At 44.6% G+C, this 60,948-nt stretch overlaps 2 protein-coding genes across 2 annotated transcripts; one reads left to right on the top strand and one right to left on the bottom strand.

Annotated features, from left to right (window-relative positions):
* The first annotated feature begins 583 nt into the window (after positions 1–583).
* On the top strand, positions 584–9,378 carry LOC129832963 (meiosis-specific coiled-coil domain-containing protein MEIOC-like). The gene is made up of 7 exons (XM_055897124.1): positions 584–701; positions 958–1,115; positions 3,086–3,190; positions 3,374–5,195; positions 5,383–5,517; positions 7,105–7,285; positions 8,113–9,378. The coding sequence occupies exons 1-7, from the start codon at positions 633–635 to the stop codon at positions 8,283–8,285; spliced, it is 2,643 nt and encodes an 880-aa protein (XP_055753099.1). The 5' UTR covers positions 584–632; the 3' UTR covers positions 8,286–9,378.
* Positions 9,379–9,526: 148 nt separating this feature from the next.
* On the bottom strand, positions 9,527–14,581 carry LOC129832961 (coiled-coil domain-containing protein 43-like). The gene is made up of 5 exons (XM_055897122.1): positions 14,361–14,581; positions 11,552–11,642; positions 11,274–11,418; positions 11,031–11,077; positions 9,527–10,593 (listed from the first exon to the last, which is right to left on the bottom strand). Exons 1-5 carry the CDS (start codon positions 14,532–14,534, stop codon positions 10,406–10,408), a joined length of 645 nt encoding a protein of 214 aa, XP_055753097.1. The 5' UTR covers positions 14,535–14,581; the 3' UTR covers positions 9,527–10,405.
* Between the last annotated feature and the right edge of the window lie 46,367 nt (positions 14,582–60,948).

The following is a 60,948-nucleotide window of genomic DNA, read 5'->3' as shown; positions in this document are numbered from 1 at the left end:
CAAGCTCGAGATCAATAGTTCTATAGCTAGCCGCAATGTACTAGTGATTTCCCCTGTCATTGTATAAAGTCCGTTTGATTTAATTCATTTTATTTTTAAAGTTAGATTTTTAAATCGTGAACATTTCACCTGGGGAAATTTCCTACAGAAACGTTGTTTACAAGTTAATTTATGGAGGTAAGTAGCTAGCTAGCTAGCCCAGTTGGCTAGCTAAATTTAGTTAGACATAAATCGTGTGACTGAGGGAGACAAGAGACACAAAAGCTAACTTAGGACAAAAGTGAAACTGTCTGTTATTACTGTGTCATTCAGAATACGTTGTTGATTGAACTCATAAAAGTTGGATGTTTTGGGTTTAGCTAGCTTAGCTAGCTAGACACTTGCTGAGTATCCTTCTTTCAATCTTTGTACTGTTGCAAGCTAACATACACTTAATTATAATTTGACTTGGGCCGAGTTAGCCATGTGCAATACAATATGTTATTACCCTGTTAGCTGTATATCTAATAATAAAGATAGGTAGTCAATGAAACTGTATTGTTCTGTTGAATGTTTGTATGAATATCTTTTGTAATGTTTAGTTTAATAATGCAGTGAAAAATAGAATAAGTGCAAGTTCAAGAGGAGTGAGAATGGCGTTTGATCGATTCCAGAGTGCATCAGCCGGTTCAGACTCATTCTTTTCCACAAATAAGCATCAGGTGAGACATTCAAAAGAAATGTTTAACTTTTCTAGATTGCAGTTCATTACAATGTAGGCTATAGATGAGAAATAATTCAAATGGTATGTTTAGTAATGGTTTGTATTAAGTAGCTAGTGTTTTGTAAGTCTTAGGTATGAATTGTCTATTGTAGGCTAAACAGAATCAGAATGCTAATGTTACCTCTCATCTCTCACGAGTGACTGGCTGACGTTTTGACTAGGGTTCATGAATTTCCTTTTTTATTGTCTCACAGACCTGTGGAACTGAGGACAACGAAAGGCTCTTGCAGCCTTACGTCCCATTACCCGATTTCTCACTGCCAGAAGAACCTCCCATGTCCTACACACCCTGGTCTGCACAGGATGATCCATATCAACTCATTAATTGCACCCAGAACAATGTTAAAAGCAGGTACCTAAACTAACTACTTCTAATGCAACTCTCAGAATTGTATACTGACCTGGTCCATACTGTGTTCTGTCATACCAGTATTTAACATTGAAAGTCTGAAGAATGTATTGGGAAAAAGAAGACGAGTCTTAATTTATACTGAACAAAAATATAAACGCAACATGTAAAGTGTTGGTCCCATGTTTCATAAGCTGAAATAAAAGATCCCAGAAATGTTCCATATGCACAAAAAGCTTATCTCACTCAAATTTTGGCCTCAAATTTGTTTACGTCCCTTTTAGTGAGCATTTCTCCTTTGCCAGGAGAAACACAATGCCACAGGTGTCTCAAGTTTTGAGGGAGCATGCAATTAGCGTGCTGACTGCAGGAATGTCCACCCGAGCTGTTGCCAGATAATTTAATGTTAATTTCTGTACCATACGCTGTCTGTCGTTTTAGAGAATTTGGCAGTAACTCCAACTGGCCTCACAACCGCAGACCACGTGTATGGCGTCGTGTGGGCAAGTGGTTTGCTGATGTCAATGTTGTGAACAGAGTGCCCCATGGTGGCAGTGGTGGAAAAAGTACCCAATTGCCATACTTTAGTAAAAGTAAAGATACCTTAATAGAAAATCACTCAAGTAAAAGTGAAAGTCACCCAGTAAAATACTACTTGAGTAAAAGTCTAAAAGCATTTGGTTGTAAGTATACTTAAGTATCAAAGTATGAATATTTTCTAATTACTTATATTAAGCAAACTAGTAGGCACAATTTTCATGTTTTTTTATTTATTTACGGATAGCCAGAAGCACACTCCAACACTCAGACATCATTTACAAACAAAGTATTTGTGTTTAGTGAGTCCGTCAGATCATTGGTAGTAGGGATGACCAGGGATGTCCTCTTGATAAGTGTGAATTGGACCATGTTCTGTCCTGCTAAGCATTCAAAATGTAACAAGTACTTTTGGGTGTCAGGGAAAATGTATGGAGTAAAAAGTACAACATTTTCTTTAGAAATGTATTGAAGTAAAAGTAAAAGTAGTCAAAAATATTAACATTAAAGTACAGATACGCCCAAAAACGACTTAAGTAGTACTTTAAAGTATTTTTACTTAAGGACTTTACAACACTGGGTTATGGTATGGGCAGGCATAAGCTACAGACAACAAACACAATTGTATTTTATCAATGGCAATTTGAATGCAACGAGATACCGTGACGAGATCCATTTTCGTGCCATTCATTCACCGCCATCACCTCAGGTTTCAGCGTGATAATGCACGGCCCCATATTGCAAGGATCTGTACACAATTCCAGGAAGTTTAAAATGTCGCAGTTCTTCCATGGCCTGCATACTCACCAGACATGTCACCCATTGAGCATGTTTGGGATTCTCTGGATCGATGTGTATGACATTGTCTTCCAGTTCCTGCCAATATGCAGAAACTTCGCACAGCCACTGAAGAGTAATGGGACAACATTCCACAGGCCATAATCAACAGCCTGATCAACTCTATGCGAAGGAGATGTGTCGCGCTGTATGAGGCAAATGGTGGTCACACCATATACAGACTGGTTTTCTGATCCACTACCCTACTTTTTTATATGGGACAGTATCTGTGACCAACAGATGCATATCTGTATTCCCAGTCATGTGAAATCCATAGATTAGGGTCTAATTTTTTTAAGATCAGATATTTATTTAAATGGACTGATTTCCTTATATGAACTGTAGCTCAGTAAAACCTTTGAAATTGTTGCATGTTGTATTTTTGTTTATTATAATTAATTGTACTGAAATCATAGAGAACATTTCATAGGTGATTTGAAGACACAAGGTGTTCATGAACACACTGTCCATTTGAAATTCAGTTGAACTTCTAATAACCACTGGACTTTTTCATATACTGTATGTCCCACTCCATTTGAAATGTAAATGGTCTTCTGTTTTCATGTCTTTTTGAAATGCTTATGTTTTAAATCTCCAAGGAATCTCCCAGATGGAAATGACTGTGGAAGTGAAGCTGATCTCTATGGGCTGGTGTCAAATATCTTGGAAGAGGCTAATCAAATGGACAGTTACTATACTGAAGAGTAAGTTATTCATTAGGAGGGTATGTTTTGTCTTCAGTGATATGAGCTCATTTCATTGTATTGGGAGGCAAATTAATGGGAATTGAAAATCGAAACCGCAACGTTTGCTAGTAATGACTTTGAGACTTTCAATTGTGTTTAAAAAACTGTATTTAACCTTTAACTTCTCAACTCTCCTTTTAGGACATTATCCCAACTGAAATCTGTCTGGTCTCCCAAGTCAATGAGCGACGATTGCCAGCAGTACTTCCAGTCAGAGTCCAAAGTGCAGTCCAACTTTCTGCCGAACCATGTTTACCCTGAGTCTTTCAGTAAAGCACAAGGGCAGCCAATTAACAGAGGTTCCGAAGAGTTCTACCAGCGTTTCAACGGCTTTGATACCAGTGACCAGCAGTGGCTCCTCCCTTCCTGCAATGGAGACATGGACACTAGATACTCTCTACAGACCCAAGAGCTGCCGAAGCCGCCGGGGCTACCGCTGCCCAACGTGGGGAACGCCTACTGTTCAAACACGAGGCCGAGTAAACACGAGTACAACACAGCTGAGAAGGTTGGAGGGTTCTGTGGGTCTGGGAACGCTCTTTCTGACCACATGGATGCCTTTGCACCCTCCTTCTGCCCCCAGAGCAAGATAAACAGCCAGTGCTTTGACCACTACTATGAAGAGTTCCCAGGCCAGATCAGCGCCAAGCCCAGAAGGACCAAGCAGTACACCATGCAAGAGGTCAACAAGCTGGCCAGCAACATCCAGGCTCTGATGGTGGGTGAGCAGGACAACGCATGTGGTAGGGAGCCCCAGAACCGGCAGAGTGTGCAGATGCAGTATGACAACATCATGGCCGAACAGAGGAACTTCTCCAACACCAGGATGCCTGGGCAAAGCACTCAAGCCATGCAGTTTAAGAAGGAACTAGGAGGGGAGTATGGAGCCATGCAGAGGGAGACTGATGGCGGAATGAAGAGCAAACAGCCGCTACAGAGTGACTTTAATTCCAAAGACTTATCTGGATTTGGTCCACAACACGTTGAGTATTTCCAACAACCAAACTCATTCTCAGCGTCTTTCAATCCTACAATTTCTCACCAAAACAAGATGGCTGTCCAGAAAGGAAGCAATCCCCTCTCTACGGGCCTGAGTCTGAACCAGTACCATTATAGCCAGCAGAACCAGTTGCAGAACAAACTCAAGCAGCAGCATCAGCAGCCAAGGGGAAACTGTTTATCCTCTGGGCCGTCCAAGATGCTGTCCCACTCTGTGTCTGAGTTTGTACCTCAGCACTCCCACCAGATGCAGAGAGGACCACCACCGTGCATCCAGGACTACAGTCAGGGGGACGGGCCCAGCCTCCACAGCAGCAGGGAAGGACAGAACCAGGTCGGGATGGGCATGGGCGGGCTGAGGAGGGGAGCCAGCGACAGTGACTTTGAGATGCAGCTGGACAAGAGCAGGATGCACATGGCTGGGCTGGTGGCTGATGGCTGCTCCTCCACTCAGCACTTGGATGGGAAGACAAGGCTCCAGACCAGCACTCACATGACAGGAGACGGGGACAAGAAGCAGGGGCTCCTGCAGAACCCTTACCTCGACCTACTCGGCAGCATGTATGGCTCTCAGAGATTCGGCGTAGGAAACGGCACAGTCAACGCAGGAAAGAACCCAGCCTTTCTGCCTTGCATGTATCAGGCTGTGAATGACCCCAGACAGAACTCCTGCCACATGTCTCTGAACTCTGCCAGCTTCAACTCAAGATCCTCCTACCTCTACGGCGGTTCCATCCCCCCCATGGACCTGTGTGACCTGCTGCCAGACGGGGAATTTGCAGCTTTCAACCCTTACCTCAATGACATGATGGGCTCCAGCGGAGAGAACCCTTACCCAGGGATGATGGGAGGCCTCCGCTCCCCGAGGATAATGAGGAACCGGGGAGGACCCATGAGCCAGCTCCACTCCCACCTGGAGGAGTGCTATGAGCAGTGGAGAGTCCTGGAGAAGGAGAGGAAGAAGGTGAACAATACAAATAAGTGGTTCATTTAGTGGGAATATTTTTGTTTCTTGTGATCGTCTTGAAATCCTTATTATTTATCTGATTATGCTGCAATACAATACTTGGTAAGAATGACTCCCAAACTAGGATTAAAATGTATAGTTTGACTGGTTGGTGTTAAGTGTTTTTTTATATTATATGTTTTAGACAGAGGACGTCCTTACCATGAGTTATCCTGGAAAGCGGATTTCTGTGGTGACCAGCAGTGCACTCCCCAAAATCCCACCTAACCCTTCCAGAGTGGACCGTCTCATCGTGGACCAGATCCGAGAACAAGCCAAGGTGAGAGATATTCATTCTTCGGGGGGGGATTCTAAGCTGACATATGGAATTGTTTTAAGATGGTCATGCTACGGATCATTTAGCTATTTGATTTAGAATTTTAGGACCCCTTTATTTATCAAAATATATATTTTTAAAGTTTTGATAAAGTATTGAATTTGGCCTTTACTACTATAGAAACGCATTGAATAACATATTCATACAGTACATCCAGAAAGTATTCAGTTCCATTGACTTTTTCCACATTTTGTTACGTTACAGCCTTATTAAAATTGATTAGGGAAAAATGTCCCTCATCAATCTATACACAATACCCCATAACGACAAAGCGGAAACAGGTTTTTAGAAATGTTTGCAAATGTATAAAAAAAACTTGAATACCTTATTTACATAAGTATTCAGACCCTTGTGTCGAGGCACAGATCTGGGGAAGGGTACCGAAACAGAGAGATTCTTGATGAAAACTTGCTCCAGAGTGCTCAGAACCTCAGACTGGGGCGAACGTTCACCTTCCAACAGGACAACGACCCTAAGCACACAGCCAAGACAACGCAGGAGTGGCTTCTGGACAAGTCTCTTAATGTCCTTGAGTGGCACAGCCAGAGCCCGGACTTGAACCCGATCGAACATCTCTGGAAAGACTTGAAAATAGCTGTGTAGCGACACTCCCCATCCAACCTGACAGAGCTTGAGTGGATCTGCAGAGAAGAATGTGAGAAACTCCCCAAATACAGGTGTGCCAAGCTTGTTGCGTCATACCCAAGAAGACTCAAGGCTGTAATCGCTGCCAAAGGTGCTTCAACAAGGACTGAGTAAAGGGTTTGAATAATTATGTAAATGTTATATTTTAACTTTTTTATTTTTTTATAAATTTGCAAACATTTCTAAAAACCATTTAATGCTTTGTCATTATGGAGTATTGTGTAGATTGATGAGGGGGAAAAAAGCGATTTAATCCAGTTTAGAATAAGGCTTTAATTTAACAAAATGTGGAAAAAGTTAAGGGGTCTGAATAGTTCCCAAATGCACTGTAATTGGCAAAAAAGACACCAGGTTTTGAAGTGTTTGTCCTATATCTAGGAGATATAAGAAAGCTCAGGAAATATATATCTTTTTTTACACATATTCAACCCCTTTTTTGGGTAGGCACAAAACTACCTTCATATTTCCATCAATAAAAAAAAAAAACAGTACCAGTTACCTACAGACGAGTCCCGTGACACTTGGGGCCGCATTAGTTTGTAGGCCAAACGCAGATGTGGAAGTGCGACATCGGCAGATGTGGTGGAAAGAGACTCATCCAATGCAGATATCTCTAGGTTAAACTGACAGATTTTAATGGGGATTTTTTTAAATGATAGATTGATGCACCGGTGCGTGAATCGACTCTAGGAGGTTAAATGTCCACTTTGGAATTTTAGGATTGGATGATGGCTAATTCCATGAAAGTTGGCATGAGTGTTGATAGAAGAGTTGATTAAGACCAATACATGAATACCAGTTGCTGTAGGCTAGATGAACACCCATCAAATTCTGCAAGTGTTTCAAAATACATTTGAAGAAATATTGATGGAATTGATATCATAGGTGGTGAGCCTTCTGGGTAAAATGGAGCGTCTGCGTAGCTTCCCCCTCCATGCCAATATTTGTTCAGCGCTGGACAGACACCTCGAGGCTATTTACATTACCCAGGCCAGACGCAAGGAGGAATTTGTCAACACTTCAAACCGTCAGAGACAGGCCAGCGCACATTTCAAAGAGGACAGAGGTAACTCAACACGAAGTCATTAATGAGCCACAGCTCGTTCTAAACAACTGAATCCCCAAGCATTTGTCTGTGCTTGTCTTCCAATGTTGTTTTAGATTTATTCTGTAAATATGGCTGCCTTTTTTTTATTCTGTAGAGCCTTTTATATTTTATTTCCTTGAAAGAGCAAATAACAGAGCTTATCTTCTACATTTGCCCTTCCGTGTTAGGGATGAGCAGCATTTGTCAGCTCTGATGATGAGGCCTAAAAACTAGTGGTTGAAAAAATACCCAATTGTCATACTTGAGTAAAAGTAAAGACACCTTAATAGAAAATGACTCAAGTAAAAGTGAAAGTCACCCAGTAAAACACTACTTGAGTAAAAGTATTTGGTTTTAAATGTACTTAAGTATCAAAAGTAAAAGTATAAATCTCTTCAAATTCTTTATATTAAGCAAACCAGATGACACCATTTTATTTTTTTCTTCATAGATAGCCAGGGGCATGCTCCAACACTCAGACATCATTTAGAAACAAAGCTCTGTTTAGTGAGTCTGCCAGATCAGAGGCAGTAGGGATGACCAGGGATGTTCTCTTGATAAGTGAATTAGACAATTTTCCTGTCCTGCTAAGCATTAAAAATGTTACAAGTACTTTTGGGTGTCAGGGAAAATGTATGGAGTATTTTTTTTTTTAGGACTGTAGTGAAGTAAAAGTAGAAGTTGTCAAAAATATAAATAGTAAAGTACAGATACCCCAAAAAACTACTTCAGTAGTACTTTCAAGTATTTTTACTTAATTACTTTACACAACTGCTGTCTTGTTTTTTTGCCTGTATTCTTGCTAGATATCCTGCTGCTTGCTACAGCACTGAAGGATCTGTGTTTGACCACAAGGAAGTCCCGCACTGCCCTGTGGTGTGCCCTACAGATGACCCTACCCAAGTCCAACACGGACAAGCTGGATGAGCAGAGCACCTCTGAGGAGACCAGCCCTGGGAGAACACTTATCCAGTTCTAATGCCACTGAGCCACCCTATGGTTCACATGTGACACTCACTCACGTTCATGCTATAGATGTTGTTGAGAGCAAGACCAGTGAGGAGCATTAGGCCAGATGAAATTTTGATCACATTAGACAGAACAGAAGGAATTCTTGCATGTGGCCTCAGATTGAGCAAATAGAGGAAATTTATTTTTTGAGATTATCAGTCTTATTTAAAATGTATCTTTAAGCAGGTGGTTCAGAACAATGTAATGGGATAACCGGGGGTGCATTTATTTTAAATGGCAGTACAATTCTATTATGCTGTTGAATTGAGAATCCCCATAATCCCTTCAGCCCCAGTAAATCCCTGTTAACGAGCTTCTATTAGGAACATGAGAGAGAGCAGAGCCTGATCAGAAATGGTGGTGGTGATAACTGTAGGAGAATATACAGTATTACATTCATCAGTATTGTCACCTACCTGAGACCTAGGGTCCTTGCAATCATTGCAAGGAAAATTAGTTTAATTTACCTTAGTGGCCACAAATGTTAATACAATTTGTTTGATAGTTACTCTTGGGCTAGGGGAATTCATAATATGAAATGTGTTAAGGCATAATTTATCTTCAAAATAACAACATTTTGTGATTAGGGTCATCGAAAATAATGGGAATCTTGGAAAGCCCGAATATAATTTAAAGACACTATTTATAATTATTAAAACATGGCAGTCATTTGAATGTTTTCCTGATTGTTTTACTTATTTATTTGAATGTGATTTGACATTCAGTTCTCTAATATGCTTCTTAACAACCAATAATTGTGGACAAGTGATCATTGCCTCCTAAGTTGAGTAGATATGGCAATGGGAACCACTTTTCTGTAATATTCCATGTTAACATACCAATCAATCGTCAACTTGAAGCCTAGTGTTTCCTCAGTTTACCTGAAAAGCAACATACTCTAGTCAGTGTATTGCTTTTACTTACTCTCAGTAGGTTAGAAATTTGGACATGTCATGCATTGATGTTAATTAACTCTTATGTTATTCTTATTTTGAATTTAGTTCTCAATGTTAATCACGCTGAATTACAGCTCATTTCAAAAACATAACATCAGAATTAAGTTTGATGGACACATACTATCAATGACATAATACACTTGTAAGACAGGTGGCAAACGTGTTCAAACCCCTGTATTTTTAATGTTCCTGTTTGAAATTGTATGTTTCACGATAATTGTTTCTGTTTTATTACTTCAAAAAACAATAAAGCTCTTTAAAATGGCATTTATTTATTCAAAAAAATGTTACAAATAAACCCCATTGCCATTCTGCAAACATTGTATATGATATAATCGAGGTATACAGTATCAACCGCCACGTTGTTCTGATTCTCATACAAGAGAGTGCATAGACAGTACATGAAGACTGGGGTGCCAAACTGAATGTATTTAATATGACTGACATGAGTGTGAGCCTTGAGTGAATCCATCTCCAAAGAGGAAAAGCATTTGCAACACATTGGCACATACTAGCAGTGCCTCAATCTGAGTGAGTTAAGATCCCATAGGGCACTTCCCCTTTTACTATAATATCCCCTATAGTAATTTCAGAACATTTGAATGCCATTTAAAAAACATTTATCTTGGAAAATTATTACTTAAACTGGGCAAACATTTTTAGAGCGAAGGATTGCATGCTACATCTATTGAATGACTATTCTTTTTCAGACAGTCTCCCTATTATTAGAGGCATATTGAAATTGAGGCAGGGACAGCAATGATACAGAAACATCGGCCTCTTTAGTTTCAACATGGTAGGATGACAGATACAAGCAAGAGCTTGTGGAGGTTGATCATAGCAAGTAGAGATAGACTATTAATGTTGGCTTTTCATAGAGTCACTGATTTACTTTATTAATCACAGTTGAGAAGAAAGAACACATTGTAGATAGATGGACTGTTTCCCAGCTTTAGATAAAGCTTGACTGAAATCTATAACGGTAATTGGTTAAAACAATGTCCAGACGAGTTCTTGTTACAACGTCATGTTACAATCGTAAGGGATAGGTAAAAATAGATGTTGATTTCAGTTTTTTGTCCAGTATCAAAACATTTAATGTGACAATGTCCCAAAGTGTCATTAGTTTTTCTCATCTTTTGCGTTCTCCTTTCTGTGTGCGTTTCTTCTCCTTGTCCTTCCTGTCCTGCCTGGCTAGTTTATCCTTCTCACGCTGCATCTTGTCCGTCTCTTTCTTCTTATGCGAATCTTCCTTAGCCTGGTCCCTCTGCTGCTTCTTCCTGCTCAGAACCTCCTCCACATTGGTGTTCTTAAACAGGGCTGAGGCAACCAGTAAAGGAGTTTCACAGCAAAACCAGCGCCCCTATTCATAAAGCGTCTCATAGTAGGAGTGCTGATCTAGGATCAGGTTTCCCCTATACATTTAATCAAGATTTAACAGGCAACACTGATCCTGGATCAGCTCTCTTATTCCAAGGCACTTTACAAATACAGAACAAAATGTACTATTACCTGGGTTAAGAAGTTGACGGTACCATAAGTGTTCTTTTAAAAATATAGTACTGGTTAAATATTACTTAATGCAGTAAACAATACATTTGCATTCCATTTTAGTCATTTAGCAGACACGTATCCAGAGAGACCCAGTTAGTGCATTCATCTTAAGATAGCTAGGTGGGACAACCACATATCACAGTAGGTACATTTTTCCTCAATAAGAGTTATAGGAGGAGCAATAAAAGGCATAGACAGGATACATTTATCACCACTGGGGGGAAAAGCCTGCTCCTCTTCTTCAGCTTCAGTGTTGATGTCAAGGAAACTTGAAAAATAGTGCTACTCACTGCAGTCACATAAAACTGAACATTTTGGGAGACACTGCTTTCTTTATACATTACAGAAATAAACACTTAAGACCTTTAGAGCTGTATAGGTTTAACAAGGAGCAAAGCATAACTGTAGGAGCACACAATAGTTGCAATATATTGAGCCAAGGATATTCCTCGTCATCTGTGATATTGGCATATTGAGCCAGGACTGCTTCTTTCGCTTCTTTCCTCTTCCTGGACTCCTGAGATACTTCCTTCTGTTTCACCACAATCTGTGCCTGCTTCTCTATCAGATTGGCAATGGCCAGTACCTCAGCTAAAGACAGAGAGAGAGAGGAAATGCAACAGATAATTCATACAACGGCTGCTCCAGCTATTAGCTCATGTCTGAAAGTACAGCTAGAATAATGTTCTGTCTTAAGTTTCTAGCTTTTGATTGATGTTCATACCATCCTCCTTGTTTTTGGTTGCCGACCGGGCACAGCTCTCAGCCCACTGACTAATGATCTCTTTGCAGACATCTTCAAGTTTCTCATCCTCCTGTGCATGGAAGACAGTGGAGTACGGAGATGCATTTAGTTAGTGAATTTGAACATCACTACTTTGAGACAAGTATGGTTAGATGCAGCCCAATATGGCAACTTTAGTATGGACGAGTGGGTGTGTTGAAAGGAGTGGGTGTATGGAAAGTGAATCAGCTAATTGGGCAGATTTGTTGCCACTCAAGACCATTTTGCGTTGCTGATCGGGCTGCACGACGAGTCGAGAAGCCGGCGAATGTTGGTGTTGTGTTGACCAGACTGCCAATCTAAAATGCTTCCGACTGGGCAGCTGTATCACGGTTGTGTGGCCGGTGGTAGCTAACAAGGCCATTCCCCCCACTGATTTTATTTCAAGTAGAATAGCAGCCTATACAAAAAATAGCATTTATTTGAAAATGTTTAGGTCCATTATAATTTATACATAATGTCTAGTTTTAGACATTCAAGAGTGGCCAGGAGTGTTTAACCCAAAGTAAATATATTTTTTACTCAAACCTCCCGCCAGGCTAGATTGAATGGGCTCCAAGGCCGAATTGGGACAAATGGTCTAGCCCAGTGGTTCCCAAACTATGGGGGGGCGCGAGGGGTCGGCAGTCTGGCGTTCAACATACTCTTGAAAGTTGTAATAGTAGATTGTACAAGGTGCAATTTTGAAATTGGGTAGTACATCATCAGTTTTCCTCGTTATGTCAGTCATTACATACATTAGACAGATATTTATCACTTGTCAGAAATGTCCAGATCAACTAGCCCAGTGGTTCCCAAACGTTTTATAGTCCCGTCCCCTTCAAACATTCACCTTCCAGCTGCGTACCCCCTCTAGCACCAGGGTCAGCACACTCTCAAATGTTTTTTTGCCATCATTGTAAGCCGGCCCCACACACACACACACACACACACACACACACACACACACACACACACACACACACACACACACACACACACACACACACACACACACACACACACAAAAAACATAATAATGAGGGTGACTTTGCCACAACCCGGCTAGTGGGAAGTGACAAAGAACTCTTATTGGACCAGGGCACAAATAATAATATAATAAATAATTTTGCCATCTTACATACACTACCGTTCAAAGGTTTGGGGTCACTTAAGAAATGTCCTTGTTTTTGAAAGAAAAGCAAATTTTTTTGCCCATTAAAATAACATCAAATTGATCAGAAATAGTGTAGACATTGTTAATGTTGTAAATGACTATTGTAGCTGGAAACGGCAGATGTTTTATGGAATATCTACATAGGCGTACAGAGGCCCATTATCAGCAACCATCACTCCTGTGTTCCAATGGCACATTGTGTTAGCTAATCCAAGTTGATCATTTTAAAAGGCTAATTGACCATTAGAAACCCTTTTGCAATTATGTTAGCACAGCTGTAAACTGTTGTCCTGATTAAAGAAGCAATAAAACTGGCCTTCTTTAGACTAGTTGAGTATCTGGAGCATCAGCATTTGTGGGTTCGAATACAGGCTCAAAATGTCCAGAAACAAAGAACTTTCTTCTGAAACTCATCAGTCTATTCTTGTTCTGAGAAATGAAGGCTATTCCATGCAAGAAATTGCCAAGAAACTGAAGATCTCATATAACGCTGTGTATTACTCCCTTCACAGAACAGCGCCAACTGGCCCTAACCAGAAAAGAAAGAGGAGTGGGAGGTCCCGGTGCACAACTGAAAAAGAGGACAAGTACATTAGTGTCTATTTTGAGAAACAGACGCCTCACAAGTCCTCAACTGGCAGCTTCATTAAATAGTCCCCGCTAAACGCCAGTCTCAACGTCAACAGTGAAGAGGTGACTCCGGGATGCTGGCCTTCTAGGCAGAGTTCCTCTGTCCAGTGTCTGTGTTCTTTTGACCATCTTAAATATTTTATTAGCCAGTCTGAGATATGGCTTTTTCTTTACAACTCCGCCTATAAGGCCAGCAACCCGGAGTCGCCTCTTCACTGTTGACGTTGAGACTGTTGATGTTGAGACATTTCTCAAACGTTCAACCTTCCAAATTCTCAACAAGAGGGGTGAACAGTTGTGTCATGAACAGTGTTTGTGCCCATAGACATAGATGTGGCGCTCACGCGCTTTTTTCCCAATGCTGAAAGAGGGCCACTACTTTTCTTTCGACACTCCCACATTGAGCTGCAGCGACCCCCTTCTCTGAGAGCAAGTGGGAAGGACGTAGTGTCAGTGAATCGTCAGTTAGTATAATGTGCTATGTCAGGTGTTGCCAACTTTTGAAGCAGCCTACTGAGCATGTAGGCTTTCTCCAACCCTGATCTAACAAACTTGATTCAACTGAACCTGACGAGCAGCTGATCAGTGAAAACAACTAAATCCTGCAAACGGGTCGGTACCTAGTAGCTCTCGAGAATTGGCCACACTGCTGTATGTCATGAACCATCTGTTTGTCTGGAGAGTTTCACCTAAGTCTCAACATGGGCTAGCCGGCTAATAATAGAAAGGGTCTGGATAACTTCAGGTTTGATTCGCCTAACCCCCATCTCCAAATATGGCTAATGGTAGATTGGCACATGTCGCCAACGTTGTTACCAGTTAGTTATATGGGAACAGATCGATTGTAGTCACTCAGTTGTTAGTTAGCGTAGTTAACACCCACTTGTAACCATTGAGCACGTTAGCCAGCTATTGACCAACTTAGCGCGGCGCAAGCATGGCATGTCTGCCCGCTATATTTACCAAAAACGCAGATAGAATTCCTAGCAGTGCGTCCTCCTTCTCTTCGTCACTCTCCTCCTCTTGAAGTATTCCTAAAATATAAGCTCCATACACCTCCTGGTCCACTTCTAAGGAGTCTAGTCGATCATTCAGCCACTTCTCAAACTCCCCGGCATCTGCCATGGACGCCGCCATCTTGGCCGTTCGGGGTCTTCCACACCCTACAACTATCCGCGTGTATCGCCTGCAAGATAAAACTTTAGCAGAATATGGCTGCTGCCTGGTACATTGTTTTAGTGATTGCCAGTAAATAATTAATAATTTACATTATTGCATTTAAGGAGGGGTAATTCATCCACTACGTAATCAATTTGAAATGTTATTCATTTGTTCATAGACGTTAGAATTCTTTAAACATCTTCATGTGAGATTATGTGACCAATTGATACATTTAAATTATATCCGTGAATCAATCGGACGTAGTTAACACACCCCTATAATAAAATGTTTATGAGATGTATCATGGTATTCTATGAGATTTGAGAGTCCCCCGCCCTGACTCAGGTGACGTTGAAACATGTGATTCTCTACTTTTCACCACTGGGTGGGAGTATAGGACATAGTCTGACTTTTTAGTCAAGTATAATTTTCTCCAGTTTTACAGCCTAAACAAGTTCATATTTTCAAAAAATAATCTCTTATCTGACATACTTGACCATCTCACATGCTTGACCAACACCTGGATATGCTGAAATATTGTTGTGCATTTAAATGTATCTCTGACTCTGGACAATGTTTCCTGATCACTAGTTTCTGCTCCCAGTCACACTAACTAGTACTGTTCTCTGTTGATACTGGGACAAGTAACGCCTCCCAGCTGTAAATACATTAAGGAGGGTTTCCGAGGGGATGGTCTCACCCTGCATCCAGAGAGTCCTCACTGTGTTTGGGGTATCAGTTAACCCCTTATCTTCCCTCCCTCCCTCCCTGCTTCTCTGTAATGGTTTCACACGTCGCTGGTCTTGTAATAATGAAGTGTGAGGCTTCTGTGCTGCCATGGGGAAGCTGCCATGTACAACTGCACCCTTTATTTTCATCCTCTGCATCCATCTCCTCATGGCCTTACACGTGGTCTGCCACTGCGAGGACGATCAGCTGTCCGTCTTGTCTCCCTGTAGCTCTGTCTTAGGCGTCTCACAGTACGGACATTGCAATTTATTGCCCTGGCCACATCGGCAGTCCTCATGCCTCCTTGCAGCATGCCTAAGGCACATTCACACAGATGAGCAGGGACCCTGGGCATCTTTCTTTGGTGTTTTTCAGAGTCAGTAGAAAGGCCTCTTTAGTGTCCTAAGTTTTCATAACTGACCTTAATTGCCTACTGTCTAAAAACGACCATTCCACAGGTGCATGTTCATTAATTGTTTATGGTTTATTGAACAAGCATGGGAAACAGTGTTTAAACCTTTTACAATGAAGATCTGTGAAGTTATTTGGATTTTTACGAATGATCTTTGACAGGGTCCTGAAAAAGGGACGTTTATTTTTTTGCTGAGTTTACACTTGTGGTTGTTTGTGTGCTATAACTGAAGACAAGGTCAAGAGAGATTGAGACGCTATGGAACAGTGTGTATGTTTGAGAGAGAAGGAGACATGACAACGTGGCTGGCATGACAACAGACTGGCACTGTCTCAGTCTCATCTGAGCCAGAGAGGCCCAGAGTCGGCCCATTGCGCTCTCCACAGTTCCACGTAGCTTAAGGACGTCTGTCCTATTTTTTCGAGGGGTTGTGGATGGATGCGAAGTGACGAGTGCCGCGAGCCGCCGAGTGGGTGGGCATCCACATGCTTGGCTCCACAGGCAACCTCCCTCCACAGAGACCCCACTCACGCACGAACACCGACATGCATGCACACGGAGGCAAGCATAGACACACATATGCACTCATGCGAGCACACACTTTCCTATCTTCACCCCCCCCCCCCCCCCCAATGCCACCGGCCTAAAATGGCCCTATTGTCACTATTTGCAATGTCCTCCCTGTTAACATCTTCTCTGCCCCGGTGTCAATGTGACAGCACAATCCAGCCCCTACTACAGTATTTATCATTTTGGTACAATTTTCTTAAGTATGTGTTGATTTTTAAAAACTCTTCGAACAATACACCAATCTGGTAACACTTGATATGCAGCCAGTCTTACATTCAAAACCTTTCATTGTGCATTCATTTTGTTTGGAGACATTTTTCACCACACAGCCATTGATCCAAAATCTAAGTTTACTGCAAAATAAAAATAATGAGTACTTTGGTTTAATCATCAAAACACAATTTAGTTATCTTAACAGCCAGTTAATCCAATAGTAATTTTTTAAAATTGTTATTTGAATGTAGTATGCTACAGTACTGTAAATTACAGTACATTATGCTGTTTTCACATTAGGCAATACACTTGCGCTACCGATTAAAATTGACTGAACATCAGATTCCCATAATTTCTATCCCATGTGTGATCAAAGGTGTGATCATCAAAGACATATTTCACAATGTAGTCAAATGAAATAAATTAAATAATCATGTTTAGCAGGTACTATTTTGCATGAAGACTGTCTTGAGCACTTGGCCCTAGGTTCTCATCGAAATCGCAGTAAATATCCTTATTATTCCCACACCTGGTGAAAAACATTTCGGTATGGCGAATCCAAGCCTGACATAGGTCTGGATTGATGTTATTGCATGCCTCACCGATGGCCTGAAGGAGGGTGGTACGTTTATGAGGATAGCAATCGTACATCTTCCATCTGTATTGTAATCGTGTATTGTACTTTACTGTATGGTGTTGTACTTTTGTATTGTAGTGGTCCTGTATGTGGCTCAGTTCAAAAGAGCATGGCATTAGTGACACTAGAGTTGTGGGTTCAATTCCCACTGAGGACACATACCAAAATATGTTGACTGTTGCCACTGTGGATTAAAGTATCTGCTATATAAATATATATAATAATAATTTTGGGGGAGCTTATATTTGTCCTGTTACACACAGTCTGTAATGGAAATGCAATTTTTTGCATATCCCAACTCCCCCTGAGATACCCGCAGGGAGTGGGGTCACGGCCAGGGTCACCATTGTACATCACCTCTGGAGCAATTAAGGTTAAGTGTGAGCTAGAAACACAAGCATTTTGCTGCACCTGGTGTAACATGCTAATCTGTGTACGCAACCAATACACTTTGATTTGAATACATCAATTCAGATTTTTTCCAAATTTACTGTGGTGTAAAATCATTAGTCATCATCATAGCAGTACATTCGAGTATATATCATACTATTTATGTTTCTACTCTAGAGACATACATTTTTATTATCTATTGTAGTTCTCTAAATCTGTAGCAGACAAACCAGTATACATGTCAAATCTATAGGTTTACCAAACATCTAAGTGATCATCAATTAATAGCAGCCCCCCTTTATTTCCTGCAATGCGAATCATTTTGTCATGGGGTTGCAGATAACATTTTACAGTTTTAAAGCAATTTTTCTTGCAATTCTCTACATTTTGCCATGTCTAACATTTTGCAGTGACTCAAACATTACAACAAAATCTATGGGCTCAAAAACATAGCTAAAAATCATTAGCGGACATGGACTAGTTAATCTGGACATTTCTGACAAGTTATAAATAGCTCTTATAGCTACGCGATGACTGACATGACAAGAGGAAAACTGATGGTGTACTACCCAGTTTCGAAATAGCACCTTGTACAATCTACTATTACAACTTTCAGGAGTAAGTTGAGTTCCTTTAAAAACAGAGGTAAAAATAACACTATGAAGCACAGAGCCAGAGCTCTGGCGTCATGTATAGCATGTTACTGTACAGCCACTGCTTTCCAATTTAGCCGCTTATCAGTGTCCAAATCTGCTATTTTGAACCTGTATACAGGTAGAGTATGAAGAGCCACATAATAGCAAATGTATTTGAACAAAAAAGAAGAGAATCATATCAAAAGTAATGGGAGGCGTTGCATTGTGAAAGGCACATACTTTATATGAACATGTATAGCATTGTGAAACATGTACAGTTGCAGTCGGAAGTTTACATACTTACATACATAGCCAAATACATTTAAACTCAGTTAAAAAAAAATAATCCCTGTCTTAGGTCAGTTAGGATCACCACTTTATTTTAAGAATGTGAAATGTCCGAATAATAGTAGAGAGAAGGATTTATTTCAGCTTTTATTTCTTTCATCACATTCCCAGTGGGTCAAACGTTAACATACACTCAATTAGTATTTGGTAGAATTGCCTTTAAATTGTTTAACTTGGGTCAAACGTTTCAGGTAGCCTTCCACAAGCTTCCCACAATAAGTTGGGTGAATTTTGGCCCATTCCTCCTGACAGAGCTGGTGTAACTGAGTCAGCTTGGTAGGCCTCCTTGCTCACACACACTTTTTCAGTTCTGCCCACACATTTTCTATAGGATTGAGGTCAGGGCTTTGTGATGGCCACTCCAATACCTTGACTTTGTTGTCCTTAAGCCATTTTGCCACAACTTTGGAAGTATGCTTGGGGCCATTGTCCATTTGGAAGACCCATTTGCGATCAAGCTTTAACTTCCTGACTGATGTCTTGAGATGTTGCTTCAATATATGCCCATCATTTCCCTCCCCCATGATGCCATCTACTTTGTGAAGTGCACTAGTCCCTCCTGCAGCAAAGCATCCCACAACATGATGCTGCCACCCCGTGCTTCACGGTTGGGATGGTGTTCTTCGGCTTGCAAGCCTCCTCCTTTTTCCTCCAAACATAGAGATGGGCATTATGGCCAAACAGTTCTATTTTTGTTTCATCAGACCAGAGGACATTTCTCCAAAAAGTACGATCTTTGTCCCCATGTGCATTTGCAAACAGTAGTCTGTCTGGCTTTTTTATGGCGGTTTTTGAGCAGTGGCTTCTTCCTTGCTGAGCGGCCTTTCAGGTTATGTTGATATAGGACTCGTTTTACTGTGGATATACACTGCTCAAAAAAATAAAGGGAACACTTAAACAACACAATGTAACTCCAAGTCAATCACACTTCTTTGAAATCAAACTGTCCACTTAGGAAGCAACACTGATTGACAATATATTTCACAATCTGTTGTGCAAATGTAATAGACAAAAGGTGGAAATTATAGGCAATTAGCAAGACACCCCCAAAAAAGGAGTGATTCTGCAGGTGGTGACCACAGACCACTTCTCAGTTCCTATGCTTCCTGGCTGATGTTTTGGTCACTTTTGAATGCTGGCGGTGCTCTCACTCTAGTGGTAGCATGAGACGGAGTCTACAACCCACACAAGTGGCTCAGGTAGTGCAGTTCATCCAGGATGGCACATCAATGCGAGCTGTGGCAAAAAGGTTTGCTGTGTCTGTCAGCGTAGTGTCCAGAGCATGGAGGCGCTACCAGGAGACAGGCCAGTACATCAGGAGACGTGGAGGAGGCCGTAGGAGGGCAACAACCCAGCAGCAGGACCGCTACCTCCCTTTGTGCAAGGAGGTGCACTGCCAGCGCCCTGCAAAATGACCTCCAGCAGGCCACAAATGTGCATGTGTCTGCTCAAACGGTCAGAAACAGACTCCATGAGGGTGGTATGAGGGCCCGACGTCCACAGGTGGGGGTTGTGCTTACAGCCCAACACCGTGCAGGACGTTTGGCATTTGCCAGAGAACACTAAGATTGGCAAATTTGCCACTGGCGCCCTGTGCTCTTCACAGATGAAAGCAGGTTCACACTGAGCACATGTGACAGAGTCTGGAGATGCCGTGGAGAACGTTCTGCTGCCTGCAACATCCTCCAGCATGACCGGTTTGGCGATGGGTCAGTCATGGTGTGGGTTGGCATTTCTTTGTGGGGCAGCACAGCCCTCCATGTGCTCGCCAGAGGTAGCCTGACTGCCATTAGGTACCGAGATGAGATCCTCAGACCCCTTGTGAGACCATATGCTGACACATGCACATGCACACCAAAGTACATTAATCTCTAAGAGACAGAACACGTCTCCTTCCTGAGCGGTATGATGGCTGTGTGATCCCATGGTGTTTATACTTGCATACTATTGTTTGTACAGATGAACGTGGTACCTTCAGGCGTTTGGAAATTGCTCCCAAGGATGAACCAGACTTGTGGAGGTCTACCATTGTATTTCTGAGGTCTTGGCTATTTTCTTTTGATTTTCCCATGTCAAGCAAAGAGGCACTGAGTTTGAAGGTAGGCCTTGTAATACATCCACAAGTACACCTCCAATTGACTCAAAATGATGTCAATTAGCCTATCAGAAGCTTATCAAGCCATGACATTATTTTATGGAAATGTCCAAGCTGTTTAAAGGCACAGTCAACTTAGTGTATGTAAACTTCAGACCCACTGGAATTGTGATACAGTGAATTATAAGTTAAATAATCTGTCTGTAAACAATTGTTGGAAAAATTACTTGTGTCATGCACAAAGTAGATGTCCTAACCGACTTGCCAAAACTATAGTTTGTTAACAAGACATTTGTGGAGTGGTTGAAAAACGAGTTTTAACGACTCCAACCTAAGTGTATGTAAACTTCCCACTTCAACTGTATTTCTAGATGAAACACCAGTTAAGATTGGTGAAAAAGTGACTGTATGATTTTGTGTGTTGTACTTAGTCAGTTGAAAATGTGCTTAGAGTTTGAAACAACTGCCTTTTTGATGATCTGTTTTGAGTTTTGTAATAAAAGTTATGGAAATGAACCACATACGTGTGAAAAATTCACCAAAGCAATAAAAAAATCCGTAAAAACAACTGCCAATTTACAACATTAGTAAATGACATACCAATGTGCTAAGTTGTGGTATAGGCCTGTGGATTTAGTTTGAGATGATATACATTAGTCATGGTATTGTGATGATCTTAAAAGGTGTTTTGAAGTGGTATAGACGAGATTTTGGCGGAATAGTGTCATTTATCTGCAGGACAGGTGTGTCATAGTGCAGGTTTGATTGGATTGGCCACAGAAAGGCAGTGCTGGTTGCTGAGTCACTCCTGTCCTGTTGCTCTGTGGCTCAGTAGCTCTTTGGTCGATCAAATGGTAGCCTAGAGCAGATACGTTCACGGGAACATTTAGCTGTAGGACAATATGTGATGATGAGGGCAGTTGTTAATAGTTGTTGTGAGGTTGAGTCTGATGTTGTTGGCAGTCCACCCCCATCACCCCTGGAGGGACACGTCTGCACTGTCTGCCTGTCTGTTTGTCTGTCGATGGTTCCCTCCAGCTAGCTCTTTACTCTGAATTATAGCAATTAAAAACCCACCGCATGAGCGAGAGCAGAGAGAGAGATAGGTCATGAATATGCAGCACTAACTGGACGTTGTCCGGGGAGACCTCTCTTAGAGTTCTGCGGTTTCCTTTCTCCAAGTCATATGGACACACAAAGACCAGTTGACAGCGCTTCCCTTCCGTTTTGTGCATGTGGCGCCCCGAACGGGGTTGGTGAACATTCATGACCTCCCGTAGTGAGAGGAAACTTTTTGTCGTCGTGGCTTTGGCAGCCTGCCTCGCTGGCCGTGCCAAGTGAACTCCTGCATCCCTATTGGGGGTCGAGGGGGAGGAAGCTGGGTGGACATTTCTAGACCTAGATGACCAAGAGGAAGAGGGCAAATATTTAGCCCTGCCACTGGATCAGGCCACGTACCCCCTGTCTCTTCCCTGGTGCTCCTCACTCTGTATTCAGAGTCACGGATCTCATTTCTGGGGGTAATATTTCAAGCGGGCCACAGATGTGGAATTAAATTGAAGACCTGGCTTAGAATGGGGCAGAGGGTAGGTGGAAAGGGCAGGCTAGGAGAGCGGGAAGGGAAAGGTTGTGCTTATATAATGGTTAGGGGGTTTGGTGAAGTGATTTCTGCAAATGTCACCCACATCGTATGGTCCAGAAAATGGCTAAGGGTGACCATTTTCCACGCTCATTGTTATACTTTAATGGTTAGGAGGGTTTGAGCACCTGGAATAGCCAGAGATCAAAATATGGTGCAAAATGTACGGTTATATTTACAGTGCAGCCCCTGATAGTGCCAATATTTAGGTATAAGAAGCTTTGATGAATGTAACCAAAGTTCCACATTGCACAAAAATGACAAAAGAGACAAAATGTCAGTTTTACCAAAACTTCTGTAGTCCACTGGACACAAAACACCTATAGGGATAGACAGACAAGTACCTCATCTGAGTATGACTGGAGAAAACTACACATCTCCACACTCATCAGTTCAGTCTACGGACGCAAAAAACTGTTGACATTCTGTAATGTCTCTCTGATTTATCACGAACACGTTTGTCCATGAACACACACAAGCCGACTCATTACAACGGTGATTGTCTTTGCACGGTGGATCGCTAAATGCATTTTGCTTACGTCGCGCTTTCTTCTCAAAAAGACAGCAGCTAACAGACTCAGAGGGACAGGGTCACGGTGACATTTCACCGGCTCCGCATTTGTTTACACACACGTGCAAATATTTACCCTGATGTGTTGCACATCGCGGCTTTGCTCTGCCACGGGGGGGCCTGCATTTGCCTTAAGGTCTTAAGATTTCCATAATCTGAGTCTGATGATGAGAAGATGATCGAGTAAGAAACGCCTTCCGAAGAGGCTAGACAAATCAGAGGTCATTTAACCTTGACTTTGCAATACAGAAGATATGCGCTATGATGGTTCCATTTTAATTCGTAACAAGCTGCTATCTTCATCCAGGGCTATACAGGGACCAGACGACCCTTAGACCTTCACCCTCTAACCTCTCCCAGCTAGACAGAACAGGAGAGCCCAAGGTTAAAGAGGAAGTTGGAAGAGAAGCAGGTGGTATTGATGTAGCTTCTGTCTACAGTTCCACTGGGTGAGTGGTGAGTGTTAGTGCATGCTGCAGTGTATTGTCTGTCTGAGTCTAGCCTGTCGGTCACGTCTGCTCCCGGGCTCAGTCAACCCTGCACTACTGGTGGCCGTCACACACACACACAGCGCTGCGCAGTCTCACACCACCTGTGCTGTCTGTGACGTTTTATCTGAGCTGATCTGTCTCTACAGCCTCGCCACTTCCTCGTCAACCTCTGCACTTAGCCATTGAGAGGAGGGTTTGCTCTCTGCTGAGTGGAAGTTAAATCTCTCTCTCTGAATTTTAATAGTGGAGCATTTAACAAAGACGATTACATTCATCAACCCTGACCTCACCGTGGGCAAACCTTTTTTAGCCCCTACAGTGCTCCGTCTTTAAAGGCAATACTTGCTTTGTGCGAGGTCTGATATTTACTTGAAGATCGCCTTGCTTTATGTACTATCTGTGGGTGAGTGAATATGTGTCTACCAGACCTTTCTCCCGTTGCCTTTACATTTGTGGTTTTACAGCCTAGTTTTGTCGTCTAACTTCAGAAGTTTGGCATTAACGACTGTGAGGTCACGGTTGTCTCAATTACTGCTTATTAGTTCCGATACCAACTGGTGACAAATGTTATCAGGGAAAAACATCTTGCGTTTTCTCTCCTCCCACCTCCTTGTGGTTAATTACCCCCTCAGGACGTACTGTCATATGGACTGGTATCTATCGATGGCAGACAGCCCGGGCCCAGCAGTTATTAGAACTTCACACTCCAGTTGAGGAACACAAAGTTCAGGGGACATGTCCACTTCGATTGGTTCATTTGATTTGAGTGGAGCCCATTGACATGGCGGGAGGGCGGCGGGAGACGATAATGCATTTATTTATAGTCGGCTAGGCTGGGGTGAGTAAGTTCTCCGGACAGAACCCGGTTGGTTTGCTTCTTAATACATGCATTTCTAACGGAACACAGCTTTGAGAGGCTGGTGGAGGAGGAGGAGAGGCAGCCAGGGTTGGGGGGGGGGGGGGGGGGGGGGGGGGGGGGGGGGGGGGGGCAATGGGTGGGTTGGGGGGCTGCTGGTGGGGTCCAGGAGGAGGGTGGGTTTATGCGTCACAGTGTGAGGGTGTGTGGCTGATAAGCCAGTGTATCTCTCACCTCCTGGCCTCATGAGTGAGTGACAGAGTCACAGGCCACTACTGTCTGTCTGGCTTTTTTGTTCCCTTCCACAATAGCTCGGTCTTGTCAGATATAGATACGCTTCCTGTCTGTCACTTTAACACTGATATTTTCCCTTCTTTTGTTTAAATGGCTAATATACCGTAGTGTTTCCATCGCCTGCGCACTCGCTTGGGCATAGGTGTGTAAGTGTGTATGTGGCCTGTGAATTTGCTTTAGAGTGCATGGCTGTGTGTGTGTGTTGAGATAGTGATCTGCTGACGGCTAGGCTGGTCCCTCTGATGCCCCTCTGTCTCCATAACACTACCCCTGACACGCGCTGTATCACCCACAGAGAGAGATAGGGATCTGATCCGGCCTCTCTGCAGCCTGCTACCCCGCTGTCTGCTCCATAATAGAGCGGTCCTTTAAAAGGGCTTTAGCACTAAACCCCACTCCCACCTTTATCTCTCTCCCCCCTCTCTCTTTCTCACTCTCTCTTTCATTCTCTCTCTATTTCTTTCTCTGTCTCTTCTCTCTCCTCTTCTACCTCTCTCTCCCTCTCTCGCCTCTCTCCCCCATTCTCTCTCTCTGTCTTTCTCTCCCCGCCCTTCTCTCTCTCTCTCTCTCTCTCTCTCTCTAGCTCTCTTTATTTATTTCTCTCTCTCTCTCTAGCTCTCTTTCTCTCTCTCTCTCTCTCTCTCTAGCTCTCTTTCTTTCTTTCTCTCTCTCTCTCTCTCTCTAGATCTCTTTCTTTCTCTCTCTCTCTCTCTCTCTCTCGCTCTCGCTCTCGCTCTCACTCTCACTCTCACTCTCACTCTCACTCTCACTCTCACTCTCACTCTCACTCTCACTCTCACTCTCACTCTCACTCTCTCTCTCTCTCTCTCTCGTCTCTCTCTTCTCTCTCTCTCTCTCTCTCTCTCTCTCTCTCTCTCTCTCTCTCTCTCTCTCTCTCTTTCTTTCTCTCTCGCTTTCTCTCTCTCTCTCTCTCTCTAGCTCTCTTTCTTTCTCTCTCTCTCTCTTTTCTCGGCTGCAATTGCACATGGAGGCAATTTGCCTCAAGTGTCCACAGCTTTGTTCCTCTCATCCCTACGTTGGAGTCTTCCATCCGTTCATTTTTCACATGGTATTACCCCACAGCGCTCGTATTAATCATGCTTTTTCCAATCGTTCCAGTGTTCGAACCTTTCTTCCCAGCCAATTAAATCCCATGATATATATCTGTGGAAATAGGGGAGACTGGGAAAGAAGCAGCGTCTCTACGTTCCCCCGGTTTGTCTCCTCAAGGCCTGTGTCTCATCAATTGGTGGGAGATAATCAGCAGCTCTCACACCAATAGGACAGAAGGAAAAAATAGAAAAGGATGCGAGAGCGAAAGAGAGATTTACTCCCTCCTATCCTCCTGCCTGTCGGAGAGCACTGCGAGTAGCAGCAGCAAAAGCACGCAGGGGAATTATCTTGGCAGCGACACTAATGTGTCCACGGTTGTTGTTTCCCAAACTGATTTCCTTAATCCGCCGCTTGTTCCACGCTCTGTAAAGACGGGGGCTTGTTTTTGTTATCTGGGAGGTCCCTCCGACCCCTTCCACCCACCACCCACTAACACACACCACCCACCAGCGTTAACACCTCTCCCCTCTACACCCCCCCCCCCCCCCCCCCCCCCCCAACTCAGTCAGCTGCGTCCTAATTAGTCAGAATTAAGACGAATGCCTGGGCCTCCCACGATCAATTGGTATCGAGCGGACCTCCTTCTGCCCCTGCCCAGGGGGCTCTCGCGGCCGGCAGATCGTTTATATCAATCGCTTTTTGTTTTCTTTTCTTCTCCCCTTCCCAAGTCCTCCCACCATCCTCCAGCCCACTCCATCTCGCAAGCTAGTAGCAGTGAAAGGCTCTTTGTATGGGATGGAGGGGTGGAGGGCAGGAGGGAGAGCGGGGGGAGAAGGACAACGGCAGGAGAGTAAATGGCGTTGCCTACGACGTTAACTTCTGGAGTTGTATCGACGTTGCTGAAACCAAGTGGAGTGTGTGTGTGTGTGTGTGTGTGTGTGTGTGTGTGTGTGTGTGTGTGTGTGTGTGTGTGTGTGTGTGTGTGTGTGTGTGTGTGTGTGTGTGTGTGTGTGTGTGTGTGTGTGTGTGTGTGTGTGCGTGCGTGAAAAGCAAGGCTAAACTGACCAGTCCCTTTCGACGCTGCCTCCTCCGACGTTGTACTAACAAGCTCACCCTTTCGAAGCGCAATCCCCTCTGCCCTTTACTGCCTGCAGCGCGGCTGACTGAGTGGGGGGCGGGTAGAGGGGAGAGGTGTTAACGCTGGTGGGTGGTGTGTGTTGGTGGGTGGTGGGTGGAAGGGGTTGGAGGGACCTCTCAGATAACAAAAACAAGCCCCCGTCTTTACAGAGCGTGGACAGAGTGTGGAACAAGGGCTCCCGAGTGGCGCAGCGGTCTAAGCCACTGCATTTCAGTGCAAGAGGCGTCACTGCAATCCAGACCGCATCACATCTGGCCATGATTGGGAGTCCCATAGGGCGGCGTACAATTGGCCCAGCGTCGTCCGTGTTTGGCCGGGGTAGGCCGTCATTGTAAATAAGAATTTGTTCTTAACTGACTTGCCAAGTTAAATAAAGGTTAAATAAAATAAAATAATTATTGTTGCCCCCTTCTCTCTTCTCACTTCCTTGTCATTTGTCTGTGTGAAACAAGGCCGTACGTTCTCCATACACATCTATCAATTCAGCTCCTCTGGACATTCTCTCAACAAGGGTACCAGGGTATCCTCTCTCTACCCCTCCTATTCCTTCTCCACCCTTCACACACCATCCCCCTCTACCACATTAAGCTCCACTCTGTGTCCGCATTGTGTGGCCAGCCAAGAGATCTTAAGACAAAAATGAAAAAGAAAGAGCATTTAGGTCCATAGAGTAGGAGTACAAAATGATAGCTCTTTTTTCCCAAGTAGCCTACAGTACTGCAGAGTGTGTCCTCTGAATGGGTCCCTAGATCCCTTTGGCTTCCTTTACTTGAATCTGCATAGCACATTCTAGGCCTGTGTGGTGGTGTGAGAGGAGAGCATGGTGCATTGTCTACCCTGGGGACAGGCTTAAGACTCTCAGGTTAGGTTTTAGCCGCTTTTCCATGAGACGCTTGGTGTGCAGGTCTGCTGGATTAGCCATGCTGTGGCGAGCTTTTGGCTAGCTTGCGTTAGCCATGCCGCTGATAACGCTATGCCAAGCTTGGACTTTAGGCAAGGTATTTTGGCCATGCTGGGTGTAGTTGGAGACTGGACCAAGGTTAACCATTGCTATGCAGTGCATCAGAAGGAGGTTGTGTATGATACAGTTGGAATGCAGACCTGATGAATTAGCTATGCTTGGACTTGGCTGGGCCTTGGTATGCTGCTAAGCTACAGTAAGACAGACCTCGGGCTCTCCTTTTCGCTCAGGGTTGTTGACTGTGGCAGGACCAGATGATCTCTCTCTCTTTCTCTCCCTCTCTCTCTCTCTCTCTCTCTCTCTCTCTCTCTCTCTCTCTCTCTCTCTCTCTCTCTCTCTCTTTCTCTCCCTCTCTCTCTCTCTCTCTCTCTCCTCTCTCTCCTCTCTCTCTCTCTCTCTCTCTCTCTCTCTCTCTCTCTCTCTCTCTCTCTCCTCTCTCTCTCTCTCTCTCTCTCCCCTTCTCTCTCCCTCTTTCTCTCTCTCCCCTTCTCTCTCCCTCTCTCTCTCTCTCCCTCTCTCTCTCTCTCTCTCTCTCTCGTCTCTCTCTCTTCTCTCTCTCTCTCTCTCTCTCTCTCTCTCTCTCTCTCTCTCTCTCTCTCTCTCTCTCTCCCTCTCTCTCTATGTAAGTGCGTATTTTGAGTTGAGAGGAAGAGAAGGAGTGTTTGTGTGTGTGTGAGCTCCCTGCTCTTTCTGCCCTGTACCTAAGGCTGAGGCTGTTCTGGCATAGTGACTGCCCTCCTCTCTTTCTGCCCTGTCCCTAAGGCTGAGGCTGTTCTGGCATAGTGACTGTCCTCCTCTCTTTCTCTCTCTCTCTATGCCACCTGCTATTTAGTGACGCGGCCTGCCCTTTCCAACCCCCAAGACATGGGCTCTATGCAGCATGCACTAGACAAACCCCATCTGCACAACCACCTCCCCATACTCTGTTTCCCTGCACTCAAAATATGGGTGGAGGGAGACTGGTGATAGAGAGAGAGCTTGTGTGTGTGTGTGTGTGTGTGTGTGTGTGTGTGTGTGTGTGTGTGTGTGTGTGTGTGTTGTGGTGTGGTGTGTGTGTGTGTGTGTGTGTGTGTGTGTGGCGTGGGGGTGGGTGGGTGGGTGGGTGGGTGGGTGGGTGGGTGGTGTGGGTGGGTGGGTGGGTGGGTGGGTGGGTGTGTGTGTATGTGTGTGTAAGCTTGCCTCATATAAACTCAAGAAACGTCCCTTTTTCAGGATCCTGTCTTTCAAAGATAATTCGTAAAAATCCAAATAACTTCACAGATCTTCATTGTAAAGGGTTTAAACACTGTTTCCCATGCTTGTTCAATGAACCATAAACAATTACTGAACATGCACCTGTGGAACGGTTGTTAAGACACTAACAGCTTACAGACGGTAGGCAATTAAGGTCACAGTTATGAAAACTTAAAACACTAAAGAGGCCTTTCTACTGACTCTGAAAAACACCATAGAAAGATGCCCAGGATCCCTGCTCACCTGTGTGAACGTGCCTTAGGCATGCTGCAAGGAGGCATGAGGACTGCCGATGTGGCCAGGCCAATAAATTGCAATGTCCGTACTGTGAGACGCCTAAGACAGCGCTACAGGGAGACAGGATGGAAAGCTGATCGTCCTCGCAGTAGCAGACCACGTGTAACAACACCTGCACAGGATCGGTACATCCGAACGTCACACCTGTGGGACAGGTACAGGTGGCCACACCAGATACTGACTGTTACTTTTGACCCCCCTTTGTTCAGGGACACATTATTCCATTTCTGTTAGTCACATGTCTGTGGAACTTGTTCAGTTTATGTCTCAGTTGTTGAATCTTATGTTCATACAAATACTTACACATGTTAAGTTTGCTGAAAATAAACGCAGTTGACAGTGAGGACGCTTTTTTGTTGTTGCTGAGTTTATGTACGTTCTGGATAAAGGGGAGGAGATCACAGCAGATTTTAAAGGATGCATGTGACTATTAGACCACTGTATCGTCTCCTCCTCTTCCCCCTCCCCCATCTCTCTCAATTCAATTCAATTCAATTCAAGGGGCTTTATTGGCATGGGAAACATGTGTTAACATTGCCAAAGCAAGTGAGGTAGATATTATACAAAAGTGAAATAAACAATACAAATTAACAGTAAACATTACACATACAGAAGTTTCAAAACAATAAAGACATTACAAATGTTATATTATATATATACAGTGTTGTATCAATGTACAAATGGTTAAAGCACACAAGTTCAAATAAATAGCATAAATATGGGTTGTATTTACAATGGTGTTTGTTCTTCACTGGTTGCACTTTTCTTGTGGCAACAGGTCACAAATCTTGCTGCTGTGATGGCACACTGTGGAATTTCTCCCAGTAGATATGGGAGTTTATCAAAATTGGATTTGTTTTCAAATTCTTTGTGGATCTGTGTAATCTGAGGGAAATATGTCTCTCTAATATGGTCATACATTGGGCAGGAGGTTAGGAAGTGCAGCTCAGTTTCCACCTCATTTTGTGGGCAGTGCGCACATAGCCTGTCTTCTCTTGAGAGCCATGTCTGCCTACGGCGGCCTTTCTCAATAGCAAGGCTATGCTCACTGAGTCTGTACATAGTCAAAGCTTTCCTTAAGTTTGGGTCAGTCACAGTGGTCAGGTATTCTGCCACTGTGTACATCTCTCTCTCTCTCTCTCTCTCTCTCTCTCTCTCTCTTTCTCTCTCTCTCTCTCTCTCTCTCTCTCTCTCTCTCTCTCTCTCTCTCTTTCTATTTCTCTCTCTCTCTCTTTCTATTTCTCTCTCTCTCTCTTTCTATTTCTCTCTCTCTCTCTCCCCATCTCTCTCTCTCTCTCTCTCCCCCTCCCCAATCTATCTCTCTCTCCCCCTCCCCCATCTCTCTCTCTCTCTCTCTCTCTCTCTCTCTCTCTTTCTCCTCTCTCAGCACTTAAGAAAATAGTATCATTTTAATCCTCGCCCCACCGTGTATGATGGTGACAAAGTGCCTTGGTAAATATTAACCAGTGTGTTTTTATTGTGCCCATTCAACTATATTTCTCCTGATTCTCTGCTCTCTAATGAGTCTCAGAGGAGTGTACTAGGAGTTCCTTAAGTTCCGATTAATTCAGGAGTGAGATGTGTGTATGTTCCGTGTGTGTGTGTTCCGTCCGTGTGTGTCTGTGTGTGTTTCTGATTCTAATTGTTTGTGATGTCATAGGGAATGTACCATTGGGTGAGAGGGGGAACTGAGGCATGTCTGTTTTATGTTGTGTCCTAAACCCCTGATGCGGCTATAGCATAGCACTACTATAACACTAGCCCCGTAAGCGTTCCTGTGAGAGGTATCAGGGGAACGAGACATCGCAGCAGCCTGTGAGGAACATATTGGATGCTGATGAAGCAGAGCGCAGGAGCTGTGGGGAGAGACTAATTTTCATACTGGGCCCAAGCCTTGGCGCTCTTCAACAGCTTGGCATGTCATGCCAGCCAGCCGCCCTGAATGGGCCCCTTGGGAGGCCCAATGGTACAGGTCATGGGTGGGCTGATGAGCCCCTGCCAGGTCTACTGCCCAATCAGGCTGTCACAGATGGCAGAGAGTAGCACTGAGGTGGCAGGTCAGAGGGCAGAGGTCATTGGAGGAAGATGGGGTGAGGGTGCAGAAGGGTAAAGACGGGGGGAGAAGCATAGAGATCCACTCATTTATCTTACACAATAACAAATATATGTTTTCAGAGGATGTGTGTCTGTTCCAGGAGGAGGAAGATGGTTGAAGATTGGGTGTGTTGAGAGTAAATTGTTATTATTATTTGAATGGGGATACCGGTCCCCGAGGTCAAAGAAAGCTTCATTCAGACTTTTACAGGTCTTGTCAACTCTTACAGCAGAGTAGAGACAGGGATGCCAGTTCCATACAATATCCATTCATGACCCTGTAGGAACAGAAGGGAAATAGGCCAAACTCTGCATGTTTCACGCTATGGCACCTATGGCCCTGAGAACTGAGCCGTGTGGACAAACAGCATGGCCTCTCCAGAATAACCAGTCAGAATAATTACTGACCAGCACGGTGAGGAAACAAGGTTGAACATCACAGGCACACCACCACCACCACACACTCACCCTGGGGTCACTGTAGAGGGCACAGAGAATGTAGGTGTTAAGGGTACTAAGGTAGTGTATGTTTAAGGGTTGGATTTAGTGTTCATAATCATAATCTGTGTTGGAGAAATTGTTAAAACAATAGTCCTTATCACTATGAATAGAATCAAATTGTTAAAACAATAGTCTTTATTAGAATGAAGAGAATCAAATTGTTAAAACAATAGTCTTTATTAGAATGAAGAGAATCAAATTGTTAAAACAATAGTCTTTATTAGAATGAAGAGAATCAAATTGTTAAAACAATAGTCTTTATTAGAATGAAGAGAATCAAATTGTTAAAACAATAGTCTTTATTAGAATGAAGAGAATCAAATTGTTAAAACAATAGTCTTTATTAGAATGAAGAGAATCAAATTGTTAAAACAATAGTCTTTATTAGAATGAAGAGAATCAAATTGTTAAAACAATAGTCTTTATTAGAATGAAGAGAATCAAATTGTTAAAACAATAGTCTTTATTAGAATGAAGAGAATCAAATTGTTAAAACAATAGTCTTTATCAGAATGAATAGAATCAAATTGTTAAAACAATAGTCTTTATAAGAATGAAGAGAATCAAATTGTTAAAACAATAGTCTTTATTAGAATGAAGAGAATCAAATTGTTAAAACAATAGTCTTTTATTAGAATGAAGAGAATCAAATTGTTAAAAAAATAGTCTTTATTAGAATGAAGAGAATCAAATTGTTAAAAAAAATTGTCTTTATTAGAATGAAGAGAATCATGTATCTGAGGTATTTCATCTGTTTTGTAATCGCTCTCTGGCGTATTCCCTTTCAGTAGAGGCATTGTAAATGGGTGGCTGAAAGCTGCTACATGTTTACTATGTGCTTATAGATCATGTGCTCCTTTTGACCTGTGATGTGTTCAAGTGTTAACGCCGGCTTTTACCGTCACAGACCGGCTAATTCCTGAATAATCATTTGTTGTCATGACTCACCAACGCAAACAGACCAGGGCAAGAGATAGAGAGAGATGTCCCCAGAGGGCTACAGTGGGTGGTGCTGTGTAGGCAGGGTCCTCTGGTGTCAGGAGATTTGTGTGGCTGCTGGGGGAATAGGGAGTGGGCCGGGGTGGGACACCGTCAGGGCAATACCCTTGACGCTGATGTGATTGAGTAGACAGCAGCGACCCTCTCCTCATCTCCTCTCTTTGCCCACATCACTTCCTCCCCTCCACCCTCCTTCCTACACGACAGCACCCAGAGTGAGTGATCATTTAGAAATTAAAAGAGGCTGGTTATTGTACGTAAGCACATCCTAGTAATTTATGCATGATTGCCTGGCGTTCGGAAGCCATTTATCTTCCACTGCCTATCGTTGTCTTTTTAATCTGTTGGCGTCTTGTTCCTCTGCAGGTGAATCTATAGCTCTATTAAGAATGCCTGTGTGATAATTGGTCCTGCTCAGATGACAGTGCGACATTGCCGTCGCCATTGCTCAGGGAATGGCAGATACAATTTAAGAATGTTGCAGTTGTGGATTGGAGTGGTCCTGTGACTTTACTGGTCCTGTTACTTTATTAGACCTCTGACATTACTGGTCCTGTGACTTTACTGGTCCTTTGACTTTACTGGTTCTCTGACTTTACTGGTCCTCTGACATTACTGGTTCTGTTACTTTTTCTGGTCCTGGGACTTTACTGGTCCTGTAACTTTACTGGTCCTGTGACTTTACTGGTCCTGTGACTTTACTGGTCCTGTGACTTTACTGGTCCCCTGACATTACTGATCCTGTGACTTTACTGGTCCTGTGACTTTACTGGTCCTCTGACATTACTGATCCTGTGACTTTACTGGTCCTGTGACTTTACTGGTCCCCTGACATTACTGGTCCTGTGACTTTACTGGTTCTGTTACTTTTTCTGGTCCTGTGACTTTACTGGTCCTGTGACTTTACTGGTCCTCTGACATTACTGGTTCTGTTACTTTTACTGGTCCCCTGACATTACTGGTCCTGTGACTTTACTGGTCCTGTGACTTTACTGGTCCTCTGACATTACTGGTCCTGTTACTTTACTGGCCCTCTGACTTTACTGGTCCTCTGACTTTACTGGTCCTCTGACTTTACTGGTCCTCTGACATTACTGGTTCTGTTACTTTTACTGGTCCCCTGACATTACTGGTCCTGTGACTTTACTGGTCCTGTGACTTTACTGGTCCTGTGACTTTACTGGTCCTGTGACTTAACTGGTCCCCTGACTTTACTGGTCCTGTGACTTTACTGGTCCTGAGACTTTACTGGTCCCCTGACATTACTGGTCCTGTGACTTTACTGGTCCTGTGACTTTACTGGTCCCCTGACTTTACTGGTCCTGTGACTTTACTGGTCCTGTGACTTTACTGGTCCTGTGACTTTACTGGTCCCCTGACATTACTGGTCCTGTGACTTTACTGGTCCTGTGACTTTACTGGTCCCCTGACATTACTGGTCCTGTGACTTTACTGGTCCTGTGACTTTACTGGACCCCTGACATTACTGGTTCTGTTACTTTTTATGGTCCTGTGACTTTACTGGTCCTGTGACTTTACTGGTCTTCTGACTTTACTGGTCCTGTGACTTTACTGGTCTTCTGACATTACTGGTCCTGGGACTTTACTGGTCCTGTGACTTTACTGGTCTTCTGACATTACTGGTCCTGGGACTTTACTGCTGCACTGGGGCCTTACCACACAGTTGCGGTGCTATCAGTTTTTGCTCTGATTAAAAACAAGAGCAGAGCAGTGCTCCCTCCCATCAACAAGAGAGAAGTGCCACTGCCACGTCCGAACATTCTCTAACTATGATGTCAGGCCTTTCCTGATGCCTTGTTGAATTGTTGTCTCTCTGTGTGTGTGTGTGTGTGTGTATAATGCAAATTTACATATACAATGTTCTTTTAAAAGCATTTGTCACAATCGTCTATGGGAGAGAGAGAGGACCAAGGCGCAGCGTGTGAAAAATACATCTTCTCTTTATTAGAAGAAGAACAACAAAACAAAACAAGAAACAGACAAACGTGAAGCTATCAAAGACTAAGTGCAAACATGCAACATAGACAATTACCCACAAAACCCCAATGCCTATGACTGCCTTAAATATGGCTCTCAATCAGAGACAATAAACCACAGCTGCCTCTAATTGAGAACCAATCTAGGCAGCCATAGACATAACTAGACAACTACACTAGACACTGCCCCATACACATACAACACCCCTAGACACTACAAAAACACATACGTTCCCCATGTCACACCCTGACCTAACTAAAAAACAAAGAAAACAAAGAATACTAAGGCCAGGGCGTGACAGGCCCCCCCCCCCCTCCCCCCCAAAGGTGCGGACTCCGGCCGCAAAACCTGACACAGAAGGGGAGGGTCCGGGTGGGCCTTCCTATGGTGGCGGCTCGGGTGCGGGACGTGGACCCCCCTCCACCATAGTCACTAACCGCTTTGGTGGCGCCTCTGGAGCGGCAACCCTAGTAGCAAGTCCCGGACTGAAGACCATCCCAGAGGGCACCACCGGACGGATGGGTAGCTCCGGACTGAGGGGTAGCTCCGGACTGAGGGGTAGCTCCGGACTGAGGGGTAGCTCCGGACTGAGGGGTAGCTCCGGACTGAGGGGTAGCTCATGACTGGAGGGCAGCTCATGACTGGAGGGCAGCTCATGACTGGAGGGCAGCTCATGACTGGAGGGCAGCTCATGACTGGAGGGCAGCTCATGACTGGAGGGCAGCTCATGACTGGAAAGCAGCTCCAGACTGAGGGACGGCAGCTCCGGACTGAGAGACGGCAGCTCCGGACTGAGGGACGGCAGCTCCGGACTGAGGGACGGCAGCTCCGGACTGAGGGACGGCAGCTCCGGACTGAGGGACGGCAGCTCCGGACTGAGGGACGGCAGCTCCGGACTGAGGGACTGCTGCTCATGGCTGGCTGACGGATCTGGCTGCTCATGGCTGGCTGACGGATCTGGCTGCTCATGGCTGGCTGACGGATCTGGCTGCTCATGGCTGGCTGACGGATCTGGCTGCTCATGGCTGGCTGACGGATCTGGCTGCTCATGGCTGGCTGACGGATCTGGCTGCTCATGGCTGGCTGACGGATCTGGCTGCTCATGGCTGGCTGACGGCTCTGGCTGCTCATGGCTGGCTGACGGCTCTGACTGCTCATGGCTGGCTGACGGCTCTGGCTGGTCATGGCTGGCGGACGGCTCTGGCTGATCCTGGCTGGCGGACGGCTCTGGCTGATCCTGGCTGGCGGACGGCTCTGGCTGATCCTGTCTGGCGGAAGGCTCTGGCTGATCCTGTCTGGCGCAAGGCTCTGGCTGATCCTGTCTGGCGGAAGGCTCTGGCTGATCCTGTCTGGCGGAAGGCTCTGGCTGATCCTGTCTGGCTGAAGGCTCTGGCTGATCCTGTCTGGCGGAATGCTCTGGCTGCTCATGGCTGGCTGACGGCTCTGGCTGGTCATGGCTGGCTGACGGCTCTGGCTGGTCATGGCTGGTGGACGGCTCTGGCTGATCCTGGCTGGCGGACGGCTCTGGCTGATCCTGTCTGGCGGACGGCTCTGGCTGATCCTGGCTGGCGGACGGCTCTGGCTGATCCTGGCTGGCGGAAGGCTCTGGCTGATCCTGTCTGGCGGACGGCTCTTGCGGCTCCTGTCTGGCGGACGGCTCTAGCGGCTCCTGTCTGGCGGACGGCTCTGAAGGCTCATGGCAGACGGGCGGCTTTGCAAGCTCAGTACAGACGGGCGGCTTTGAAGGCTCATGGCAGACGGACAGTTCAGACGCCGTTGGGCAGACGGGCAGTTCAGGCGCCGTTGGGCAGACGGGCAGTTCAGGCGCCGTTGGGCAGATGAGCAGTTCAGGCGCCGTTGGGCAGACGGGCAGTTCAGGCGCCGCTGGGCAGACGTCAGACTCTGGCCGGCTGAGACGCACTGTAGGCCTGGTGCGTGGTGCCGGAACTGGAGGTACCGGGCTAAGGACACGCACCTTCAGGCTAGTGCGGGGACCAACAACAGGGCACACTGAGTTCTCGAGGCGCACTATAGGACTGGTGTGTGGTACCGGGACTGGTGGTACCGGGCTGAGGGCACGCACCTCAGGGCGAGTGCGGGGAGAAGAATCAGTGCGTACAGGGCTCTGGAGATGCACATGAGGCTTGGTGCGTGGTGCCGGAACTGGTGGTACCGGACTGGAGACACGCACCTCAAGGCTAGTGCGGGGAGCAGGAACAGGGCACACTGAGTTCTCGAGGCGCACTAGAGGACTGGTGCGTGGTACCGGGACTGGTGGTACCGGGCTGAGGGCACGCACCTCAGGGCGAGTGCGGGGTGAAGGATCCGTACAGGGCTCTGGAGACGCACATGAGGCTTGGTACGTGTGGCTGCCACAGGAGAGTTAGTACATGGGGCTGCTACAGGAGGTGCAGGACTAGGGAGGCGTACAGGAGACCTGGTTCGTGGGACTGTCATTCCCAGACGGTTAGCACGCACCTCAGGACGAGCATGGAGAGCTGACTCAGGTAACATCACATCCCGCACACGCTCTGTTGGGTGGATTTTGTGCCTCACGCACCAACATAGCAGCTCCCTCATTTCACTCTCTTCTAAACTCCCCAATAAATCCTTAACAGTCTCTGTATCATTCCCATTGCTCACCTCCAATATCAGCCCGACTGGCTCAGGTTCTCTCTTAGGAACCTCACGGGTAGCACGGGAAGTTGACGCAGATCTCCTATCTGAACTCGCCACACTCCCCATGAGCCCCTCCCTAATAAATTTTTGGGTTGTACTCGCGGGCTTCCAGCCTTGCTTCCGTGCTGCCTCCTCATATCGCCTCCTCTCGGCTTTAGCTGCCTCCAGCTCTTCACGAGGGAGGCGATATTCTCCCGGTTGTGCCCAAGGTCCCTTTCCATCCAATATCTCCTCCCATGTCCATGAATCCTTTATGCGCGGCTCCCGTTGCTGCTTTACACGCCGCTTGGTCCGATTCTGGTGGGTAATTCTGTCACGATCGTCTATGGGAGAGAGAGAGGACCAAGGCGCAGCGTGTGAAAAATACATCTTCTCTTTATTAGAAGAAGAACAACGAAACAAAGCAACAAACAGACGAACGTGAAGCTATCAAAGACTAAGTGCAAACATGCAACATAGACATAGACAATTACCCACAAAACCCCAATGCCTATGACTGCCTTAAATATGGCTCTCAATCAGAGACAATAAACCACAGCTGCCTCTAATTGAGAACCAATCTAGGCAGCCATAGACATAACTAGACAACTACACTAGACACTGCCCCATACACATACAACACCCCTAGACACTACAAAAACACATACATTCCCCATGTCACACCCTGACCTAACTAAAAAACAAAGAAAACAAAGAATACTAGGGCCAGGGCGTGACAGCATTGTTGTGTGTAGTCCGTGTATGTCAGTGTGACTGAAGTGTGTGTCCCTGTTTCCTCTCTCAAGGAAACACTACAGGTGCTAGTTTCTGTCAGATCAGATGGCCTCAATCAGCCGTACAGTGTATGAGGAAGCAGCAGAACACCAACCTGCAGGCTGACCTGGAGCTCCTGGTTCTCTCTCTCTCCCAGTGACTCTGATCCATAATGGATGCAGACCTTCCTCCATGTACTCTATCTGTTCCATTCAGCCTCTATCAGCCCAGGGATGCATCTTGATTTACCCCCTGCTCCCCTCTCGCTCTCTGGCATGCCTCCCTGGCCTGCCTGCCTGCCTCCGTCGTGTAACAGCCGAGTGCCCCCTGGGCTATGTTCTTCCACTGATCCACCTGCACTCTGGAGTGGGAGGGGAAAAAGAAAAGAATTTGGTGCATGGAAAAAGGCACAGGTTTTTATTTTCCACCAGGTTATTACAGAGGGAAGTGTTCCACAGGTTTTTATTTTCCACCAGGTTATTACAGAGGGAAGTGTTCCACAGGTTTTTATTTTCCACCAGGTTATTACAGAGGGAAGTGTTCCACAGGTTTTTATTTTCCACCAGGTTATTACAGAGGGAAGTGTTCCACAGGTTTTTATTTTCCACCAGGTTATTACAGAGGGAAGTGTTCCACAGGTTTTTATTTTCCACCAGGTTATTACAGAGGGAAGTGTTCCACAGGTTTTTATTTTCCACCAGGTTATTACAGAGGGAAGTGTTCCACAGGTTTTTATTTTCCACCAGGTTATTACAGAGGGAAGTGTTCCACAGGTTTTTATTTTCCACCAGGTTATTACAGAGTGTAACGGCTGTCTAATGCCTCCTCCTCGGATGAGGAGGAGGAGTACGGGTTGGACCAAAACGCAGCGTTGTATGCAGACATAATTGATATTTATTGAAGACAAGACGAACACGAAAAACACTTGGAAAATTACAAAACAACAAAACGACGTAGACAGACCTGAACTTGAGAACTTACATAAACACGAAGAACGCACGAACAGGTAAGACTAGCCAAACGAACGAACAAACGAAACAGTCCCGTGTGGTGCAACAGACACAGACACAGGAACAATCACCCACAAAACAAACAGTGAGAACAGCCTACCTTAATATGGTTCTCAATCAGAGGAAACGTCAAACACCTGCCTCTAATTGAGAACCATATCAGGCAACACACTTAACCCAACATAGAAACACATAACATAGAATGCCCACCCCAACGCACGCCCTGACCAACTAAACACATACAAAAACAACAGAAAACAGGTCAGGAACGTGACACAGAGGGAAGTGTTCCACAGGTTTTTATTTTCCACCAGGTTATTACAGAAGGAAGTGTTCCACAGGTTTTTATTTTCCACCAGGTTATTACAGAGGGAAGTGTTCCACAGGTGCAGCCACTCATTTCTCCTGATCCCGCTCCTCTCTCTGATAACCCCGGTGGGCTCAATTCTATAACATACAATGTTTCTGGGTGTAATTTGGGTCTAAATTAAGGCCTGACTTCATTCACAGTGGAATTCGTCCGGCATTTAGAGCGTGTTGGAGATCTGAGAAAGGATTCTTCAAGGGGTCTCTCTCACCCTGTCTCATTCTGGTTGTGCTCCTCCTCTTCTCTCCAACATCCTCCCTCTTCAATCTATCCCTCATGTCTGTGTCTATAATGGTAATATTTTAAGGGACTATTTTTCCCTCTCTCGGTTCCTGTGTGGAGGAGGACCCTGTTGACAGTGTGGTCTGCCCTGGGGATGGAGCGGTGTTAGAGAGGCGTAGGGATGGATTGTGTTAATATCAGAAGGGGGTTGGAGGGACATGAGTCACACCACCCTACTAGCCCCTCTAAGGTCATTTGTGGCGTTATCTGCTCACCCAAACTCAGCCAATCCTCGACGTCACAGTGACACTGAAGGACGTTGTTGAGCTGTTTTATAAATGTGGTGCGGTATTCATATCCCTGTGAGCTGTTAACGTATTGTCATGTTCTTTTCTTCCACTTTCTTGTCCATTTTTTTTGTTGTTGTTTTTTTTAACCTTTATTTAACTAGGCAAGTCAGTTAAGAACAAATTCTTATTTTCAATGACGGCCTAGGAACAGTGGGTTAACTGCCTGTTCAGGGGCAGAACGACAGATTTGTACCTTGTCAGCTCGGGGATTTGAACTTGCAACCTTCCGGTTACTAGTCCAACGCTCTAACCACTAGGCTACGCTGCCGCCCCTTGACATGGCGTTATCAAGGATGTTGTCAACTGGCTGATTAAATGAAGGAAAGATTGAGGGGGCTTGCAAAGTATCTATTGTGTAGGCTTTACTGTGCAATAGGAAGTCATTCAATGAGCCAACATTTCATGATGCCTAAATGTTATTTATTGAGTTTATTCTGTGGATTTGTGTATGCATTTAAACAATCGTTGATTCATGTTTTTATTACCACTCTGTATCGCCCTCGCACAGGAGGGGGCAATTGCCATTTTCACCTCGGCACCTGCATATAAAAAACACTATGGTTTTGGCACATCTCTTGACGCTCTGGTGAAGGCCGAAACGCAGTTCTGGCAAAATCAGATGATGTCTTTTTGTCTTCTGTAAAAACTTTTCGGAGTGCCGCCGTTTCCCAATGTTCTTGAACTTTGGGATTTCATTTGAAGTCAAAAGAAGTAACTTCTTGAACTTCCCATGTGCCTACATTTCACCTTCAGACTTGACAGCATCATTTCAACTCCCAGTAACATGTCCCATGGGTTAGTTGGAGGAACAAACACGGGCACTCTAGCAATAAAACTGAACGCACCCAGTTGTATTGTTTGTTTGTGTGTACGGCTGTGCGGGTTAGTTGGCCTGTGTGAGAGACAATATAGGTGCATTTTGGATGGCACTCACAGCATCAGTCAGCCCATTGATTTCCCATTGGTCGATGCCAGTTAAGGTTATATTCGACACAGAATGCAGTGCATCTCGAAATGGCTTCTCTCTCACCCTTTCTCATCAGTCACCGTACCATTCTCTACCAGCCTTTAGTCTTTAGAAGAGGGAGCTGCCGGCTGACCTTTTCTTCACAAAAAGATTAAGAACCACGGTGAAAGCCAGGAAGAGATAGTGGCTGGTTTCTAATGCACACTTTATTTCTGTCAATAGCTCAGCCGTGCCTGTTGGCTGGACTGGCCAGGGAGAAGAGAAGAGAGAGGAGTTTTGCGGGAGTGTCTTATGGGATTTAGCCATGCTGTTGAACTGGCCCTCTGAGTCTGCTACTCCTTGGAGGCCAGTGTTGCACTCCGCCATGTTCTCAGATGGAACATTGGGCCTGCTGGCCACTGCTTCGGAGTCCCCTGAAAGTTGAATGTGATATTTTATTTTTCATATCATCTCGTTTCTTCCTCGCTCTTTCATCACACACTCTCTCCATCTTGCCTCTAACCCTCCCTGTCGCCACTTGGGAGCTCTCAAACTTATACCAGACAGTAGAGAGAGAGAGAGAGAGAGAGAGGCAGGGAGATAGTGAGAGGACATACAGAAGATGTTTGTTGTATTTATGGGCTATTTTGCTTCAAAACATATACCAGTGTACTTCAGTTTTGGAGGTCAGGTCAGGGTATACTGTCGGTGATGGTGACAAATCAAGGCACAGTCTCTCTGATGAATTAACACCCTCTATCTCTCCAGTCTCTCTGATGAATTAACACCCTCTATCTCTCCAGTCTCTCTGATGAACTAACACCCTTTATCTCTCCAGCCTCTCTGATGAATTAACACCCTCTATCTCTCCAGTCTCTCTGATGAATTAACACCCTCTATCTCTCCAGTCTCTCTGATGAATTAACACCCTCTATCTCTCCAGCCTCTCGGATGAATTAACACCCTCTATCTCTCCAGCCTCTCTGATGAATTAACACCCTCTATCTCTCTAGTCTCTCTGATGAATTAACACCCTCTATCTCTCCAGTCTCTCTGATGAATTAACACCCTCTATCTCTCTAGTCTCTCTGATGAATTAACACCCTCTATCTCTCCAGTCTCTCTGATGAATTAACACCCTCTATCTCTCTAGTCTCTCTGATGAATTAACACCCTCTATCTCTCCAGTCTCTCTGATGAACTAACACCCTCCATATCTCTAGTCTCTCTGATGAATTAACACCCTCTATCTCTCTAGTCTCTCTGATGAATTAACACCCTCTATCTCTCCAGTCTCTCTGATGAACTAACACCCTCCATATCTCTAGTCTCTCTGATGAATTAACACCCTCTATCTCTCCAGTCTCTCTGATGAATTAACACCCTCTATCTCTCCAGCCTCTCTGATGAATTAACACCCTCTATCGCTCTAGTCTCTCTGATGAATTAACACCCTCTATCTCTCCAGTCTCTCTGATGAATTAACACCCTCTATCTCTCCAGTCTCTCTGATGAATTAACACCCTCTATCTCTCCAGTCTCTCTGATGAATTAACACCCTCTATCTCTCCAGTCTCTCTGATGAATTAACACCCTCTATCTCTCTAGTCTCTCTGATGAATTAACACCCTCTATCTCTCCAGTCTCTCTGATGAATTAACACCCTCTATCTCTCCAGTCTCTCTGATGAATTAACACCCTCTATCTCTCCAGTCTCTCTGATGAATTAACACCCTCTATCTCTCCAGTCTCTCTGATGAACTAACACCCTCTATCTCTCCAGTCTCTCTGATGAATTAACACCCTCTATCTCTCCAGTCTCTCTGATGAATTAACACCCTCTATCTCTCTAGTCTCTCTGATGAATTAACACCCTCTATCTCTCCAGCCTCTCTGATGAATTAACACCCTCTATCTCTCCAGTCTCTCTGATGAATTAACACCCTCTATCTCTCCAGCCTCTCTGATGGTGACATCTCCTGCCCCTCCCTAAAACGATCCTTCTCTGGCTGGCTCATCAGAGACTGAGTGGCGAGGGCGTGTGTCAGACAGCTGTGTTATTGTTCAGGGTTTGATAGAAGACAGATAGCGGATGGGCGGAAAGGGAGACGTGCTGTAATCAGAGAGGGCTTGGGATGACGACGATCACGGCGACTGCTGTCCTGGTAGAGGGAGAGGGGCTGGGAGGGCAGGATCCAACATGTCTCCACAGTAACCCTGCCTGTTTCTCTGCAGTCAGCGTCCTGAAAGGATTCATCTCTCCATGCTGCTCATAAACACCCTCACTCTTCTGATGTCATCATCCGTCAGCAATGTTTTTTCCACAGCCTGTCCCCTTTAACCTCTTCCTCTGATTAGTAATGCCTCTGTTCTGACTGCTATGTGGTAGAAACAGCAAGTCACCAATTCATTTTTTACTACTTAACAATGAGAGAAGGATGAAATCAGATGCTGTACTTGTGATCTATCCCGATGGGTTCTAGGCTAGGCTGTCACAGTGCCACTGTAAATGCCTGATATAGGGTTGAAAAATACTAATCTAATAATCCTTCCTTTTCCACCCACTCTCTGTCCTAACTTTAAAGCCTGTGGACTGGATCCTAACTTGAGATGCACATGCTTAACTCTGACTTATCATGAATTGATGTCAATGGAAGACTCAAGTGAAAAGTTAAGCTTGTGTATCTCGAGTTAGGATTTGGCCCTTTATTTGCATCTATTTGTTTTCTTTGGAAATAGGATCCAATTTGACAAAATGGCTGCCATTTCAAATGTGTTTGCTTCACACTGACTCAACGCTGCCCTGGATGTGTTTGTCACAGACAGGCAATAAAGTCCCTCATCAGCAGCAGCATCAGGCAGAGAAATGAAAAGAGATTGCGTTTCAGACAGGCGTTTTAGTCAGGCACCTCAGAGGGGGCCTCTCTCCTGACAGTGCCACATCAAGGCCCCCCAATGAAACGAGAATGGAAGAGAGAGGATCAACTTCTCACATCACACGAGGTGGAGGTGTCAGCACAATTTCCCCTGCTGATCTGTCGACAAGCGTCAAGCCCGTAAGTATTTACTTATTTATCCACATCTGTTTGTTTCATCTCTCCTACTTTTCCCATGTTTGGTTTTCCGGCAACCTTCATAGTGGAAATTTGTGTTTTTGTGTTTCCCAATTTCTTGGAAGAAGGGGACGGGATGGGAACTGCTCAATTTGAGATGCTAAATTTGATGACCTTAAAAGATGATCAGGATGCATCGTATTTTCTGTCCTGTTTCTTTTTAAAATTGCATTTTGATTTGTTGGATGGTTGAGTGGACGGCTGTTTGGTATGAAAGAGCCCCAGTTCTGCTCTGCCCGGAGTGACTGTGCAGCACAGTTAATCACAGAGCCCTCCCCACAGGGTTGTTGCTGCTATACACTGTATCGGGGCACAGCACAGGACAACACGTTATTATGGCAAATGCTGATGTTTGTCAGTCATTCATTCATTTCTGCCCTGAAAAGCTGACACTCTTGATGTTATAATACATTGAATTAATCAAACACAATTTATTTAGTTTGATATCTCAACTTAATGTAATGTACAAGTGCAAGATTCAACTTAGGTCATTCACCTCTACAAAAAACAAACATCCAACTCCCATCCACCCTTACTACAAACTGACACTTTTCATTTTTGTTTAACCTTTATTTTATCAGGGAGTCATACTGAGACCAAGCTCTATTTTTACAGAGCCCTGAATGACATAAATGACAGAAAATACAGACATCGGAAATATAAATACAAAATGCAAGCAGAAAGAAAAACCCAGTCATAAAAACCAAACCCATTCGTCAGTAATACGGTCCTCAATCAGCTTTCTGAATTGCCCCAGAGGCACCAGAACATCACATTGAAGAACGCTTTGAAGATTCTTCCAGAAATAAGGTGCAATGCAACTAAAAGCTGGTTTACCTGACTCAGTAGAGACCAAGTCCCTGAGACTGGGTGTGCTAACTCGTATGTCGAAAGTTTATAAATTATGTTAGGTGAGACTTTTTGTAAAAGGGATTTATAAATGAAAACATGGCAATGTATCAACTTACGTGACATCAGAGGGCCAACCAACTTTCTGGTAGAGAATGCAGTGATGAGTAGTAAAATTGTCGCCCGTAATAAAGCATAGTGCGCTATGATAAACTGTATCTTATGGCTTTAATGAAGTGGCAGCTGCGTTCATATAGATGATGTTGCCATAGTCTAAGACCGATAGGAACGTCAACTGAATAATCTGCTTTCTACTATTTAGCGAGAGGCAGGACCTATTTCTATAGAAGAAGCCCATTATATTTCTATAGAAGAAGCCCATTATATTTCTATAGAAGAAGCCCATTACATTTCCATAGAAGAAGCCCATTACATTTCCATAGAAGAAGCCCATTATATTTCCATAGAAGAAGCCCATTATATTTCTATAGAAAGAAGCCCATTATATTTCTATAGAAGAAGCCCATTATATTTCTATAGAAGAAGCCCATTATATTTCTATAGAAGAAGCCCATTATATTTCTATAGAAGAAGCCCATTATATTTCTATAGAAGAAGCCCATTATATTTCTATAGAAGAAGCTGTCACGATCGTCATAATAAGTGGGTGAGAGAGAGGACCAAGGCGCAGCGAGAAATGAAGACATCTTCTTTTATTGGAGATGAAGACAAAACGAAACAAACACTATACATAAACAGAAACAAAACAACAAACGACCGTGAAGCTACAAACGTTAGTGCACACACAAGCTACAAACGTTCAACATAGACAATTACCCACAAAACAGCTAAAGCCCATGGCTGCCTTAAATATGGCCCCCAATCAGAGACAACAATAACCAGCTGTCTCTGATTGAGAACCAATTCAGGCAACCATAGACTTTCCTAGACATCTATACTAAACACTAACCCATCTACTCTACTTAACCCCCTAAACCATACAACACCCTAGACAATACAAAAACACACAAACTTCCCCATGTCACACCCTGACCTACCTAAAATAATAATGAAAACAAAGATAACTAAGGCCAGGGTGTGACAGAAGCTTCTTACTAACTCATCAATATGCTTTTTAAAGACAGTTTTCAGGATGCCCAGATAAATATGGACACATCCAAAGTGCATATGCTTAAATCATTAGACTTATTTTTATGTGCTCTAGAAAACAACATATTCCTGCATTCAATACTAATTTCAGGTCAATAAAGTTTTTCTGCAATGCACGGAAGGCAGACTGTAGTTCAGATAGAGCCTGGTCAACTGTGGGGGCAATAGCATACACAACAGTATCATCAGAACACAAGTGCAGATATTGCTAATGAAAACAGTAAAAAGTACAGGACCCAGAATTGACCTCTGCGGGACACCTTTCATAGTATCCAGGAAACCTGATTTACCACCATCGGTAGATATACATTGAGTTCTTTCAAGTAATTTTTAAACCAGTTACACGCAGCCTGGTCTAGGCCAATTGAGGAAAGCTTCTGAATTAGCAGTGAGTGATCAACAGTATCAAAAACCTTTGACAGGTTGATGGAGAGGGCAGCACAGTGTTTCCTTTTATCCATACAGTTAATCACATCATTTATAACTAGAGATGCAGCAGAGATAGTGCTATGACCTGGTCTAAAACCCGACTGATGCACATTTAGAATACATTTCAAAGATGTAGTTCTTAGCTGAGAATGAATCAAGGATTCTAATACTTTAGCTAGGCAAGAAAGTTTAGAAATGGGCTGATAATTATTTAGGTCACAAGGGTCACCACCTTTGTGAAGGGGGAGTACATGGGCCGTCTTCCAAACCTTGGGGATAGTACCAGATATAATCGTCAGGTTAAACAAATGGGTTAATGAATCAGGGGGGCAGAGAGCTGCAGCAAAAATATATCAAGCATATCAGCCCCAGTGGATTTTTTATTTTACATAAATCTTAAGCAAGGCATCTAGCTCATCACAGATAGTAGATTGTTGAAATGAAAACAAAGTTTCACTAGAAGTTGACGGGTTAACCGTCGAGTCAGCTCAAGGCTGACTGAGGGAAGCAGTCGATCGACTCACCAGGGTCAATTAAACTACCGGTTCTCTCAAATAAAATCCTGCTGAGATAAAATGATGATTAAAGCATCACTTATCACATTCTTCCCAGTTATGATGCCAGAATCCTACAGAACTTGCTTAAGCAGGGAAGAAGAGGCATTTGTACACTTCAGTGTATTTAATGTTTTCCAAAATGTAGAAGGATCACCAGCAGAGTCAGAGAGCTTAAAGTAGCTTGATTTGGCTTTTCTTCATCGAGATAGTACATCTGTTTCTCACTTGACGTAGTCGTTCTTTTCCACCTCTCCCCCACTTTACCTTACTCCCTACTCTCATTTAATTTTTTATTTCTCTCTAGCTCCTCTCTCTCTTTCCGTTTTCGTGCATCAAAAGAGATTGACGGTTTGACAGGAGGGGCCCCGGAAACCTGCTGCCTCCCTCCAGACCCTCCAAAGTCTCTGCTCCCTCATTGAACTGTAATCTGCCCCCATTTATGGACTTTTCCATGGCAACAAGCCGGCGAGTGAGCGAAAGGAGCAGGGTCTCCAGCGGAAGCAGCATCTTGTCTCAGACAGCTGTCTGCCAAAAGAAAAAAGTTTAAAAAAGAAAATAGAGGAGGCCTCCCAGCGGTCTAAGGCACTGCATTGCGCTGCTTGAGGCATCACTACAGACCCAGGTTCCATCCCAGGCTGTGTCACAACCGGCCGTGACCGGGAGACCCATAGGGTAGCGCACAATTGTCTCAGAGTCGTCCGGGTTAGGGGAGTATTGGCCGGGGGGTCTTTACTTGGCTCATCGCACTCTAGCAACTCCTTGTGGCGGGCCGGGCGCCTGCAGGCTGACTCTGGTCGTCAGTTGAACGGTGTTTCCTCCGACATATTGTTGCAGCTGGCTTCCGGGTTAAGCGAGCGGGTGTTAAGGAGCGCGGTTTAGAGGTTTCCGGAGGACACATGACTCGACCTTCACCTCTCCCGAGCCTGTTGGGGAGTTGCAGTGATGAGACAAGATTGAAAAAGGGGGTAAAAAAATAAATACGAATAATAAAAATAAAAAACAAGAGAGGGGGAAAATTTTATAGAGTCATTTTCTTTCGCCGTTTTGGTATGTCTGAGACCCACTAAAAGGCATTTTGCTCAGTTTTTATTTTGCATTTCAACCAATAAAGGTATTTGACCATTCCTCAATATGTGAGGGGTCAGGAGCCTGAATTTGAAATTACTGTAAAATGTGTTCCTGGAATTGTTCAGATTGCGGAGACAAGGTTGACATGAATCAGAGATCTTCCCGGATGTCAGAAGTTGCCTCTGGAGTTCCTGCACAACCTGTTCACTTGAAGCAAGCCTAAAACGTGACAGCCTGCCAATTCCCTTGATCCATCCCTATTTGAGAAGACCCCTCAGTGGAAGTAACCCAAATTCTACTCTATTTTAGGATTCATGTCATAAATAGGGGTTTACTGAAAAACATGGGTCTCCCACTCCCACATGTATGAGGTAGACCGCTGAAAAATATAAGATGTGCTATGGTTCTTTCGGTTACCGTTGCTTATTCATGCTACTTAGTTTATCTTCTATAGCACAGGTGTCAAACTCATTCCACGGGGGGCCGAGTGTCTGCGGGTTTTCGCTCCTCCCTTATACTTGATTGATGAATTAACATCACTAATTAGTTAGGAACTCCCCACACCTGGTTGTCTAGGGCTTTATTGAAAGGAAAAACCAAAAACCTGCAGACACTAGGCCCTCCGTGGAATGAGTTTGACACCCCTGTTCTATAGGTTCCCTCACTTGGCTGCAGAATGACAAGGCAGAAGACCTTAACATTGGGTTAAGTTTGTGTCTACAGGATTACACCAGACTCCCTATGGTTTTAAACCATTCACAGTCGGCGACACAAAAGCGAGACATTTTTCGTTTGTAGCCTTTATTAATAAAGAGGCCCGGGAGACTGTGGTGACAGCTCAAGCGTTTTGTAGAAACAGAATGAGGGATAGAGGCAGAGAGAGAGTGCTACGCAATTGGCTTTCTCCTTTCAAAAGTTTCAATCTCTAGGCTTTCGGAGCCTTTGTCAGTCAGTTTAGAGAATGGAAGTCAAGTCGCAAGCAAGCATGGCCCATGGACATTAAGTCCCCTAGGAATGGGAAGGAACTGAGAGACAGAAAGTCAGAGAGAGAATCTGCACGTTGTGACAGCCATTCTTTTTCTATAGTGCTGATTTAGTACAGGGATCCCAATTCAGATTCTTGTCTTCCAAACCACCAGTTCTTACGGCAACCCTCAAACGTCTTCCATCCTTCCTCATTGCCATATCCTACATGCCCATGTTCTGAGTGGAAATAAGCCCAGGAATTCCAGACCATTCTTTGTAGATATCCTTGTGCTTTTTTCCCGCTCCCAGTCCCTGGTGCTATTTCAGTTTGCCTGCCTGTTTGAAGGAGGTGCCAGGTGCTTCTGGCCCAACCAATCACATTTGAGGCCTGCCCCCCCCCCCCCCCCCCCCCTCCCCCAGGGGGAGGGTTAAGGATGAGAGGAGCTGGAACTACCTCTGAGAGCTAGCTATACCCTGCCTGCCTGGAACCACAGTTGGCTGGTGGCAAAACATTTAAACAACAACAAACCAACCAAAGCTCGACTCAATCCCTAATCTCTCTCTATGCTCTTACCCCCTGAGCGAGGTGGGGATACTGGATGCAGGCATGGCGATGCTTCCTTCTTCAGTGGCCCCCCCCCCCCCCCCCCCCCTTGGGGCCAGAGAGACTGATCCTGTTTCCATGAGTCGGTTGGCGTGGCTTAGTGTAGTGTATTACCATGGCTCTGCTCCGGCCTCAGCGCTGAGAAAGCCAGCTCTGTCACAGATCGCCGGTCTGTATCGGTCTCTGGCCTCCTGAACTCCAACGGTCATGCTCGAGCTCCTTCCTCCACGGTTTCTTCATGTTCCTCAGACACACAGACATTTCTCTCAACTCTCTATAGTTGAAAACCCCATCTGCATCTGTTTTTCCCTCCATTCTCTCCCTCTGATCCAGAGTTGGCTGCAGTGCGATCGAGTTGGTCGCACCCCTCACTCTAGCTACTGCTGCTGCCTCCAGGTGAGGCCTGCTCCTGATAATAATGCTGCTCACTCCTGCATCACCACAGACACCAAGTTAAAGCAACACAACACACCTCACCTCACCTCACCACCAAATACATTTACATTACATTTACATTTAAGTCATTTAGCAGACGCTCTTATCCAGAGCGACTTACAAATTGGTGCATTCACCTTATGATATCCACTTTACAATAGTGCATCTAACTCTTTTAAGGGGGGGGGGGGGTTAGAAGGATTACTTTATCCTATCCTAGGTATTCCTTAAAGAGGTGGGGTTTCAGGTGTCTCCGGAAGGTGGTGATTGACTCCGCTGACCTGGCGTCGTGAGGGAGTTTGTTCCACCATTGGGGTGCCAGAGCAGCGAACAGTTTTGACTGGTCTGAGCGGGAACTGTACTTCTTTAGAGGTAGGGAGGCGAGCAGGCCAGAGGTGGATGAACGCAGTGCCCTTGTTTGGGTGTAGGGCCTGATCAGAGCCTGAAGGTACGGAGGTGCAGTTCCCCTCACAGCTCCGTAGGCAAGCACCATGGTCTTGTAGCGGATGCGAGCTTCAACTGGAAGCCAGTGGAGAGAGCGGAGGAGCGGGGTGACGTGAGAGAACTTGGGAAAGTTGAACACCAGACGGGCTGCGGCGTTCTGGATGAGTTGTAGGGGTTTAATGGCACAGGCAGGGAGCCCAGCCAACAGCGAGTTGCAGTAATCCAGACGGGAGATGACAAGTGCCTGGATTAGGACCTGCGCCGCTTCCTGCGTGAGGGAGGGTCGTACTCTGCGAATGTTGTAGAGCATGAACCTACAGGAACGGGTCACCGCCTTGATGTTAGTTGAGAACGACAGGGTGTTGTCCAGGATCACGCCAAGGTTCTTAGCACTCTAAGTAAATCTCAAATACACAGGAGTGCAATTACCTGTCGTTTTATATAAAACAAATCTTAAAAAGTGAGTAATCAAGCAGATTATTTATAAGTACTGTGCTCCAAGAGGATCACAAAAAGAAATACACACCCACATGTCTAGTGTTCCTTGTGGTCCCTGAGACTGTGCCTCGGACTAGTAGTCCCTGAGACTGTGCCTCAGACTAGTAGTACCTGAGACTGTGCCTCAGACTAGTAGTACCTGAGACTGTGCCTCGGACTAGTAGTCCCTGAGACTGTGCCTCAGACTAGTAGTACCTGAGACTGTGCCTCAGACTAGTAGTACCTGAGACTGTGCCTCAGACTAGTAGTACCTGAGACTGTGCCTCAGACTAGTAGTACCTGAGACTGTGCCTCAGAATAGAGGTTCCTGAGACTGTGCCTCAGACTAGTAGTACCTGAGACTGTGCCTCAGACTAGTAGTACCTGAGACTGTGCCTCAGACTAGTAGTCCCTGAGACTGTGCCTCAGACTAGTAGTACCTGAGACTGTGCCTCAGACTAGTAGTACCTGAGACTGTGCCTCAGACTAGTAGTCCCTGAGACTGTGCCTCGGAATAGTAGTACCTGAGACTGTGCCTCAGACTATTAGTACCTGAGACTGTGCCTCAGACTAGTAGTCCCTGAGACTGTGTCTCAGACTAGTAGTACCTGAGACTGTGCCTCAGACTAGTAGTACCTGAGACTGTGCCTCAGACTAGTAGTCCCTGAGACTGTGCCTCGGAATAGTAGTACCTGAGACTGTGCCTCAGACTATTAGTACCTGAGACTGTGCCTCAGACTAGTAGTCCCTGAGACTGTGTCTCAGACTAGTAGTACCTGAGACTGTGCCTCACACTAGTAGTCCCTGAGACTGTGTCTCAGACTAGTAGTCCCTGAGACTGTGCCTCACACTAATAGTCCCTGAGACTGTGTCTCAGACTAGTAGTCCCTGAGACTGTGCCTCAGACTAGTAGTCCCTGAGACTGTGTCTCAGACTAGTAGTCCCTGAGACTGTGCCTCAGACTAGTAGTCCCTGAGACTGTGTCTCAGACTAGTAGTCCCTGAGACTGTGTCTCAGACTAGTAGTCCCTGAGACTGTGTCTCAGACTAGTAGTCCCTGAGACTGTGCCTCAGACTAGTAGTCCCTGAGACTGTGCCTCAGACTAGTAGTCCTTGGAACTGTGCCTCAGACTAGTAGTCCCTGAGACTGTGCCTCAGACTAGTAGTCCCTGAGACTGTGTCTCAGACTAGTAGTCCTTGGAACTGTGCCTCAGACTAGTAGTCCCTGAGACTGTGCCTCAGACTAGTAGTCCTTGGGACTGTGCCTCAGACTAGTAGTCCTTGAGACTGTGCCTCAGACTAGTAGTCCCTGAGACTGTGTCTCAGACTAGTAGTCCTTGGAACTGTGCCTCAGACTAGTAGTCCCTGAGACTGTGCCTCAGACTAGTAGTCCATGGGACTGTGCCTCAGACTAGTAGTCCCTGAGACTGTGCCTCAGACTAGTAGTCCCTGAGACTGTGCCTCAGACTAGTAGTCCCTGAGACTGTGCCTCAGACTAGTAGTCCTTGGGACTGTGCCTCAGACTAGTAGTCCCTGAGACTGTGCCTCAGACTAGTAGTCCCTGAGACTGTGCCTCAGACTAGTAGTCCCTGAGACTGTGCCTCAGACTAGTAGTCCCTGAGACTGTGTCTCAGACTAGTAGTCCCTGAGACTGTGCCTCAGACTAGTAGTCCATGGGACTGTGCCTCAGACTAGTAGTCCCTGAGACTGTGCCTCAGACTAGTAGTCCTTGGGACTGTGCCTCAGACTAGTAGTCCCTGAGACTGTGCCTCAGACTAGTAGTCCCTGAGACTGTGCCTCACACTAGTAGTCCCTGAGACTGTGCCTCAGACTAGTAGTCCATGGGACTGTGCCTCAGACTAGTAGTCCCTGAGACTGTGTCTCAGACTAGTAGTCCCTGAGACTGTGCCTCAGACTAGTAGTCCTTGGGACTGTGCCTCAGACTAGTAGTCCTTGGGACTGTGCCTCAGACTAGTAGTTCATGGGACTGTGCCTCAGACTAGTAGTCCCTGAGACTGTGCCTCAGACTAGTAGTCCTTGGGACTGTGCCTCAGACTAGTAGTCCTTGAGACTGTGCCTCAGACTAGTAGTCCATGGGACTGTGCCTCAGACTAGTAGTCCCTGAGACTGTGCCTCAGACTAGTAGTCCTTGGGACTGTGTCTCAGACTAGTAGTCCCTGGGCCTGTGACTGCTGTGGTTTTTCTCCCTGAACAGCAGCAGATGCAGAGAGTCCCAGAGGTCCCAGCTGGCCCAGCGGTGTCCTGTAGTCTCTGCCTTGGACTCTGGGATGTGTTGTGACAGAGGCTGTAACGCCAGGAAGACTAGCCACTCTTCACCTGTCACCTCACCCCCGAAAGCAGCCGCCGCTACTGCCGTCACCCTGCCGCGTCTGGGCTCCGACAGGAAGTGTTTGACAGGAGTGACAGCTAGTTGACCCCTCTCTCTCTCTCTCTCGATTTCTCTCACCATCTCCCTTTCTCTTTAGCTTCTCTCCATCTCACTTACTCACCACAGGCCCAGTGCTCTCCCCACTCCTGGCCCACTGGGTATTGTCAGGGATCTAATAGACTCCTGGTCCGTGACATGGTGGTGTGCTTGTGCTTTTTCATTGTTTTGTTTATTCACTCTGTCTTCTCTGACCTTTCCCTCCGTGGGGTGGAAGCCATGCGAAGGACATGTTTTTGTTGTTGTTGTCTCTCAGGCCTCCGTGCGCAGTCTACCGTCGCTGTTCTACTTCTGCGTCTATTACTGTGGAGGTGAGAGCCTCAAGATACAGTTTAACTTAGGGTTGGGTTTGGAGTCAAGGTCAGTATGATATGAGGATGAAACTAAAATATTGATTACAGTTAAGGTTATGGGTCACTGTTAGGGTTAAGGCTTTGGTTATGGATGAACTAGAGTCAATGTGGTGCTTGTCTTAGTGAGGGCATTGAGAAGGATTCACGTTAATATGATGGTTCAGCTAAGGACTTTATTGTTAGTTACTGCAATAGCTAGGGATGGGGTTATTAGGTTATGGACGTACTGTGTGCTGAACATAGATCCAGTGCCAGTTTTTACCCTAGACAGGGTGCCATGTATTCAGCTCTTAAAACAATGATGAAATGTCAGAAGACTTTCAGGCAGCTCAGAATTAAACATTAATCCTCTCTGAGTATAGGACTATTTTCGTTTCTTCTCTCCTCCTTTTCACACATTGGTCAATCGAGCAATGAGTATACCTTCTCAGTCCCAATGGATCTGGTAATAGTGGCATATGGTTTGGGGACTTTAGTCTACACTTGTACCTTAACACAGTTCTTCCTCATCCCTTTCATGGGTCCCACCCTGAGAACCCAGTACTGGAAAAGTGAGACTGCCCCAAAACTTTGCGACAAGGCTTTAAGTAAGGAGGGGGATATTTTATTAATATCAGCTATTAATATTCCATCGCAGTGGGATCACGGTGTATTTCTTTTTACAGAGGGATCATGAATAACTGAGTACCTCCACACCACCCGAATCATCCACATGAATATTCAGGCACTGACTGGGGCTGATGGAGGCCAGTGGGGCCTCTCTCTCTCTCTCTCTCTCTCTCTCTCTCTCTCTCTCTCTCTCTCTCTCTCTCTCTCTCTCTCTCTCTCTCTCTCTCTCTGTCTCTCTGTCTCTCTCTCTCTCTCTCTCTCTGTCTCTCTGTCTCTCTGTCTCTCTGTCTCTCTGTCTCTGTCTCTCTCTCTGTCTCTGTCTCTGTCTCTGTCTCTGTCTCTGTCTCTTTCTCTGTCTCTGTCTCTGTCTCTGTCTCTGAGTAGTACCAGCACACACACACACAGTCTCAGGCCCCTTTCTCTCTGAGTTGCCTGGTCCACATGGGGTTGAAGCTTATAGATCTGAGGGTGTGCCTTCACTAGGGCCTCCATGGAGGCTGGGATTGATTGATTACGGGAGTGTGGCTCCGTGTGGGTTTTTAATTGATTGATTAATTGTGGGCCTTGACTGTGGGGCGTCTGAGGCACACAGGGCGAGAGGTGAACTCTTGTGTTCTCTCTCTCTGGCTAGAGCTCTTTCGTTTGTGATTACATCTCTCTCTCTCATCTTCACCACCACCGTTACGTCTGTAGGTGTGTGCACGCGTGGGTGTGATTTTTCTCTGTATGTCCTGTACCCGCCTGGAAGCTGTTGTACAAACCTGGCCGAGGGCATTCAAAGTCTGACAAATAATTCTTTACAGATGCAGACATTTTCCACAGTGGTGCTGAACTGAAGGAGATTAAGGGAGTTCACCAAGGGAGAGGAGAGGTAGAAAGAGAGCCAGGAGATGTGAGAATAGAGGTGATCTGGATAAAAGAAAGTGAACAAATAAAAGACAAGCAAGACTGCCTGACAGAGAGACGGACAGGTAGGCATGCAAACAGAACATGCATGGAATGCCATGGAGAATTAGAGAGACACTGTTTCAAGACAGTAACAGTATGAAAGAAAAGAAAGAACAGAACTATGTATAAAAATAAATAAATAAGAAGAAAAAAATGAAGAAAGAACTAAATAACATGCATCAGTCCTTGTACGGGCTCAGCCTGCCTGTGCCTCCCCTCCCTGGTGGGCTACGGAACAGTGCAGTGAGTGGTGCCGGGCCAACCCTCTCTGCGTCTATTAGAGACAGAAAACCAGAGGATTACTGCCAGGGCCAAGGCTAATGACTGTCATGGCCACAGAAAGCCGATTTACAGAAGAAGCCTGCTGCATAGAGGCGTGAAGCCAAAATCTATCTCCCACTAAGAGAGAAATTCTTAAATAAACCAGCCTTTTTGTGTTTTTTTTTGCATTGTATTACATGAGATGGGAGAAAATGTATAGGATGCAAAAATATTTATCTGGGTCGTTCCACAAAATGAGTGGCTTTTGAGTCCATTTGATATTTTAGGTAGCAATTGTGCACCAATACTGATTTTTCAAAGTCCGTTATATTCACTGAAGTGCCCTTTATAGACCACATGGTGAATTTAATGAATCAGATTTTTAATATGAATCAAGACTTGTTAAAGTGCCAAAATTCTGCATTTTGAAATGTCCTTCTTGGAAGATTTTAATCCACTTAACCCCAACATTTCTCCAAGTTTTCACCATCATTGTCAAGCCCTAGTTATTTTGTTGCAAAGTAATTTCTGAATATTATTTTTTATTTTATGTTATTAGTGATTCGTTTTAAGGAGAAAAAAAATATTGTCCCTCATTTTAAGTTCAACCCTGTTACTTGAACTGAACTCCCGTTTTAATATGGTGAAACTATTCCTTTTTAAATATTGTTTTCAAAAGAAACCTTTGACGTCTAAATAGTCAAATCGTAGTGTAAAAGCAGATCGTAGTGTAAAAGCAGATCGTAGTGTAAAAGCAGATCGTGGTGTAAAAGCAGATCGTGGTGTAAAAGCAGATCGTGGTGTAAAAGCAGATCGTAGTGTAAAAGCAGATCGTAGTGTAAAAGCAGATCGTAGTGTAAAAGCAGATCGTGGTGTAAAAGCAGATCGTGGTGTAAAAGCAGATCGTAGTGTAAAAGCAGATCGTAGTGTAAAAGCAGATCGTAGTGTAAAAGCAGATCGTAGTGTAAAAGCAGATCGTAGTGTAAAAGCAGATCGTAGTGTAAAAGCAGATCGTAGTGTAAAAGCAGATGAGCTTTTTGGCCATTTTCTGGTGTTTTGTGGTCAACCCTTTTACCCATTGATAAACAAGCTAGAATGTTTTTCACATGATCATTTCTTTGCAAAGCTTGCATTCAATTGCCACTTCCATTCTCACTGTCACAAGGGGATTTATGGCTGATTTTAAGATGAAATTGTCAACCCTGTTATGGTCAACCCTTTTACTTTATTTGCCACTTAATATGCACTTACTATAGTCATTTTTAATTTGAGGAAGTTGAACCTGTGCTCTTTATGACTGAATGTTAAAAGGAGGTGAAATCAAACATTTGTTGTTGTTGTTGACCAAGTTAAGCATCTCAAAAGACACCGAATTGGTGGAACGACCCATCTATCCTATTCTGTTCAAATCCCTAATGTCCTAGAGAAGAAGGGAGGGAGAGAAAATGAGAGGGTGAGAGATAGGGGATGTAGATTGACACAGTAAACAGCCGAATAAAACTCTAATACCGCAGGCAAGCTTTCTCTGACCCGTTAGAATGGAGTCCATCAAGTAATTGACTCACAACTCACTAAACATATCTTGACTAAAGCATCTGTGAATGTCTGGCCACCTGAATCTCGAAGCATACGTACTGTACACAACTGCTAGACATTCTGCACTTGCTGTAATCCTATTAGCCAGGGCCTGACTGACCAATAGTTGGCCAACGTTCTGTGCTCAGTAGGTTTAGTATTCAGAGAGCAGCTCTTGGGTGAGTTAACTGAAGGCCACAATTGAATCACCCCCCAGAGAGACTAATAAAAAAACAATGGGCCTTCATCCCACGCCAACAGTATCATGGTGTCACTAGACATGCTATCATAGTAAGATACAAAAACAGGTTAGTTCTTCCTCATGCACATTGTGTCCCATGTAGGTTAGAATATGAGGGAGGCTAGGTAAGGGTTGAGTTATGTAAAGAATAGGCCTATCCTTTTGTGGTACTTTGTTGGCATTTGTTTTAACTTTTGTGGTATGAGGTTGTTTCATGTCCTAAATTCCAAAAAGGGCTCACGTGTTTTGAAGGCCACCAAATCTAAAGTGTAATCATGGAGCAATGAGAAAGGGAAGGGAAATTGGTGATGAAAAGGCTCTTTGTTGCACAGCGTAGTGAGAGGCCAGAGAATATGCAGGGAGAGAGAGAGAGAGACAGAGGAGAACGGTTGCCATTGAGAAGGGTCGACACAGGAAAACCTGGCTCCCTGTAGAGGAAAGGCTGTATAACCACCATAAAACACATAGACAGTGTACTTTCCCTAAATTTGAAGCCATTATTCAAGGTTCCAAAGACCTCTCTGATGAAAAGAGGCTACCCGTGCTGTTGGGGGAGGACGTACAGAGCTGTGGATTGGCAGCACACCATAAAATAAGGGGCAGTTTCTGACAGACAAACCAACCTGTCCTCTATGCCATTGTTATTGTCCATTGAATGGTTATTATTGCTGTTCTTACTGATTGTCCCGTTAAATATTTTAATGAAGTTAATACTGTAAATTAATCACTTAATTTCCAAAGTATGCTTTGGCAATATGTTCATTGTTACGTCATGCCAATAAAGCAATTTGAATTGAGTAGAGAGAGAGTGAGAGAGAGAGCAAGATAATTACTTGACACATTGGAAAGAATTAACCAAAAAACAGAGCAAACTAGAATGCTATTTGGCCCTAAACAGAGAGTCCACAGTGGAAAAACACCTGACCACTGTGACTGACCCAAACTTAAGGAAAGCTTTGACTATGTACAGACTCAGTGAGCAAAGCATTGCTATTGAGAAAGACCGTCGTAGGCAGACATGGCTCTCAAGAGATGACAGGCTATGTGCACACTGCCCACAAAATGAGGTGGAAACCTCCTGACAAATGTATGACCATAATAGAAATGCATATTTCCCTCAGATTACACAGATCCACAAAGAATTTGAAAACAAACCTGATTTTGATAAACTCCTATCTACTGGGTGAAATATAACACTGTGCCATCACAGGAGCAAGATTTGTGACTTGTTGCCACAAGAAAAGGGCAACCAGTGAAGAACAAACACCATTGTAAATACAACCCATATTTATGTTTATTTATTTTCCCTTTTGTGCTTTCATCATTTGCACATTGTTACAACACTGTATATATACAGTTGAAGTCAGAAGTTTACATACACCATAGCCAAATACATTTAAACTCAGTTTTTCCAGATTCCTGACATTTAATCCTAGTAAAAATTCCCTGTCTTAGGTCAGTTAGGATCACCACTTTATTTTAACAATGTGAAATGTCAGAATAATAGTAGAGAGAATGATTTATTTCAGCTTTTATTTCTTTCATCACATTCCCAGTGGGTCAGAAGTTTACATACACTCAATTAGTATTTGGTAGCATTGCCTTTAAATTGTTTAACTTGGGTCAAACGTTTCGGGTAGCCTTCCACAAGCTTCCCACAATAAGTTGGGTGAATTTGTGTCCTCATGACAGACCTGGTGTAACTGAGTCAGGTTTGTAGGCCTCCTTGCTCGCACATGCTTTTTCAGTTTTGCCCACACATTTTCGATAGGATTGAGGTCAAGGCTTTGTGATGGTCACTCCAATACCTTGACTTTGTTGTCCTTAAGCCATTTTGCCACAACTTTGGAAGTATGCTTGGGTCAGTGTCCATTTGGAAGACTCATCTGTGACCAAGCTTTACCTTCCTGTCTGATGTCTTGAGATGTTGGTTCAATATATCCCCATCATTTCCCTTCCCCATGATGCCATCTATTTTGTGAAATGCACCAGTCCCTCCTGCAGCAAAGCACCCCCACAACATGATGCTGCCACCCCTGTGCTTCACGGTTGGGATTGTGTTCTTCGGCTTGCAAGCCTCCTCCTTTTTCCTTGAAACGTAACGATGGTCATTATGGCCAAACAGTTCTAATTTTGTTTCATCAGACCAGAGGACATTTCTCCAAAAAGTACGATCTTTGTCCCCATGTGCAGTTGCAAACCGTAGTCTGGCTTTTTTTATGGCGGTTTTGGAGCAGTGGCTTCTTCCTTGCTGAGTGGCCTTTCAGATTATGTCGATATAGGACTCGTTTTACTGTGGATATAGATACTTATGTACCTGTTTCCTCCAGCATCTTCACAAGGTCCTTTGCTGTTGTTCTGGGATTGATTGACACTTTTTGCACCAAAGTACGTTCATCTCTAGGAGACAGAATGCGTCTCCTCCCTGAGCGGTATGACGGCTGCGTGGTCCCATGGTGTTTATACTTGTGTACTATTGTTTGTACACATGAACGGGGTACCTACCTTCAGGCGTTTGGAAATTGCTCCTAAGGATGAACCAGACTTGTGGTCTATGATTTTTTTTCTGAGGTCTTGGCTGATTTCTTTTGATTTTCCCTTGATGAAAAGGGAGGCACTGAGTTTGAAGGTAGGCCTTGAAATATATCCACAGGTAGACCTCTAATTGACTCAAATGATGTCAATTAGCCTATCAGAAGTTTCTAAAGCCATGAAATAATTTTCTGGAATTTTCCAAGCTGTTTAAAGGCACAGTCAACTTAGTGTATGTAAACTTCAGACCTACTGGAATTGTGATACAGTGAATTATAAGTGAAATAATCTTTCTGTAAACAATTGTTGGAAAAATTACTTGTGTCATGCACAAAGTAGATGTCCTAACCGACTTGCCAAAACTATAGTTTGTTAACAGGAAATTTGTGGAGTGGTTGAAAAACAAGTTTTAATGACTCCAACCTAAGTGTATGTAAACTTCCGACTTCAACTGTAAACTACAGTCATGGCCAAAAGTTTTGAGAATGAGACAAATATTTATTTTCACAAAGTCTGCTGCCTCAGTGTCTTTAAATATTTTTGTCAGATGTTACTATGGAATACTGAAGTATAATTACATGCATTTCATAAGTGTCAAAGGCTTTTATTGACAATTACATGAAGTTGATGCAAAGAGTCAATATTTGCAGTGTTGACCCTTCTTTTTCAAGACCTCTGCAAGCCGCCCTGGCAAGCTGTCAATTAACTTCTGGGCCACATCCTGACTGGTGGCAGACCATTCTTGCATGATCAATGCTTGGAGTTTGTCAGAATTTGTGGGTTTTTGTTTGTTCACCCGTCTCTTAAGTATTGACCACAAGTTCTCAATGGGA

This window comes from Salvelinus fontinalis, chromosome 34 (assembly GCF_029448725.1).
Source record: "Salvelinus fontinalis isolate EN_2023a chromosome 34, ASM2944872v1, whole genome shotgun sequence".
Lineage (NCBI taxonomy): Eukaryota > Metazoa > Chordata > Actinopteri > Salmoniformes > Salmonidae > Salvelinus > Salvelinus fontinalis.
This window is presented reverse-complemented; position numbering and strand designations above follow the sequence as displayed.

Coding starts and splice junctions, on each gene's coding strand:
- LOC129832963 (XM_055897124.1), top strand. CDS start 633: ATGGCGTTTGATCGATTCCAGAGTGCATCAGCCGGTTCAGACTCATTC. Junction 3,191..3,373: donor GACAGTTACTATACTGAAGA/GTAAGTTATTCA, acceptor CTCTCCTTTTAG/GACATTATCCCAACTGAAAT. Junction 7,286..8,112: donor ACATTTCAAAGAGGACAGAG/GTAACTCAACAC, acceptor TATTCTTGCTAG/ATATCCTGCTGCTTGCTACA.
- LOC129832961 (XM_055897122.1), bottom strand. CDS start 14,534: ATGGCGGCGTCCATGGCAGATGCCGGGGAGTTTGAGAAGTGGCTGAAT. Junction 11,419..11,551: donor AACCAAAAACAAGGAGGATG/GTATGAACATCA, acceptor CTCTGTCTTTAG/CTGAGGTACTGGCCATTGCC. Junction 10,594..11,030: donor TCCCCCCAGTGGTGATAAAT/GTATCCTGTCTA, acceptor TGGTTGCCTCAG/CCCTGTTTAAGAACACCAAT.